This window comes from Saimiri boliviensis, chromosome X, assembly GCF_048565385.1.
Source record: "Saimiri boliviensis isolate mSaiBol1 chromosome X, mSaiBol1.pri, whole genome shotgun sequence".
In the NCBI taxonomy this organism is placed as follows: Eukaryota; Metazoa; Chordata; class Mammalia; order Primates; family Cebidae; genus Saimiri; species Saimiri boliviensis.
In genome coordinates this window covers 52,875,014-52,947,102 of record NC_133470.1, presented here as the reverse complement: position 1 = coordinate 52,947,102, position 72,089 = coordinate 52,875,014, and the positions used below count along the sequence as shown (strand labels likewise).

The following is a 72,089-nucleotide window of genomic DNA, read 5'->3' as shown; positions in this document are numbered from 1 at the left end:
ATTCTACAATGTATGTATTTTAGAATCCTAGAATGTATGTATTCTAGAATGTGAAAATATATGAATTCTAGAATCTTATTATATATAAATTCTAAAATTGTAAATAGGTCTCAATTCTAGAATCTTTGAATGTATGATTTCTAAAATCACAAAGTGTCTGTATTCACGAATCTTAAAATAGTATGAATTCTATAATCCTAGAATGTATGAATTCTAGAATAATAGTGTCTGAATGAGAGAATCGTAGAATGTCGGAATTCTAGAATCCTAAAATTTATGAATTATAGAATCTTAAAAAGGTCTGAATTCTAGAATTTTAGAATGTCTGAATTCTAGAATCATAAAATCCCTGAATGCTAGAATCATAGAATGAGTGAATTCTAAAATCATACATTGTATAAATTCTAGAATTCTAAAGAGATCTGAATTCAAGAATCCTAGAATGTATGCATTCTAGAATCTCAAATTGGTCTAAATTCCAGAACCCTAGACTGTGTGAATTCTAGAATGTTAAAAGGTCTGAATTGTAGAATCCTAAAAAGAATGAATTCTAGAATCCTAAAAATGTCTGAATTCTACAATTCTGGAATGTATGAATTTTAGAATCTTAGAATGTATTAATTCTAGAATGCCAAAACGTATGAATTCTAGAAGCCTAGTATGTACAAATTCTACAATTATAAATACGTCTGAATTCTAGAATCTTTGAATGTATAAATTCTAGAATCATAAAATGTCTGAATTCCAGTATCCTAAAATGTATGAATTGTAGAATCATGAAATGTCTGAATTCTATAAACATAGAATGTGTGAATTTTAGTATCATAAAATCTATGAATTCAAGAATCATAAAATGTCTGAATTCTAGAATCATAGAATGTGTGAATTCTAGAATCCTATAATGTATAAATTGTAGAGTCCTAAAAAGGTCTGAATCCTAGAATCCTAGAATGTATGAATGCTAGAATCTTAAATAGGTCTATATTCTAGAATCCAAGAATGTATGAATTCCAGAATCCTAAAAAGGTCTGAATTATAGAATTTAAGAAAGAATGAATTCTAGAATCCTAAAGAAATGTGAATTCTATAATTCTAAAATGTTTGAATTTAAGAATCCTACAATGTATGAATTCTAGAATGTGAAAAAGTATTAATTCTAGAATCCTAGTATGTATGAATTCTAGAATCCTAAAATGCAAAAATTCTAAAATCTTAAAATGTATGAATTCTAGAATCCAAAAATGTATGAATTCTAGAATCATAAAATGATTGAATTCCAGAATCTCAGGATGTCGAAATTCTAGAATTGTAGAATCATAAAATGTCTGAATTCTAGAATCTTAAATTGTGTGAGTTCTAGAATTGTAGAAAATTAGAATTCTAGAATCGAATGATGTCAGAATTCTAGAATTTTTGAATGTCTGAATTCTAGAATCGTGGAAAGTATGAATTCTAGAATCTTAAACAAGTCTGAATCCTACGTTAGAAATTCTGTATTCTAGAATCATAAAATGTCTGAATTTTAGAATACTATAATGTATAAACTCTAGAATCCTACAAAGCTATGAATTTTAGAATCCTAGAATGTATGAATTCTAGAATCTTAAATAGGTCTAAGTTCTTGAAATTACAATTCTAGAATCCAACGATGTCTGAATTCAAGAATTTTAAAATGTCCGAATTTTAGAATCATGTTATGTATGAATTCTAGAATCTTTAACAGGTCTGAATTCTACAATGTTAAAATGTCAGAATTCTAGAATCATAAAATGTCTCAATTAAAGACTCCTAGAATGTGTGAATTCTAGAATCTTAAATAGCTCTAAACTCTAGAATCCAAGAATGTATGCATACTAGAATTTTAAAAAGTCTGAATTCTAGAATCCTAGAAAGAACTAATTCTATAATTCTAAAAAGGTCTGAGTTCTAGAATTCTAGAAAGTATGAATTTTAGAATCCTAGAATGTATGAATTCTAGAATGCTAAAATGTATGAATTCTAAAATCTTAGTAGGTATGAATTCTAGAATCCTAAATAGGTCTGAATTCTAGAATCTTCGCATGTATGAATTCTAGAATCATAAAATGTCTGAATTCCAGGATCTCAGGATGTCTAAATTCTAGAATTGTAGCATCATAAAATGTCTGAATTTTAGTATTTGAAGATGTCCAAATTCTAGAATTGTAGAATCGTGAAAGTTCTGAATTTTAGAATCCTAAAATATGTGAATTCTGGAATTGTAGAAATTCTGAATTCTAGGATTCAAGAATGTCAGAATTCTAGAATTGTAGTATGTCTGAATTCTAGAACCATAAAATGTCTGAATTTTAGCATCCTAGAATGTGTGAATTCTAGAATGCTAGAGTGTATGAATTCTTGAATCTTAAAAAGGTCTATATTCCAGAATATTAGTATGTATGAATTCCAGAATTTTAAAAAGGTCTGAATTAAAGTATCCTAAAAAGATTGAATTATATAATCCTTAAAAAAAAATCTGAATTCTAGAATTCTACAATGCATGTATTTTAGAATCCTAGAATGTAGGAATACTAGAAGGCAAACATATATGAATCCTAGAATACTAGTATGTATGAATTCCAGAATCTTAAACAGGTCTGAATTCTAGAATGATGGAATGTATGAATTCTAGAATCTTAAACAAGTCTGAATTCTACAATGTTAGAATGTCTGAATACTAGAATCATAAAATGACTGAACTCTAGTATCCTGGAATGTATGAATTCTAGAATCTTAAAATAGTATGAATTGTAGAATCCTAGAAAGTATGAATTCTAGAATAATAAAGTGTCTGAATGTAAGAATCGTAGAATGTCTGAATTCTGGAATCCTAAAATTTATGAAATATAGAATCTTAAAAAGGTCTGAATTCTAGAATTTTAGAATGTCTGAATTCTAGAACCACAAAATGTCTGAATTCTAGAATCATACGATGTGTGAATTCTAAAATCATATCTTGTATAAATTCTAGAATCCAAAAGAGATCTGAATTCTAGAACCCTAGAATGTATAAATTCTAGAATTTTAAATTGGTCTTAATTCTAGAATCCTAGAATGTATGAATTCTAGAATGTTAGAAAGGTCTCAATTCTAGAATCCTAAAAAGAATGAATTCTAGAATTCTAAAAAGATCTGAACTCTACAATTCTAGAATGTGTGAATTTTATAATCCTAGAATGTATGAATTCCAGAATGCTAAAATGTATGAATTCTAGAATCCTAGTATGTATGAATTCTTCTATTATAAATAGGTCTGAATTCTAGAATCATAAAATGTCTCAATTAGAGATCCCTAGAATCTATTAATTCTAGAATCTTAAAGCAGTATGAATTCTAGAATCCTAGAATGCATGATTTCTAGAATCATAAACTGTCTGAATGCAAGAATAACAGAAAGTCTGAATACAATACTCCTAAATTGTGTGAGTTCTAGAATTGCAGAAAGTCTCCATTCTAGAATCCAATGATGTCTGAATTCTGGAATTTTACAATGTCTGAATTCTAGAATCATAAAATGTCAGAATTCTAGAATCATAGAATGTGTGAATTCTAGAATCATATAATGTGTAAATTCTAGAATCCTAAAAGGATCTGAATTCTAGAATCCTAGAATGTATGAAGTCTAGAATCTTATAAAAGTGTGAATTCTAGAATCCTAGAAAGATTAAATTCTATCCTCCTAAAAAGGTCAGCAATTCTATAATTCTAGAATGTATGAATTTTAGAATCCTAGCATGTATGAATTCTAGAATGCTCAAATGTATGAATTCTAGAAGCCAACTATGTATGAATTCTAGAATCCTAAATAGGTCTGAATTCTAGAATCTTCGAATGTATTAATTGCAGAATCATAAAACGTCTGAGTTCTAGAATCTTATCAATGAATTCTAGAATCATAAAATGCTTGAATTCTGGAATCTCAGAATATGTAAATTCTAAAATTGTAGAAACATAAAATATCTGAATTCTAGAATCTAAAAATGTGTGAGTTCTAGAATTTTGGGAATTTAGAATTCTAGAATCCAAGGATGTCTGCATTGTAGAATTTTAGAATGTCTGAATTCTAGAATCATGTTACATATGAATTCTAGAATCTTAAGCAGATCTGAATTCTACAATGTTTAAAGGTCTGAATTCTAGTATCATAAAATGTCTCAATTAAAGATTCCTAGAATGTATGAATTCTAGAATCTTAAAATGGTATGAATTCTAAAATCGCAGAATGTAAGATTTCTAGAATCATAAACTGTCTGAATGCGAGAATAATAGAATGTCTGAATACAATACACCTAAATTTTGTGAGTTCTAGAAATGCAGAAAGGCTCCATTCTAGAATCCAAAGATGTCTGAATTCTAAAATTTTACAATGTCTGAATTCTAGAATCATAAAATATTTGAATTCTAGAATCATAGAAGGTGTGAATTCTAGAATCCTATAATGTATATATTCTAGAATCCTAAAAAGATCTGAATTCTCGAATCTTAGAATGTATGAATTCTATACTGTTAAAAAGTTCTGAATGCCACAATCCTAAAAAGGATGAATTCTAGAATCCTAAAAAGGTCTGAATTCTACAATTCTAGAATGTATGAATTTTAGAATCCTAGAATGTATGAATTCTAGAATGCTAAAATGTATGACTTCTAGAATCCTAGTATGTGTGAATTCTACAATTATAAATAGGTCTGAATTCTAGAATCTTTGAATGTATGAATTCTAGAATCATAAAATTTCTGAATTCTAGAATCATAGAATGTGTGAATTGCAGAATCCTATAATGTATAAATTCTAGAATCCTAAAAAGATCTGAATACTAGAATCCTAGAATGTATGAATTCTAGATTCTTAAATAGGTCTAAATTCCAGAACCCCGGAATGTATGAATTCTAGAATCCTAAAAAGGTCTGAATACTAGAAGTTTAGAGAGAATGAATTTTAGAATAGTAGAATGTATGAATTCTAGAATGCGAAAAAGTATTCATTCTAGAATCCTAGGATGTATGAATTCTAGAATCCTAAAATGTCTGAATTCTAGAATCCAAAAAATGTATGAATTCTAGAATCATAAATTGTCTGAATTCTAGAATTCAAAAAACGTATGAATTCTAGAATCATAAAATGTTTGAATTCTAGAATCTCAGGATGTCGAAATTCTAGAATTGTAGAATCATAAAATGTCTGAATTCTAGAATCTTAAATTGTGTGAGTTCTAGAATTGTAGAAAATTAGAATTTTAGAATCGAATGATGTCAGAATTCTAGAATTTTTGAATGTCTGAATTCTAGAATCGTGGAAAGTATGAATTCTAGAATCTTAAACAAGTCTGAATCCTACAATGTTAGAAATTCTGTATTCTAGAATCATAAAATGTCTGAATTTTAGAATACTATAATGTATAAACTCTAGAATCCTACAAAGCTATGAATTTTAGAATCCTAGAATGTATGAATTCTAGAATCTTAAATAGGTCTAAGTTCTTGAAATTACAATTCTAGAATCCAACGATGTCTGAATTCAAGAATTTTAAAATGTCCGAATTTTAGAATCACGTTATATATGAATTCTAGAATCTTTAACAGGTCTGAATTCTACAATGTTAAAATGTCAGAATTCTAGAATCATAAAATGTCTCAATTAAAGACTCCTAGAATGTGTGAATTCTAGAATCTTAAAATAGCATAAATTCTAGAATCCTAGAATGTATGAATTCTAGAATCATAAAGAGTCTGAATGTGAGAATCATAAAATGTCTGAATCTCAATTCTAGAATCCAATGATGTCTGAATTTTAGAATTTCAGAATGTCTGAATTCTAGAATCATAAAATGTGTGAATTCTAGAAACCTGTAATATATAAATTCTAGAATCCTAAAAAGATCTGAATTCTGGAATTTTAGAATGTATGAATTCTAGAATCTTAAATAGGTCTAAATTATAGAATCCTAGAACGTAAATAGGTCTAAATTCTAGAATCCTAGAACGTATGAATCCTAGAATCTTGAAAAGTGTGAATTCTAGAATCCTAGAAAGTATGAATTCTATAATCCTAAAAAGGTCAGTAATTCTAGAATTCTAGAATGTATGAATTCTAGAATCTTAGCATGTATGAATTCTAGAATGTGAAATTGTGATGCTGCTCCTGCCCAGCCTATCAGGAGGGAGCCTTGAGCCTTCCAGCTCTACTACTGTGTGACTTACAGGCTGTTGCTACCCTCTTGGGGCCCCGGGAGTCCTGTCTTCAGTGGGAGGCACTATGCCACTTTGGAAGGCTCCCATGGGCAGCCAGAAAGCATCACATACAGAGGGGACGGGAAAGGAACTCTGGGGCACCTTTTCTTTTGCCGAGGACATTCTCCCATCCAAACTTTTATTCAAGCCGTGCCCCCTGCCTGGAGCACTTTTCAATCTCTTCTCTGCAGCTCCAATTCACCTGAGATTGCAGCCTTTCTCAGGAAGTCTTCTCAATTTTTTTTTCCCCCAGGTTGAGAGCACTTAGCCTTCTTTGAGGCCTTCTCAAAGCCTATGAGCAGTGAACAGCCCTGGCTGACAGTGCAGCCCGTCCTGCCCAAACTCTCAAATGACTAAGGGTGGCGATATGGTCATCCCAGCGCCTTCTCGGCTCACCAGCTGTGCCCCATCTCCACCTCCAAATACCTTCACAGGAGGCACTTGTGCTCATTCCCTGGGCGATTTTCTCCTTCCGCTTAAATCCTGATGCCTCACTGCTTGCGTGGGATCTTGGGGCCTTGGGAAAAGGAGTCTAAAGGGCTCTGGCAAAGCGGACGCGGATCTGGGAGTGGGTAACTGTGCAGAGGTGTGGGAGGTCATCACAGGGCCTTGCGGGGGATGTGTTGTGGGAATTCCGGGTGGAGACTTTCAGGGCACTACGCAGGGTCTCTAAGCACTAAGATTACAAGTGTGAACCACCACATACCGTCTAAGAACTACTTTTAGTGTTTTCTGTATAATGTATGTCTGCTGGCAACGAATTGCATCAGTTTTTATTTATCTGAAATGTCTTTATTTCACCTTTATTTCTAAAAGATACTGTTTTGGGCATAAGATTCTGGTGAATAGTGTTTTCCTTTGTACATTGGACAAAGAAGTTATAGAGGGAGTGGAAAGTTTCCAAGAGGACAAGCAAATCAAGATCTAAGAATACTGACTGGATTAAGCAACAAGGTCATAGTAATGATGGCTGGTAATAGATTGGAGTAGGTTAGAAATAGCAAAAATTATTACAATTAAAGACAGTAGAAGCAATGAGATACTATCCTACAACAGTCAGAAGGTCTATTATTAAAATGCCGAAATCTAACAAATGTTGGTGAGGTTGTGGAGAAAAAGGAATGCTTACATACTGCTGATGAGAATGTAAATTAGTTCAGTCACTATTGAAAGCAGTTTGAAGATGTCCCAAAGAACTTAAAACAGAACTACTATTTGACCCAGCAATCTTATTACTGGGTATACATTCAAAGAAAATTAAATTATTCTACCAAAAAGGAACGTGCACTGACATGTTCATTGCAATTGCTATTCACAGTAGCAAATTCTCTCAGCACGTTTATTTTGATTTCTGACTCTATAGACTGTGGGTGTTTTGATTTTACTTTTCTAAGTTATCTCTCTTGCTCACTTTTAGATTTCTTTCTCGTGCTGTTAGGAAGTTTGAATTTTATTTCTATTAAGTATTTTTTTATCTTTTTTTTTTAACACTGCGATTTTGAATTCAAGGGCTTATGTTTAGTTTGAACTTAGAAATTTGTAAATTACCATTAATATTGTTACTTATATTTTTTACTGTAGTGAAAAAAATGGGCATTATTAACTCCTCTTTATAGTTTTCATCTAGTTAAAGCTATATTTATATTTTATAAAATTTGTCCCTTTTTATAGTAGTTGGCTGTATTTATTACACTCAATATTCCAGTTCATTCGTTTTCTTATCATTTCAATTTATAGGTTAACTCACACACTGTGTATTAACTTGATATTCTTTTTTGCTGTTGTTCAAATATGCTTTTAACTTGAGACAGTCTCACTCTGTTACCTAGGCTGGAGTGCAGTGACATGATACTGGCTCACTGCAACCCCCACCTCCCAGGCTCAAGGGATCCTCCCACCTCACCCTCTCAAGTTGCTGGAACTACAAGTGCATACCACCATGCCTGGCTAATTTTCACATTTTTTGTAGAGATTTAGCCCAGGCTATTCTCAAACTACTGAGCTAAAGCAATTCACCTTCCTCAGCCTTCCAAAGTGCTGGAATTACAGGCATGAGCCACTACACCTGGCCTTAAATTTTATAGCTTTTTGTTCTTTTCACAAAAGTAATATTAATTTCGTAATGTATTTATGTAAACATTTTAAACATAATTTCAATAAGAAAAGCTATTGAATTTTTTTGCCCACATACTTCCTCATTTCTTTTTGTCCATCAGTTTCTAATTTGGTTCTCACTTTTGGAAAATACTACATTTTGGATTTGTGTGGTTCTGTTATTTTTGTGTTTATTTTATTTTCCCTGGGAGCAAGATGAACAGCCACATAGATTTGATCTACTTGTGAACAGTCACTATTCGAATTAGGCACGTGCTTCTTAGGTCTACTACTCCTCTGGATTGTTCTCTAGATTTACTTCTGTTCTATGAAGTTCTTGAATTTTCCTTTAACTCTGTTTTGCACTTTAAGCGTTTTTATAACTTCTTGAGAATTTTTAATTGTCTACATTAAAATATTTAAGAATATGTAGCATTTTTTCTAAAGTTGCAAATATCCACAGCACTTTATGAGATATCCCAAGCTTCTTCATCCAGAATATGCTTCCCTCTCAAATATGCCATGTAGTAATAGTAACTATAAAGGTTAATTTATTTGATACTTAAAAGTTTATCTTGGCCGGGTGCGGTGGCTCACACCTTTAACCCCAGAACTTTGGAAGGCGGAGGAGGGAGGATCACGAGGTCAAGAGATCGAGACCATCCTGGCCAACATGGTGAAACCCTGTCTCTACTAATAAATACAAAAATTAGCTGGGCGTGGTGGTGTGCACCTGTCGTCCAAGCTACTTGGAAGGCTGAGGCAGGAGAATTGCTTGAACCCAGGAGGCGGAGGTTGTGGTGAGCCGAGATCGCGCCATTGCACTCCAGCCTGGGTAACAGGAGAGAAACTCCGTCTCAAAAAAATAATAATAATAATCTAAAGAGAGATGCTTTTTGTGGCTTACTTCAAGTCTGCATTAAGATAGATGTTCTGGGAATTATTTTTCTTTTTAAAGCAAAAGTGAAATATTCTAAATTTGTAAAATAAATAAATATACCAATCATCTCTCCTTAAGGAAAAAAAGTGGCCAGTCTATTGAAATACCTAAGTATTATAGCAAAAGTTTAAAATCTTCAATATTAATCAATGTGATAGAAATTTTTGAAAATTATAATTACAAGGGAAAAATAAAGATAACACCTCCATGAAAGGTTTTAAACATATTTTAGATAAATGCTTTTTTAAATCATTAGCCTTTTACTTTTAAAATGGAGTAAGGAAGTCTCAAAGAACTATTATCAGAGAAAAAGAAAAAAAATAGTACATCTTCAGTAACTGTAATTGTATTTTGACCAACAAAAATATAGTGGATTTTTTAATGCCGTATTTAGATTATGTTTGAACTTTTTTTTTTTTTTTTTTGAGACGGAGTTTCGCTCTTGTTACCCAGGCTGGAGTGCAATGGCGCGATCTCGGCTCACCGCAACCTCCGCCTCCTGGGTTCAAGCAATTCTCCTGCCTCAGCCTCCCGAGTAGCTGGGACTACAGGCGTGCGCCACCATGCCCAGCTAATTTTTGTATTTTTAGTAGAGATGGGGTTTCACCATGTTGACCAGGATGGTCTCGATCTCTTGACCTTGTGATCCACCCGCCTCGGCCTCCCAAAGTGCTGGGTTTACAGGCGTGAGCCACCGCCCCCGGCCTTGAACTTAGTTTAATTAATAAACTATATGATTTTCAATGTTTTCACACTGATGAGCAGTGAATGAAATGCCATCCTGTCACCAATGCTAAACTATTTCACTTCAATCAAGACGGGGCAACAGATAGTAACAGTATACTATTACTATTGGTTGATACAGTGAAATGACTAGTTAAGTAATCCTTTTGTCCAGAAAACTTAAAGCACATAAGTTGGAGACTATTGTTCTTAAAAGTTACATTTCAAGAGACGGCGCTCAGTCTGGGGCGAGCGCTCTAGTGAGCGCGGACGGATGCTTAGGCAGTAGTCCTGGCAGCAGCGGGGACAGTAGTGGTGGCAGCAGAAGAGAGGAAGGGGGAGGGCCCCGAGGGCTATGCACGCACGCTCACACTTTAAAGTTCCCTTGGAGGGAGAGGAGGTGGGGCTGCAGAAAGAGGAGGCCAGGAGAGGTCCCATCCGTCCTGTCCCGTCTCCCCCTCTTCCTCTTGCTCCTTGCCCCCTGGCTCTGCGAGAGTTGAGGGTTCGGGTGTCCGTACGTGGCAGTGAGGCAAAAGGGCCAGGAGAGTGGAAAGCGGAGGCAGGGGTGCGGGGGAAGATGCCCATCCTGCTGTTCCTCGTAGACACGTCCGCCTCTATGAACCAGCGCACTGACCTGGGCCCCTCCTATTTAGACATTGCCAAAGGCGCTGTGGAGTTATTCTTGAAGCTGCGCGCCCGGGACCCAGCCAGCCGTGGAGACAGGTACATGCTGGTCACCTACGATGAACCCCCGTACTGCATCAAGGTTGGTTGGAAGGAAAATAATGCAACATTCATGAGCGAACTAAAAAATCTTCAGGCTTCTGGACTGACTACTCTTGGTCAGGCTCTAAGATCCTCATTTGGTTTGTTAAATCTCAATAGATTAATATCTGGAATAGACAATTATGGACAGTGAAGAAATTCATTTTTTTTTAGAACCATCTATTTTAATTACTGTCACAGATGGAAACAAGTTAACAAGTACTGCTGGTGTTCAAGAAGAGCTCCATCTTCCTTTGAATTCCCCTCTGCCTGGAAGTGAACTAACCAAAGAACCTTTTCATTGGGATCAAAGGTTATTTGCCCTGGTGTTGTGTTTGCCTGGAGTGGCTTCTACCGAACCAGAGCAATTAGGGAGTGTACCAACTGATGAATCTGCCATCACACAGATGTGTGAAGTCACAGGAGGTCGCTCCTACTTTGTGAGAACACAAAGAATGTTGAATCAATGTTTAGAATCTCTAGTTCAAAAAGTTCAGAGTGACGTAGTTATTAATTTTGAAAAAAACGGGACCAGGTCCACTTCCTATTAGAGAAGATGGACTTATGGATTCACTAGGCCAAGCAATTCATTTGCTGCTCAGCCATGGCATAGTTGTCATAAACTCATTTATGTACGACCTAACTCTAAAACTGGTGTTCCTGTTGGACTTTGGCCAATTCCAGAATCTTTTTGGCCAGATCAGAATTTACCTTCACTACCTCCACGAACATCTCATCCTGTTGTGAGGTTTTCCTGTGTAGATTGTGAGCCAATGGTAATAGACAAACTTCCTTTTGACAAATATGAACTTGAACCTTCACCTTTATCTCAGTATATCTTGGAACAAAAGTCTCCCCATACCTGCTGGCAGGTACTTATCGTTACATATTAGCCAAATATCTGTAACCACTCTAGGATCTGGAAATTATTTTAAGAAGCTTCAAAGGTTAACCTGAAAATAATCGGACTGACTCTGTCAGTAATGTTTCTCATGAATGCTGTCAAATAAACAACAGGGCCAGGCAAATAATTTCAGACTAATATGAATCATTAGTCTACTGTATATTGCCATTTAAAGGAATAGAGTCTGATGAAACCTATATATTTGAGTATTCGGAGTACCCCTTGAAGTTTATCCATGGAACCCAGCTTAACAATCCCTAATATAAAGGATGTAAATCACTTCAGGTATGGCATCTGCAGCTGAAGCAAGTTGTTCAGCCCTTACTTTGAACTTGACAGATTGGAAGTACAGGATAGTTTAGACAAAAAACCATAAGCGCTGAAACTAATTTCTGTATTACTGTGATGTAATAAAACTCCTGTAGTACAAATCACACACACAAAAAAGTTATATTTCATAGTCTCTCTCTCTCTTTTTTTTTTTTTTTTTTTCCTGGAGACAGTTCTTAATCTGTCACCCAGACTGGAGTCGAGTGCAGTGGCACAATCTCAGCCTGCCTCAGCCATCTGCATAAGTGGTACTACAGGTGTGTACCACCATGCCTGGCTATTTTTTTGTTTGTTTGTTTTTGTTTTTTTGTTTTTTTTGTTTTTTCAGTAGAGACAAGGTTTCACCATGTTGTCCAGGATGGTCTTGAACTCCTGACCTCAGTTGATCTGCCTACTTTTTGGTAACCACAGGAAGGTTATAACAGTTATGATAAAGATCATAGGCTGGTCATGGTGGCTCACACCTGTAATCACAGTACTTTGCGAGGCCGAGGAGAGGAGGTCAGGAATCTGAGACCAACCTGACCAACAATGGCTGAAACCCCATGTCTATTAATATTAAAAAAATTAAATGGGCATGATGGTGTGTTCCAGTAATTCCAGCTACTCGGGAGGCTGTAGCAGAATAATTGCTTGAACCTGGGAGGAGGGAAGTTGCAGTGAGCCAAGATCATGCCACTGTACTCCAGCCTGGGTGACAGAGCAACACTTCATCTCAATAATAATAATAATAATAATTAAAATTTAAAAATTAGAAAAAAGATCATATAGGAATGTAACTACAAGCCATACTTTCTGAATTTTAAATTATTATTTATAAAATTTACTGAATATTTTTCTTTGCATGTTTTATATATATGGGTCAATTGAATACATAAAGATTTCTTTGCATTTTTATTTATATTGAATGCAATATACAAACATATTAAGCTACAGATAAACTATAAGAGAAATATAGAGGTAAAGGTGGTGTATGTGTGTGCGTACACTTCTTTAAATGGAAAAGGAAATAGTGGACCAAAACAATTTCAGAAGAGTTGACAATTTGTAGCAAATGAGGAACCTTACAAATGCTTAAAGTAAAATTTGTTTCTTGATTGTACACAAACGCATTTACCAAATTTATGTCTCCTGGTTTCAGAAACTTCCTATATATATATATATATATATATATATATATATATATATATATATAGTTTACTTGTCTATTATCCACATGAGAACTAATACATATTTTTTGTTCCAAAGTTTATGAAACATTTTTATATGACCTGCTCAGAGATTATAAGAATCGTTTCATAAAACTTAATGTTGCTTAGAAGAGAATTTGAATATTCAGTTCTACACTCAGTGACAGTATTACTTCTTATTTCACTATTGCAATCCACTTTCTTCCTTCCCAATTGGAGAAAAAATTATTTGAATCAAATTTCTTTTTCTTTTTTCAGTTATAGTTCCTTCTATTTATTTTATGTTACATTATACAATTTATTAATTTTATCAGGTTAGCTTTTTTCACATGGAAACTGGTCATGTTTTATAAGTTATGGGGTTGATTTAGCATTTATATAAAGTGAACAAATACAGAGGACAGTGCTGAGTGCAGCAGATACTCAACGATCAGGAGAAAAATATTCTTATCAGAGAAAAATGGCATCTTCAGGTCAGAGACTGAAACCTCCAGAGTGGAGAAGTAGCATTGATTGTCCATGTGGAGAAAACACCTGCTCTTCAGCTGAACAACTGATTAAATTTAGAAAAGAAAATGCTGCTTGTTTTATTTTCTAATTTTCTCCAGTTTCTCACTTATTGTTTATTTTTATTCCAAGCTATGTATACATCCAAGCCACTTTTTTTTTGTCTCTGTAATAATTACGGCTTTCTCATGGTGCTCCCTAACCCCATGTAATCTCACATAAGACTTGTTCAGTTCTAATAAAATAGTTTGGAATTTTTGCGATGCAATTATATATATATATATGTGTGTGTGTGTGTGTGTGTGTGTGTGTGTGTGTGTATATTTTCTGGAGAGTTTGAGGTCACTTGTAGGTTTTACATACCACATGCCGACCACTTAACTTTATCTTACAAAAGATAAATTTTATTTTACAAAAGTAAAATTTAATATTGAATAAACAATTGCCTTTTCCCTTTTCTTCAGATCCAGAAGAATACCATTTTCCTTACTGTTTCTATAAACTTGACTAATTTCCATATCTCTTGCTAGTGTAATTATATAATGTCTGTCTCTTTTTTACTATCTTACATTACTCAAGATAATTTAATTAGGCTTTGCTTTTGTAAAATGTTTCAGATACCTTTCTGTTTGAAAGCAAAATAATTTTTTTATTTTTTTTGAGACAGAATCTTGCTCTGTCGCCCAGGCAGGAGTGCAATAGTGCAATTTTGGCTCACCACAACCTCCACCTTCTAAGTTCAAGTGATTCTTGTGCCCCAGCCACCTGAGTAGCTGGCACTACAGGTGCACATCACCACACCCAACTAATTGCTAATTATTTATATTTTTACTAGAGACAGGGTTTCATCATGTGGCCAGGCTGGTCTCAAACTCCTGACCTCAGGTGATCCACCCAACTCAGCCTCCCAAAGTGCTGACATTACAGGTGTGAGCCACTGCACTCAGCACAAAATAATATTTTATAGTATGCACATATCACATTTTAAATCTGACTCATCATGAAAGGAAAATTATTGCTGTTTCTAGAAGTTGTGTTTTGTAAATAATAATAAATGAGCATGTGTATGTGTAAACATCTATTTAAAGTTCTCTGTTAAATATATTCAAGATTTTTTCATGCAATGATGTAGTAGCATGTGTATGTGCATGGTTGTGTTTTCTGAGCCTTTGATGTTATATGCAAAATGTGATTGCCAAGATCAGTTGGCATACGCATGCCATGATGGTTTGCTGCACCTATCCATTTATCATCTTGGTCTTAAGCCCTGCATGCATTAGTTATTTTTCTGGATGCCCTTCTTCCCATCTCCTGCAACAGGTCCTGCTGTATGTTGTCCCCCTCCCTGTCCATCTGTTCTCACTGTTCAACTCCCACTTACCAATGAGAACATGTGGTTTTCAGTTTTCTGTTCCTGTGTTAGTTTGCTGCGAACGATGGCTTCCAGCTTCATCCATGTCTCGGCAAAGTTTACAATCTCATTCCTCTTTATGGCTGCATAGTATTCCATGGTATATATGTACCACATTTTCTTTATCCAGTCTATCACTGATGGGCAGTTGGGTTGGTTCTACGTCCTTGCTATTTTAAACACTGCTGCAATAAACATATGTGTGCATGTATCTTTATACTAGAACACTTCATATTCCTTTGTGTATACACCCAGTAATGGAGTTACCGGGTCAAATAGTATTTCTGGTTCTGAATTCTTGAGGAATTGCCACACTTTCTTCCACAATGGTTGAACGAGTCTACCTTTCCACCAACAGTGTAAAAGCATTCCTATTTCACCACAGCCTCGTCAGCATATGTTGTTTCCTGACTTTTTAATAATCGCCATTCTGACTGGTGTGAGATGGTATCTCATTGTGGTTTTGATTTGCATTTCTCTAATGATCAGTGATGTTGAGCTTTTTAAAATATGTTTGTGGGCTGCATAAATGTCTTCCTTGGTGAAGTGTCTCTTTTATTTTTTAAAATTTACTTTAACTTTTTTTTTTTTTTTAATGAGACGGAGTTTCGCTCTTGTCACCCAACCTGGAGTGCAATGGTGCGATCTCGGCTCACTGCAACCTCGACCTCCTGGGTTCAAGCAATTCTCCTGCCTCAGCCTCCCAAGTAGCTGGGACTACAGGTGCATGCCACCATGCCCAGCTAATTTTTTTGTATTTTTAGTAGAGACAAGGTTTCACCTTGTTGACCAGGATGGTCTCGATCTCTTGACCTTGTGATCCACCCACCTCGGCCTCCCAAAGTGTTGGGATTATAGGCATGAACCACCACACCTGGCCTACTTTAACTTTTAAAATTCATTTTATTTTCTTCTTGAATATACTTTAAGTACATTTTTATTTTTTTGTATTTATTTATTTTAAATACTCTTCATTTTATATTTCTATTTATGTTACTTCAATTTCCTGTATATTTTATATTTTTAATTTAATGAGAATAGCCATTAGGAAAAACAATAGAAATTTCTCAAAAAATTGAAAATTAAACTATTATAAGATACAGCCTTTGCCACTAATGAATATGTATCTCAAAACAAATAAAAATCACAATGTTGAAAAAACACTTCCACTTCTATGCAGTCCTCTTCCCAAGAGCCAAAATACAGAATCAAAATGAGCATCCACAACCTAACAATAAAAACAATGTAGTATTTATAAACAATAAACTTTTATTTTTATTTTGTTTTTATTGAGATGGAGTTTCACTCTTTTTGCCCAGGCTGGAGTGGAATGGTGCAATCTTGACTCACAGCAACCTCTAGCTCCCAGGTTCAAGCGATTCTCCTGCCTCAGCCTCCCAAATAACTGGGATTACAGGCGCCTGCCAACACACCTGGCTAATTTTTGCATTTTTAGTAAAGATGTGGTTTCACTGTATTGACCAGGCTGGTCTTGAACACCTGATCTTGTGATCCACCCACCTCAGTCTCCCAAAGTGCTGGGATTACAGGCATGAGCCACCATGCCCGACCCCACAATGAAAAACTAGTCATCTTTAAATAAAGAACATTCGATTATTTTCAATCACATTGATGAACCTGAAGAACATTAGATTAGTTAAAATATACCAGACACAAAGAAATTAATTTCTCATGATTTTACTCACATGTGGGTTCTAAAAAACTTCATCTCATTAAACTAGAGAGTAGAATGATGGTTACCAGAGAAGCAGGGTATTTAGAAGGAGGATTGGGAGGAAGTCTATTAAAGAACACATAATTAAGTTAAATAAGAGGAATAAGTCCAAAAGATTTATTGTACAACACAGTTTAAAATAATATGTTGTAGGGCCGGGCATGGTGGTTCAAGCCTGTAAGCCCAGCACTTTGGGAGGATGAGGCGGGTGGATGACGAGGTCAAGAGATCGAGACCATCCTGGTCAACATGGTGAAACCCCATCTCTACTAAAAATACAAAAAAATTAGCTGGGCATGGTGGCACGGGCCTGTAATCCCAGCTACTCAGGAGGCCGAGGCAGGAGAATTGACTGAACCCAGGAGGCAGAGGTTGCGGTGAGCCAAGATCGCGCCATTGCACTCCAGCCTGGGTAACGAGCGAAACTCTGTCTCAAAAAAAAAAAAAAAATTAATAATAATAATATGTTGTATTTTTGAAAAATGCTACTACAGTCAATGTTATGTGCTCTCACCACAAAAATAATTACTATGTGTGGATAAAGCATTTATTAATTACCTGGAATTAAGCATTTGACAACATATATATATATGTATATATATATATATATATATATATATGTATATATATATATACTTAAAAACACTGTGTTCTACAGGATAAATATAATTTTATCTTTTAACTTCAAAATATACTTTTAACTTCAAAAATATACTTTTAGGCTGGGTGTGTTGGCTGATGCCTGTAATCCCAGCACTTTGGGAGGCTGAGATAGGTGATTACCTGAGGTTAGGAGTTTGAGACCAACCTGGCCAATATTAAACAAAAAAAACCATCTCTACTAGAAATACAAAAATTAGCTGGGCATGGTGGAACACATCTGTAATTTGAGCTACTTGGAAGGCAAAAGCAGGAGAATTGTTTGAACCTGAGTGGCAGAAGTAACTGTAAGCTGAGATCACACCACTACCTTCCAGCCTGAACAACAGGGTGAGGCTCGATCTCAAAAAAAAGTATATATGAAAATATCTTATATACTTTAAAAATATAGAAAAATTACACGGGTTCAAATAGTCTATATTTTTGTCATAAACTTGGCTGAAAAGCATAATACATATATATATATATATATATATTTTTTTTTTTTTTTTGCTGTTTTTGTTATTAAACTTCTCAATCATAGCCATAGAAACCTGGATATTTGCCAGCATGTTCTAGGTCCAGCACAGGGCATGGGATATCCAATGTACTTCAGGGCTTTTCCATTCATCTTTCAGCACCTGTAGTTTCTGGTGCTAATGGTAATGGTAGGGAAAACACTTAAAAGGGCAGGTATTGGCCGGGCGCGGTGGCTCAAACCTGTAATCCCAGCACTTTGGGAGGCCGAGGTGGGTGGATCACGAGGTCGAGAGATCGAGACCATCCTGGTCAACATGGTGAAACCCAGTCTCTACTAAAAATACAAAAAATTAGCTGGGCATGGTGGCACGTGCCTGTAATCCCAGCTACTCAGGAGGCTGAGGCAGGAGAATTGCCTGAGCCCAGGAGGCGGAGGTTGCGGTGAGCCGAGATCGCGCCATTGCACTCCAGCCTGGGTAACAAGAGTGAAACTCCGTCTCAAAAAAAAAAAAAAAAAAAAAAAAAAAGGGCAGGTATTGCTAACTGTTCCATGATTGGCCACTCACATGAACGCAGTCAACAGTTTGCATGGAAGATAACAGAAAATGTTTTAATTCAAAAGCTGCCATGATTTCCAAAATTTTTCCAGAGAAAACGACCAAAATGTTAGCTACAGTTTGGTGACTAGGAATATAAGATGTAGGAACTACATCCATTAAAAAATACATAAAATAAGAAAAAAATTAAAAGATTGTTGTTTTGGAACATTTAGCACTCGCATTCAAAAATAGAATTTTCTGCATGGAAACATAAGTTGTGCTATAAATATATCATAGAAAATGCAATTTAAAAATTATCCCTTAATATTAACTCTCTTAACAATTTAATTTCAAAGATATATATATATATAGATATAGATATATATATATATATATATATATATATATATTTTTTTTTTTTTTTTTTTTTTTTTTTTTTTTTTTTGAGATGGAGTTTCGCTCTTGTTACCCAGGCTGGAGTGCAATGGCGCGATCTCGGCTCACCGCAACCTCCGCCTCCTGGGTTCAGGCAATTCTCCTGCCTCAGCCTCCTGAGTAGCTGGGATTACAGGCATGCACCACCATGCCCAGCTAATTTTTTTGTATTTTTAGTAGAGACGGGGTTTCACCATGTTGACCAGGATGGTCTCGATCTCTTGACCTTGTGATCCACCCGCCTCAGCCTCCCAAAGTGCTGGGATTACAGGCTTGAGCCACCGCGCCCGGCCCTATATTTTCTAGCTAATTTTATTTGCTACACTTTTTTTGTAGAATCTAAGAAGACTTTCCTTTTACAAATAAAAACATTGTTAACTGACAGATTTACTTCTCTCACCTGTGGACAATGTACATCTCTTCTGTCCATTCAATTATCAGAAAGTTACATTGATAACCCATAAATAAGCTCAAACATCCAGGGTGAACAGTTTTTCATCACATTAAAAAATTCCGGACTTCCTATTAGAACCTGCAAAGTACTGCATGAAATAACATGGAGCAGAGAGAATATTGAGAAAACTGTAGCTATAACACAGACACAGAAGGAAAAGGGCTGTGCTGAATACGTAATTGAGATAAACATAAAAAGACACAAAACTAAAGACAATCAGAAAATAAAAGAAGAAAATTTCCTTTCTAAATTCAGAAACACTAGCCTCAAATGGTGGCTAATCCTTGTAATCCCTGCATTTTGGGAGGCCAAGGCAGATAGATCATCTCAGGATAGGAGTTTGAGATCAGCCTGGACAACATGATGAAACCCCGTCTCTACTAAAGGTACAAAAAATTAGCCTGGCGTGGTGGTGGGTTCCAGTAATCCCAACCATTCAGGAGGCTGAGGCAGGAGAATGGCTTGAACCTGGGAGGCAGAGCTTGCAGTGAGTTGAGATCGTGCCACTGGACTCCAGCCTGAGCCACAAGAGCAAAACTTCATCTCTAAATAAATAAATAAATAAACAATAAATTCAGAAAGTCTGTTTTGCACCATTTTAGGTTTGTTTGCTTCGTTTATATATTTAAAAATAACATGAATTATGAAGCCTCATCAGCACTTACTTGAACAAGTTGGCTCAATAAATAAATTCAATTATGTCAATTACAAAAAGTGAAAGGAGTAATAGCTAAAAACTGCATCGTAAATTATAAAACAAAAAAAGATAGAAAAATATCATGATGAGCCTACCATTAGTACCCAGCAAGTAAAAACAGAGAATATTTATGGGGAGATTCTAAACCATAAGCTATAAGATTTTAAAATAATGAATTCAATACAAAGCACAGAATATAGATGTGTTTTTAGAAGCTTTGAGGTTTATAGTTTTCTAGTACATTACTCATCTTATTAAAATAATCTATTTGGTTTCAATATTGCCCCTATCCCCTTTTTTTTTTTGAAAATGCTTGCAACAGCACATCAAAAAGCTTATCCACCATGATCAAGTAGGCTTCATCCCGGGGATGCAAGCCTGGTTCAACATACGCAAATGTATAAACGTAATTCACCACATAAACAGAACCAAAGACAAAAACCACATGATTATCTCAATTGATGCAGAGAAGGCCTTTGACAAAATTCAACAGCGCTTTATGCTAAAAACCCTCAATAAACTAGGTATTGATGAAATGTATCTCAAAATAATAAAAGCTATTTATGACAAACCAACAGCCAATATCATACTGAATGGGCAAAAACTGGAAGCATTTCCTTTGAAATCTGGCACTAGACAAGGATGCCCTCTCTCACCACTCCTATTCAATATAGTATTGGAAGTTCTAACCAGAGCAATCAGGCAAAAAAAAGCAATAAAAGGTATTCAATTATGAAAGGAGGAAGTCAAATTGTCTCTATTTGCAGATGACATGATTGTGTATTTAGAAGACCCATCATCCAGCCCAAAATCTCCTGAAACTGATAAGCAACTTCAGCAAAGTCTCATGATACAAAATCAATGTGCAAAAATCACAAGCATTTCTATACACCAATAACGGACTTAAGGAGAGCTAAATCAAGAAAAAACTGCCATTTGCAATTGCTGCAAAGAATAAAATACCTAGGAATACAACTAACAAGGAACGTAAAGGACCTCTTTAAGGAGAACTACAAACCACTGCTCAACAAAATAAGAGAGGACAAAAACAGATGGAGAAACATTCCGTGCTCATGGTTAGGAAGAATCAATATTGTGAAAATGGCCATACTACCCAAAGTAATTTACAGATTCAACACCAACCCCATCAAGCTATCAATGACCTACTTCACAGAACTGGAAAAAAAAAAAACACCTTTAAATTTCATATAGAAGCAAAAGAGCCAGCATAGCCAAGTCAATTCTAAGCAAAAAGAACAAAGCAGGAGGCATCACACTGCCGGACTTCAAACTATACTACAAGGCTGCAGTAATCAAAACAGCATGGTACTGGTACCAAAACAGAGATATAGACCAATGGAACAGAACAGAGGTCTCAGAGGCAACACCACACATCTACAACCACCTGATCTCTGACAAACCTGATGAAAACAAGCAATGGGAAAAGGATTCCCTGTTTAATAAATTGTGTTTGGAAAACTGCCTAGCAGTGTGCAGAAAACAGAAACTGGACCCCTTCCTGACACCTTACACTAAAATTAACTCCAGATGGATTAAAGACTTAAACATAAGACCTAACACCATAAAAACTCGAGAAGAAAACCTAGGCAAAACCATTCAGGACATAGGCATAGGCAAGGACTTCATGATCAAAACACCAAAAGCATTGGCAACAAAAGCCAAAACAGACAAATGGGACCTAATCAAACTCCACAGCTTCTGCACAGCAAAAGAAACAGTCAGTAGAGTGAATTGGCAATCAATAGAATGGGAAAAAAATTTTTGCAATGTCCCCATATGACAAAGGGCTAATATCCAGAATCTATAAAGAACTAAAACAGATTTACAAGGAAAAAAAAAAAAGCCCATTCAAAAGTGGGCGAAGGATATGAACAGACCCTTCACAAAAGAAGACATATATGAGGCCAACAAACATATGAAAAAATGCTCATCATCGCTGGTCATTAGAGAAATGCAAATCAAAACTATATTGAGATACCACCTCACGCCAGTTAGAATGGCAATCATGAAAAAATCTGGAGACAACAGATGCTGGAGATGATGTGGAAAAATAGGAACGTTTTTACACTGTTGGTGGGAGTGTAAATTAGTTCGACCATTGTGGAAGACAGTGTGGTGATTCCTCAAGGACCTAGAAATAGAAATTCCATTTGACCCAGCAATTCCATTACTGGGTATATATCCAAAGGATTATAAATCATTCTACTATAAGGACACATGCACACGACTGTTCATTGCAGCACTGTTACAATAGCAAAGACCTTGAGCCAACTCAAATGCCCATTGATGATAGACTGGACAGGGAACATGTGGCACATATGCACCATGGAATACTATGCAGCCATAAAAACCGTTGAGTTCATGTCCTTTGTAGGGACGTGGATGAACCTGGATACCATCATTCTCAACAAATTGATACAAGAACAGAAAATCAAACACCACATGTTCTCACTCATAGGCGAGTGTTGAACAATGAGAACACATGGACACAGGGAGGGGAGCATCACACACTGGGGTCTATTGGGGGGAAATAGGGGAGGGACAGTGGGGGATGGGGAGTTGGGGAGATACAGCATGGGGAGAAATGCCATATATAAGTGATGGGGAGGAAGGCAGCAAATCACACTGCCATGTGTGTTCCTATGCTACAATCTCGCATGTTCTTCACATGTACCCCCAAACCTAAATTGCCGTTAAAAATAAATAAATTAATTGATTAAATAAAATAAAAAAAAATAGACTGGGCGTGATGGCTCATGCCTGTAATCCAAGCACTTTGGAGGCCAAGGCAGGTGAATCACCTGAGGTTGGGAGTTCAAGACCAGCCTGACCAACATGATGAAAGTCTTTATTTTTAAAAAATTAATTAATTTTAAAAAAATAGACATTAGTTCTGGAAATAAGTCTTTATCAAATTAACAATTTCTTCTAATATTATTTAGAATTATTATTAGGAAAGTCTAGACTTTAATGTTCTTTAAGCATCTCCTGATATGTTTATGTGGGGTTTTTCTCCCTTGTTTTGTATCTCTGGCAAATTATTTTTATATTGTTCTTGGCATCAAACTAACCAGGCATTTCTGGATAAAGTCTTTCCCTGGCCACAGTAAAGTTTTCAACAATTAAATCGTCAAATATGTCCATTTTTATGGCTTGCATGCCATACTTAAGAAGCTGTTCCTTCCCCCAAAGGAAAAGCTTTTCTTATATTTCTGTCTAATGCTTTTTCTTACAATTAGGTCTTCACAGAAATGAAATCTTTTTGTATGTCACCTGTAAGAGGAGTTTTCTAAATATCTTTTCTTTCCAATGGGTAAGCAATTATTTCAAGGTCAGTTATTGAACAGTGCATTATTTCTTCACCAACTTAAAATGTCAAATTTTATGTTACTAAATTCTCAAAAAAACATGAATTCATTTCTGGACTCTCTACTCTGTTTCACTGTGTTTATTTTTTCCCCAGTACCTCACTGATGAAATTACTGTGGCTTAGTCATATATCACGTAATTGCTCCTTTTCTTGGCTATTCTCAGAGGTTTTGTTTTGCATATGATTTTAAAATCAGTTTGTGAAGTTGTATGAATAATCCTGGTAAGATTTTAAGTTGGATTATTTTGAATCTATAAATTAATACAGAGAAAATCAGCATCTTTACAAAATCAGTTGTTCCTATCTAGAAACCCATGACTCTTGTCATCTATTCACAGCTTTGTAATCAGTTTTATAGTTTTTCTCACACAGTATCATATGTTTCTTCACAAGTTTATTACTAGGTAGTATATGGTCTTTGCTATTTTGTAAATAGGCTTCTTTCAAATTACATTCACATTTTTTTTGGTCAGAATATATAAAAGCTATTATTTCTGTATACAGATTCTGTATCTGGCGACATTGCTAATCCTCTTATTGGTTCTAAAATATTGTCGAGACTCAAGTCTTTTAATAAAATGATAACTTAGTTTGCGAATAATGATAGTTACTTTCTATTTTTAGCTTTTTCTATATTTGGTTGTTCACTTCCAGTAGCCGTTAGGAATATAGGAATAAGTGTTAAAATTTATCAAGTCCCTTTTGACAATTGCCGAAATGATCACACAGTATTTCTTTTTCAGTCTATTTTTTCTTTTTTCTTTTTCTTTTTTTTTTTTTTTTGAGACGGAGTTTTGCTCTTGTTACCCAGGCTGGAGTGCAATGGCGCGATCTCGGCTCAGCGCAACCAATTCTCCTGCCTCAGCCTCCTGAGCTGGGATTACAGGCAGGCGCCACCACGCCCAGCTAATTTTTGTATTTTTAGTAGAGACGGGGTTTCACCATGTTGACCAGGATGGTCTCGATCTCTCGACCTTGTGATCCACCCGCCTCGGCCTCCCAAAGGGCTGGGATTACAGGCTTGAGCCACCGCGCCCGGCCTTTTTTTTCTTTTTTTTTTTTTTTTTGAGACGGAGTTTGTTACCCACGCTGCAGTTCAATGGCGCCATCTCGGCTCACCACAACCTCTGCCTCCTGGGCTCAGGCAATTCTCCTGCCTCAGCCTCCTAAGTAGCTGGGATTACAGGCACGCGCCACCACGCCCAGCTAGTTTTTTGTATTTTTAGTAGAGACGGGGTTTCACCATGTTGACCAGAATGATCTCGATCTCTCGACCTGGTGATCCACCCGCCTCGGCCTCCCAAAGTGCTGGGATTACAGGTTTGAGCCACGTCGCCCGGCTCTTTTTCAGTCGATTAATGCAAAGGGTGACACAATAGATTTTCTAATGTTAACTAGGTAATAATGCCAAACATATATTTAGTCACTTTGCCAAATTTTTAGAATGTAGGAGTCACAAATGTTTGAAAAGTTTAGCTCAAATCTAGGGATATATTAACAGGTGTAAAAAATAGGGGCTGTTCCTGGGCATTATGCTTAAAAAGCATTTATCTGTTTCCACGGATAGGTCAACAGTACCAAGAGCATTCTGCAAAGAAAAGTGTCATTTCTACCTGATATAAAAGCAAGCTGCCTAGATTTTCTGTGGGAAATAAGACAGAATTGAGCTGATTTGAAACTCCTGTCCCTTAATTTATAAACTTCTCAATTTCTTCCCTATACAAAACAAGGAAAAAAAACCAGCAATAATTATTATACATATAATCTTATTCTTGTCCTGACAATCAGATTATCATAGTAAACATATTAGCTAAGTGCTATGTTAGGAATTGTTCAAAGCATCTTATGCATATCATCTTTTAAAATTTTTATTGCAATGTCACAAGACAGATACTATTATTATACTTATTTTTTAAATAAGAAAATTGAGGCCGGGCACGGTGGCTCAAGCCTGTAATCCCAGCACTTTGGGAGGCCGAGGCGGGTGGATCACAAGGTCGAGAGATCGAGACCATCCTGGTCAACATGGTGAAACCCCGTCTCTACTAAAAATACAAAACATTAGCTGGGCATGGTTGTGCGTGCCTGTAATCCCAGCTACTCAGGAGGCTGAGGCAGGAGAATTGCCTGAACCCAGGAGGCGGAGGTTGCGGTGAGCCGAGATCGTGCCATTGCACTCCAGCCTGGGTAACAAGAGCGAAACTCCGTCTCAAAAAAAAAAAAAAAGAAAAGAAAATTGAGACAGAAAGTATTACGCAATTTTCTCAAGGTCTCAGTGCTAGTGAGTGATTGAGCCCAATTCTAGAAGGACAGTAAGACTATAGAGCCTGCTCTACTGCCTTGTACTAATATATTATGCTATGATAATTTTATTGTTCTAATAGTCTCTTAGGTTCATATAATAATTAAAACAATCTCTTAGATTGATTGATTGATTGATTTTTTGAGACGGAATCTCACTCTGTCACCAGGCTGCAGTACAGTGGCACAGTCTCTGCTCACTGCAACCTCCACCTCCCGGGCTCCCGGGTTCAAGTGATTCTCCTGCCTCAGCCTCCCGGGTAGCTGGGACAACAGGTGCGCACCACCACACCCAGCTAATTTTTCTATTTTTAGTAGAGACAGGGTTTCACCATGTTGGCCAGGATGGTCTTGATCTCTTGACCTTGTGATCCACCCGCCTCAGCCTCCCAGAGTGTTGAGATTACAGGCGTGAGCCACTGCACCCGGCCAATTTATTTATTTTTTATTGAGATGGAGTCTCTCTCTGTCACCCAGGCTGGAGTGCAGTGGCACGATCTCGGCTCACTGCAATCCCCGCCTCCCAGATTCAAGCGGTTCTCTTGCCTCAGCCTGCAAAGTAGCTGGAATTACAGATGCCTGCCACCACACCTGGCTAATTTTTGTATTTTTATTATTGATTTATTTATTTTTGGTAGATACAGAATTTCACCATATTTGTCCAGGCTGGTCTCAAACTTCTGACCTCAGGCAATTCACCCACCTTGGCCTCCCACAGTATCAGGATTACAGGTGTAAACCACCATGCCCAGCCAAAATAATCCCTTGTTATAGAATTAGCATTGTATTTTTTGCAAAACTTTCAGATACATGGACTGTGCCTAATTTTCAACAGAGACAGTTTCCATCTCCTACATTTGCATTCCCACCCCCAGGAAACCTCACTTTGATACCCAGAGAAATGAAGGCAGAGAGTGCATTGGTTCTACATTTCCTGGCAATGCAAGCACTCTGGGGGGAAGACTTTAGATGAGGAGGAGCCACAGAGCAGCCTAACATTCTAATATTTGAAGCAGAAAATTTAAACAGACATTTGCAAAGGAGTGTGAGTAACCTTTACAGTTTTCTCTTCCCTGCCTCCTGAGAGACAATGTGGCTGAGTCTGTTTGCCTAGTGAGATGTCTCCTCCTTTCTGAAACAGTGTTGGGGACACAGGGCAGCAAGTGCAGGTGACACTTGGCATGGCCACTGGTAGGTCCTCATCTCTGTTCTGCATATGGCTAAGGGGGAGGTGTTTAAACAAGCCACACCAGTTTCGCCCTGTAAGAATGGGACAAAACAGCTATTCTTGGCTCCCACCCAACTAGGATGGGGAGATTAATGAGAGAAAACTTTTCAAGTTTGCTTTAATCCTTGATTGAAAAGAGCATATGAGTCCAAAGTATAAGAAAAAATGATTACTTTATAAGATCTTTAGGACTCTCAGGCAGCCAGTCATATCCAGTTTCTAATCCAGGGCAGCCTCCTCTGCCCACCTTTAACAAGCCCAAGCTTTTTTGAAGGTCCTGGGGAAGAATTTTAGAGGACTCGAGGGAATCCACCTACAGATACTGGAAACTGGGGGAGGCAGTGGGGGTAAAAAGAATGAAAGAAACCTAGGTCTTGGATGTTCTACTTTGCTAGGGGATGCTGCAGGCTCCTTCATCATTCCTTCAGAACTGTCATATGCTTGTTTTTTCTTGCTCAAGTGCCAACAGTGCAGAAGCCTCTTCTGACGTAGTCTCTGGACACCAGGCCCAACATACAGCAGATGCTGAATTTGTTCTATGAATAAATTAGGGGAAGAGAAGAGCAGAGTCTGAATGCAAAAGTCTGAAACTAATTGTTACTATAGCTAACAATTACTCAGTGCTCACTATGCATCAGACACTTTGATAAGGGCTATACAAATGGTGTTTAACTTTGGCAGTTGATACACACCTACTCTAAAGAAAACAGGAGGCACAGGAACTTGTCTTTCAGATGTAAAGTAACAAGGCCAGAAATTGACTTCCTCTTGTCACCCAAGGTACCACGTTAACCTTGGGCGATTCTTGTCTGCACTTGGACTTTGGCGGCTCCCATGTCACCCTCAACTTGTTACCCACAGAAGAACAACATCCCAGGATCACTTGATTTTTTTCTTATATGAAATCTTGCAGAGACAAAAGTTCTGTCTCTTTGTTTTTTAAAATCAACAATTATAAAGTGCTAATTGATGATAATTTGATTTCTTCTTAATCTGATCATTTTATTTATTTTTCTTGTCTTACATTTCTGGCTAGGACCTCTAGTACGTTATTGAATAAAAGGAGTGATAGTGAGTATCCTCATATCCTTTCTGATTTTGTAAGGAATGCTCTTATTTCACACTTTGTTTAAGGAAATGTATGTTATTCGTGTCCAATAGTACAAAATACTAAACACATTTAATAAAGAGATCTTCCAAACAGGCTTTGTGTGGGCGACAAGGCCGTTTTATTTTTCACTTGGGTGCAAACGGGCCGAATCCAAGAAAGGACAGGCAAAGTGGGTAAGAGTGGGAATTGGCTTTATAGATTGGGGTAGTTTTTTTGGGGGGGGGCGGGGGTGTTGCAAAGTAAGATCAATTACAGTGGTGGGGGGTAGGGGCAAGGAGTACACATGACCACAAGTTCAGTTACAATGGCAGGTGGGGTGAGGGGAAGAGCAGTTAAGATGGCAGCATTGGGCCGGGTGCGGTGGCTCAAGCCTGTAATCCCAGCACTTTGGGAGGCTGAGGTGGGTGGATCACGAGGTCAAGAGATCGAGACCATCCTGGTCAACATGGTGAAACCCTGTCTCTACTAAAATACAAAAAAAAATTAGCTGGGCATGGTGGCCTGTGCCTGTAATCCCAGCTACTCAGGAGGCTGAGGCAGGAGAATTGCCTGAACCCAGGAGGCGGAGGTTGCGGTGAGCTGAGATCGCACCATTGCACTCCAGCCTGGGTAACAAGAGTGAAACTCCATCTCAAAAAAAAAAAAAAAAAAAAAAAAAAAATAGCAGGATTGGGCAAGGAGCTTTCACATTATCATAAGCATAAAAACAGTTAAGATGGCAGGGTTGGGTGAGAGGTATTCACATTATCATAAGAACAGTTAAGATGGCAGGGTGGGGCAAGGGTCTTGTACGGGGAAGCTCCGCTCCACTGGGCGGTTAGTGACAATGGCAAACTCGGGGGTGGGGTGGGGTTAGTGGGGTTTGGGGGTGTGTCGGGGGGACTATTAGCAGAGGCAGGCTGGACTTCAGACTTTCTGGGTCCTGGCTTGCACATGGAGAACTGACAGCATCACCATTCTAATTTATCAATACATATTTCAAAAAATCATGAATTGGTGTTGAATTTCATTGATTTCGATTTATTTTCCTATATTTGTTTCTAAGGTTATTTTTTATTTGTTTTCTTTCTTGATTCCTTTATCAGTATTGCCAGAGATTTGGCATTTTTATTATTCTTTTAAAAAATATAGCTTTTGGCTAAGTTAATCCTCTCATTTTATTAATTTATTCTTTTAACTTCATTTTATTTTATATCTGCATATGTGTTCTCTCTTGTTCTATTTTATTAAAGTCTGATATTTGCCTCACTAACTTTCAGTTTTTTGTTTTGTTTTTTTTTTTTTTAATGGAGTTTCGCTCTTGTTGCCCAGGCTGAAGGGCAATGGTGTGATCTCAGCCCATTGCAACCTCCACCTCCCAGATTCAAGTGATTCTCCTACCTCAGCCTACCGAATGTCTGGGATTACAGGCATCTGCCACCATGACTGGCTAACTTTTTGTATTTTTAGTAGAGATGGGATTTCGCCATGTTGGCCAAGTTGGTCTTGAACTCTCAACCTCAGGCGATCCATCCACCTTGGCTTCCCAAAGTGCTGGGATTACAGGTGTGAGCCACCACGTCCAGTCACTTCCAGCTTTTTAAACAAAATTTCTAATGCAGACATTTAAAACTACACATTACTCACTAGGTAGTGTTTTAACTGCATACCACAAGTTTTACAAATAGTAATGTATTATTGTTTCATGCTAATTATCTTTTAATTACAGTTATAACTTTCTGTTTGAATAAATGTATTTTTAAAAATCTTAATATGAATTTGTTTTTGCTCTTTTGTTGGCATTTATAACTTAATTGCTTTTGGAAAAAGAATACCATATGTATAATACTCTGATATTATTTTAGATTTGCTTGTGGCAAGGTAGAAGAAAATAGATAAATGACTAAGAATATGCTACGTATATACTTTTAAATATGAAGACGAGCACTTTGAGGTAATTTTCTGAGGTGGGGAAACTCATCAGTGAGACAGGCAGAGAATCAATGAATAAGTTTATATTTATTTAAGCATGGATGCAGGGAGGGCAGAAGGAAAAAACAGGGAGGAGATTGGAGAAAGCAACATAGAACTGAAGTTTTCTCCTCTGAGCTAGGCTTCACTTCTCTGTGCCTCAGTTTTCCAACCTGTGAACTGTAAATAATCAGTATCTGCCCCATACACTTGGGAAGATTAAATAAGTTTATTCAAACCTGATAAGTGCTCAATATATAATAGCTATTAGTGTCAGAATTATATGACACGTGGCATTTTTTCCATGATATCAGAGGCATCAATATCTTCAATAAAATTTTTAAGTTCATGGGTACAGACCAGCCATGTCACTTTAGTACCCTAAAGGGTCAAAGCTAAGAGGAGAAGTATCTTATTAGAAGTAACAGAACTGGTCTTCTATCATACAGACATTTTTCGATTCCCTCCTTCATTCAGTCAAATGTTGACTGCGTGCCACAGTAAATTATAGCCACTGGCACGTGCATCTCTGCATTCAGTTTTGTAAACATGCGTAGAGGCCGGCCTAGCCGACCTCACATTGAGGGAAGCTCACGTCTTGAGGTTTAATGAAGAATGGGGCAGATGAACCCAATTCTTGCTCACACGTGAGGAGAAGGAGCTTTCACAGAGCCCAAGTACAGAGGGTCAGGCCCCGCTACAGATGAGCGGGTCCAGTCGTTCAGCACAGGTGAGCAGAGAGGTCCCCATTTCCGGCAGGGATGTGTTAAGGGAGCACCCAGATCACCTGGAACCTGCCGGGGCGGCGCTCTGCGCAGCACCATCAAGTCCAGCAAAAAAGACGCCTGGCTCGGGCTCCCCACAGAGCCGCTGGGTTGGTGCATCTGAGACCTGAGCGCAGCAGTCCATGAGGCCGGTTCCGCCGCGGGCCAGGATTTACCCTCCATGACTTTTCCACCACTGGCGTCAGTGAACGCTGGTGGGCCCCCGCCACAGACAGGAGCACCTACCACAGCAGAGCGCGCCCCGCAGCCTCCCCTACTGGCGCCATGCTCCACGCGGTGCCACGCATTCAAATTAACCGCGCCGGCTGGTCCACGCTTCCCATTGGTCGCTGTCCAGATCGCTGATTGGCTGTTTCCTGAGTAACAAAGTACCGCGGGCGCTGTTCGCAGTGCGCTGGCGAATTTCTCTCTGTTGGCTGGAGGTTCCAGTCAGTGTCTCTCAAGCTGAACTGACCCCAGTGCAGGCAGAAACCAGTACGTAGTTGGAATATGCGGGGCCACGGCCAGTCTCCGTGGTCCTGGGGACTGGGCTTAGCTCTGATTACAACAACTAGACATCCAACAGCGTTTAAATCTGTTTTTTCTATTGGCTAAGTTTGCAATCATTTATCCAAGAGAGGATTGTCAATGGCAGTCCAGCTTCTCTTCCCAGTCCAGGGCCATCCCAAGAATGTACTTGAAGGACAGCCTTGATGTGGCAGAGCCAAGAATAGTAGTTCAGTCGGATTGGTTTTGACAGTGTCAGGGGAGCATCATGACTGATGACCGTGTATGAGAACTGGCCCCTTGCGCCACCGGTGGTGTGCGCTACTTCCATCCTGCACAGCTGCCCACTGCTTGGATCCTTGCGCAACAACCTCATTCTATCTTCAAACACTAGAGATTGTGAGGGTGGAATAGTTTTCATTTTTGGCTCAATCACTAACTAGTGCTGAGACTGTGGAAATCATCTCAGCTCTCTGTAAGATTTTCATTTATAAAATGAGGTAAATGTCCTGTCCGTTCTTCTCACCCAGGACAGCAAGGATATGAGAGCCCTCCAACTCCCCACCATACGTAAGAGGATAGCGTTCTTTGCATTTGATCAGGATCAAACAGGTGATGGCTGCGAAGAGCCAGGTGCTCACTACTTCCAGTAAAACTAATCTATCACCATCCTGGGGCTGTGAGCAAGTCTGGGGCGTGTAAGAGAAAGGGCAGGCAAGATTCTCACTCTGCACCTGACATCAGGTTGGTAGAGTCACTGTTTAACACCTGGTTGATTTGGCCCAAACTATTCACCTCTCTAGACCTCAACTAACCTTATAAAACAGAACAGTACCCCTGGTTTGTGAAGTTAAAACAAAAAAATCTATGTGAAGATGCTCTTATTGTAAAGTTAAAAGAAAGTTTGGGTACCCTTGCCATCTCCACTTCTCATGAGAAATAACAATAATAAATGGCCCAGACCCAGTTTCTCACACCTGTAATCCCAGTAATTTGGGAGGCTGAGGAGCATGGATCCTTTGAGCTCAGGAGTTTGAGACCAGCTTGGAAAACATGACAAAACCCTGTCTCTACAAAATATAATAATAACAATTAGCTGGAAGTTGTGGCATTTGCCTGTGGGCCCTACTTGGGAGGCTGAAGTTCTAGAGTGGCTTGAGCCCAGGAGGTGGATGTTGCAATGAGCTGAGATCTTGCCACTGCACTCCATCCTGGGTGACAGAGCCAGACCCTGTATCAAAAACAGAATATAAAGGGTGGCTTGTACCATCAGGGTTCTCTCACCTCTTACCATGATATGTATTTCTTTTTTTCTTTTTTTTTTTTTTTTTTTTTTTTTTTGAGACGGAGTTGCTCTTGTTACCCAGGCTGGAGTGTAATGGCACGATCTCGGCTCACCACAACCTCTGCCTCCTGGGCTCAGGCAATTCTCCTGCCTCAGCCTCCTAAGTAGCTGGGATTACAGGCACGCGCCACCACGCCCAGCTAGTTTTTTGTATTTTTAGTAGAGACGGGGTTTCACCATGTTGACCAGGATGGTCTCGATTTCTCGACCTCGTGATCCACCCGCCTCGGCCTCCCGAAGTGCTGGGATTACAGGCTTGAGCCACCGTGCCCGGCCATTTTTTTTTTTTTTTTTTGAGACGGAGTTTTCGCTCTTGTTACCCACGCTGGAGTGCAATGGTGCGATCTCGGCTCACCGCAGCCTCCGCCTCCTGGGTTCAGGCAATTCTCCTGCCTCAGCCTCCTGAGTAGCTGGGATTACAGGCACGTGCCACCATGCCCAGCTAATTTTTTGTATTTTTAGTAGAGACAGGGTTTCACCATGTTGACCAGGATGGTCTCGCGGATCTCTTGACCTCGTGATCCACCCGCCTCGGCCTCCCGAAGTGCTGGGATTACAGGCTTGAGCCACCTTGCCCGGCCATGATATGTATTTCAATAGAGTTTTGGGGTCCCCAGAAGCCATCAGGAGAGCTTCTTGTGCTCTATAAGCCAGGTTTGCCCTGGTCCTACAATTTAGGTTCCAACAATTAGCTGGAGCTGAGGTGAGCCAGGGCAAAGCAAAGCAAGGGGCAGAGGCAGACTCTGCTGTGGGCAGTTGACAGGGGATACTTGCTGGATAATCTTGGGTTAGTCACTAAGTCTCTCAGAGCTTTAGTTTCTGAAGGTATAAAATTGAGAACTAAAGAACAGAAAACACTTAATTTTTTACAGAGATTAGAAATGATGTAGGTAAAGCACGTCACAGACATTCAATTAAGTAGTAATGGGTATTTCCATATTTATTTGTTCAACAACTCTTTAGGAATATGAGACAGGTGGGCTCCACAAATAGGGAGGCCAGTGATAAACGCCCTTTTTCTACCCTTACAGAGTTTGCAGCCTCTGGGAGAAATTGGACAATTAGATATGAACAATGACGTGAGACAGGAACTACAATGAGAGCATGCAGGGGCATGGGGGCAGGGTAGTGGCATGCTAGCTACGGTTTGAAGAAGGATTGGGAACTAGTCTGGCAAAGGAGGCTGTTCCTTGGAGCTCAGATGACAAGGGTACACAATCTCACAGGTGAAGGTCAACCTTACTGAATGGTCCTGAGAGGTCTTTGTAAGGCCTGACCAAGCCCACTTTAGTGGAACAAATGGAAAACTCCTAGGGCCTCTATCACAAATGCTGATAAGAGATTTGATTTGGAATTGGCCAAAGAAGAATTTCAAGGCCTGGAACCCTGTCCTGAAGGCTGGGTGAAGAATTTTTTTCTGGTGTTAAGGCAGAAGGTGATTCTAGGCTGATGTGATTGGGGATGTGAAAGGCAGTAGATTCTGTGATGTTATGAGGTGTGTGGGCATCTGACACTATCTGTGATTTCCATGACTGCTGAACCTAGATGCTCAAGAGAAGCAGAAAAGAGACATATCCTCAAACCTGCACCCTTACACAGCACATCCTTTGCACTGAGGTGTGGCACTGACCTCTTCATATACAGACATATTATTATTTTTCTTTTTTCTTTTTCTTTTTGATCTGTTAGTTTTATAATACAGACATATTCTAAAAGGTCTTTGATTCACATCCAAGATCCCATTGTTGACATCTTAAATCGAGGCCAAAGGTTCAGGTCTAGCCTAGCACAGAGGCCAAACACAGAAAGGACTGAACATTTTCTGCTTGGTTTATTAACACAGAGGTCATGGGTGGCCTTGACAGGAGCAGCTTCAGAGGAGTGGCAGCAGCCAGATGATGGACTTGATAAAGTAGTAACAATTTTTGTGTGTGTATGATGGAGTCTCACTCTCGCTCAAACTGGTGTGCAGTGACATAATCTCGGCTCACAGCAATCTCTCTCTTCTGGGCTCAGGCGATTCTTGTGCCTCAGCTTCCCGAGTAGCTGAGATTGCAAGGTTACACAACCACACCTAGCTAACGTTTGCATTTTTAGTAGACAGGATTGCAACATGTTGTCCAGGCTGATCTCAAACTCCTGACCTCAAGTGTTCTGCCTTCCTCGGCCTCCCAAAGTGCTAGGACTACAAATATGAGCCACTGCACCCTACCAACAACTTTTAAGGCATTTGGCTTACAAAGAAAGCAAAGAAATTAGGTATTAGCTGGAGAGGGGTAAGGGATCAAGGGAGAATTTTTAAGAATAAAAGAAATTTAAATAATGACGGCAAAAACTGATATAGAGTAAGCAGCTGTGCTGGGTGTATTGGTTTATAGCTGTAATCCCAACATTTTGGGAGGCCAAGTCCCCATTTGCTTAAGGCCAGGAGGTGGAGACCAGCCTGGGCAACATTTATCTCCACACACAAAAAAAAATAAAATAAAAATTAGCAAGGTGTGGTGGCAGACATGTGCAGTCTCAGATATTTGCAAGGGTGAGGTAGGAAGGTCATTTGAGCCCAGGAAATGGAGGCTCCAACAGAGCAAGACCCTGTCTCATAAATATAAATAGAGAGAATGAGCAGCTGAAGGTTAATCAAGAGATGTGGTTATCAGTTAAGCAAAGTCTCCAAGAAGTTGGGAGGCAAAGTGATCCACCACCACAAGTTGCCTGGCTGGGAACGAAGGCTTTTACAGATACAGGACTTTCAGTTCTAAAAGTGGGACAGTCCTGGGCAAGAAAGGACAGGTTGGCCATCCTGGTGGGAGGGCACAGGATGCAGTCAGGGCATCATCTATGAAGCCAAGAAAGAAGGAGAAGAGGAAAGGCACAGATGCAAGGAAGATTGTGGATTTTATGGTGGAAAGTTGATCGAGTTTCCCTCTTGTAGCTTCTGGCTTCTCTGTGAGGTAGAAGATGCGATTACCCACTGGATAGTCAGCTTTGTGCTCTGCCTCCTGCACTTGCTACTGGGCCTCAATAAATAACTGGCTGAAAAAATTAGTAAATATATAAGACTGGGCATAGGTATCACAGGTTGAGCACTGTGCTGAGAGGCTGTAAGGACCGAGATCAACGTGCAGAAGTTTACTGGAGAGTGCTTTGGGAATTAATACCTGTGTAAGAGAAGGGAAATAAGCAGGATTGCAGAGGGAGAAGTTGAGCTGGAATCGTTGAAGCTGGGAAGATGCTTCAGAACTGTCCTGAGTAGAGGGTGGGGTACCATTTGGTTCGTGCACCCGGGTTTCCCCTGAGGGCCCTGCACCAGCGTGTAGGGCGAGGGCACACGGCTCTGCTCGCTCAGCAAATCTGGCCACGTGCAGTCCTGTTCCCTCCGCAGGTTAGGAGTGGCACACCACGCGGCAGGTGGCCCGCATCTCACAAGTGGCTGCGTGGCCTCCCGTGCTCCATAGCACGGGGATGAGCACCACCGCCATCAGCAGCAGCATCACGCCAGCGGCGGCAGCTAGCAGCGTCTTCCGGCTAGCTGAGAGCCCTGGGAGCCCCAGGCCGCCTTGCTGCACAATGGGTACAATGTCGCCGGTGGGCAGAATGAACTGCCGAACTCAGATACCTGGCTCCAGCTTCCAGCCTCCACCCCAGCGCCTCCCTCCTAGTGGCACTTGGGCCGGCCTCACTGGCTCCCGGTGGCTCGGAGGGTGCGAGGGGTGGGGCTGCTGGTGTCCCGCGGTGGAGAGGCAGAAAGGGGCAGAGACTCGAGGTGGGAGGAGCAGAGACCGCGCGGCGCTGAATGCGCCCCGAGGTGGGAGGGACAGAGGGGGGCGGTGCCCGAGGTGGGAGGGGCAACGGGGGGCGGGGCCGCGGAACCCTGCGCAGAGGCCGGAGAGGAAGAGGGAAACTGAGGAAGCCTGAGACAGGGAAATGGGGAGGCCGCTAGAATCAGAGAAAGAGGATAGGTTCTTTCAGGGAACGGGAGAGTAGGGACCAAAGAGCGAACTTAAACGAGGACCACGGGGAGAGCTAGAGAGGGCCCAGGGGCTTGCTTGGGGAAGGGGAGGCGTGGAGGGTCGGTCACTCACGAGAAACACAGAGAGGCAAAGGGAGGAGCCAGCAGCGCGATTCCCAGCGGGTGGAAGCAAGGGATGGCGCCTAGATCTGCAGGGGGCAAAGAGAGCCATTCGGATGACACCAACAGGGTGAACATCGAAAGGGTAGGATGAGGAAGAGGGTTGTTAGGGGAAAAGAGGATAAGAATAAGGTTCGTGGGCGCCGCAGACCCTCGTCCGGGAGATCCTAGGGTGGAATGAACGCCTGCCGTGTACTGAGAGCAGCTGCCTCCATGTTTCTGGCTCTCGCTCTTCCAGAGACCTCATTCCCCCAGGAAGGGCAGGACCTTCAACCCCTTCACACCTCTGCCCCCTTCCTCACGGAGCTCCAGCCAGGCTACTTTCCTCTGGGGCCCTTTTCCTCCATCTTCCTCTGATCCATCCCCTTATCTCTGCCTCTAGACCAGGTAGAAACAGGGATGTTAAGAAGGTGGGCAACCCCGTGCTATTTCCCCATCCTGACAGGTACAAATATGTTCCTAGGTCATGGTCTCCTTCTCCAGCCTCCAGCAGGAGGGGTGGATCTCATCCGGCCCCTCAGCTCCTTCCTCATCCCTCGGACTCCTTAGCGGCCCTCTAACTCTTCTTTCCATCAGGTTGTGAGAGGATTTCCCCTTTCTCAGGTTCAGTAGGTGTTTAGGCTGCATAAACCGAAGTGTGTGTGCTTCTATTCACGTATTTGTCCTAATCTGAAGTCCAGCTCGTGCTGCTCCACTACTCCTCCTTTACTTTCCTTTATCCAGCCCACCAGGGAGCACGCTGCCATGGGAGGCCTCTGGGTGGCTGCTAAAGGATGACATCCCAGCGGGGCACGGTGGCGCTCACCTGTAATCCCAGCACTTTGGGAGGCCAAGGTGGGAGGACCGCTTAATCCCAAGAGTTTGAGATCAGTTTGGGCAGCATAGTGAGACCCCCATCTCTACAAAATATAAAACGTTGGTCAGATGTGTTGATATGTGCCTACAGTCCCAACTACTCTGCAGGTGGGGTGGGAAGAGTGCTTGAGCTCGGGAGGTCAAGGCTGCAGTGAGTCATGGTTGCTCCACTGCACTTCAGTCTGAGTGACAAACCAAGACCACATCTCAAAAAAAAAAAAAAAAAAAGGAATTACACCCCAGTTTCTCCTCTCTGCGCCTCAGTCACACTCTGTCCCTGCTGACCACTTAGGAAGGTACAAATGAATCTCTGGCCTTGCTCAGGCAAGACTGTGTACTTTGGGAGGCTGAGACGGAAGGATCCCTTAGACCCAGAATTTCAAGTTCTGCCTGGGCAATATCAGGAGACTCTGGCCCTATTAAAAAAAAAAAAAAAAAAAAAAAAAAGCTTATCATGGCAGCACAGGCCTGTAGTCTCAGCTATTTGGGAGACTGATGTGGGAGGATCACTTGAACTATGATTGTGTAGACTGCAGTGACCTATGATCGTGCCACTGCACTCCAGCCTGGGGAACAGAGTAAGACCCTGCTTCTAAATAAAAATAAATAAATAAATAAGTAAATAAATAAACAAACAAACAGACCCACTTGCCAATTCTACTTGGTGGTTTTATGTAAATAGCCTACCCTCAGAGCCTCAAGTGTCCTTCTTTGAGAGAAGAATAGCTGTCAGGATTGAATGAGATAAAATACATACAAAGCTGTCGATTCTGTATCTGACCATTATTGTGCACCTTGTAAATGGTAGCTATTATACCTACTGGGACAGTCTGCAGGGGGGCTTGAGGTTCCCATGCATGAATCCAATCCACCTTTGAGATTATGACTTGCATAGTTGGACTCAGCCCACAGAAGGGGTTTACTCTCATACCTCGTGTTGGAGCATGTGCAGGATTGTGAATCTCACTCCATATCTTTTTGCAGATGTGATTGTTACATATACTTTGCCCAATACCTGGACGATTTTGTTTTCCTGCATGGTACAGAACACAGATGGGACTGTGAAATACATCTGGACCATGCACCTTGGTGATGTGACCCTTTCTTAGCCTTGCCCTCAGAGTGGACTATGACCTATCTTTAGCCCATTACCTGGTTGATGTGACCATCCTCTACTGCCTGGACCCTACTTAAAGGGGGAATATGTGTGCTATATCTATGAGACCACAGGTGAGATTGTACCATATGCCTAAGCCCAGCTTGCAGGCATAACAATGACTCTCATACACACACTCAGCCAGTAGAAGAAACTGTGAATCTCACAGCTAGGATTAGGGCAACAAATAAGGTCCTGGGTCTCCTACTTATAGAAAGGTCACAGATGATTCTGACAATTGTGCACACAGTATAAAACCCTTGAGTGATATAGAGAGTGTCATAACAGAACTCAGCACACATATGAGATTGTGAATCTCATAAACATATGCAGCTAACAATTAGAATTGTTACCCACAGGCCGGGTGCTGTGGCTCATGCCTTTAATCCCAGTACTTTGGGAGGTTGAGACGGGCAGATCACTTGAGGTCAGGAGTTCAAGACTAGCCTGGCCAACCTGGTGAGATCCTGTCTCTACAAAAAGAGAAAAATTAGCTGGGTATGATGGAAGGCACTGGTAATCCTAGCTACTTGCAGAGGCTGAGATGGTAGCATTATTTGAACACGGGAGGCAGAGGTTGCAGTAAGGCAAGATCATGCTCATGCACTTCAGTCTAGGTAACAGAGACAGACTCCGTCTCTTACCAAAAAAAAAATAATAAAAAGAATTTTCACCCACACATATATCTGTACCTGGCTCACTGTTGAGGTTCTGAATCTCATACCTGGAGGCATTCAAAAGTTTGAATTGTGACTCTCATATGTAAATCTGAACCCAAGGTAGGAAGTGAATCTCGGACCAAAATTGAGCACACCTGTGAGGCTGTGACTACACTATTGCCACACTGTTCACAAAAGCAATGGTACTCTCATATACGGGTCTAGTCCACTGCTGAGATTGTAATCTGTGAACTTGGAGGCAACTCACTGGAGGTTTGACTCTTGTACCTGGAGCCAGGAAATGTGCAGGACTGTGAATCTCATTGCTAGACCTACTTGTAAATTTGGTAGTTACATACAATTCTTCCTAGCGCCTGATTGATTTTACTCTCTTGCCTGGGTCTAGCAAATTTTTGGAATTGTGACATATAACTGAGCCAAGAAACGAGGTCATGTGACATCTCTGCCTGGGCCCCACCCACAGGGTGCATTGTAACATATCTCTTAACTCATCACCTAGGTGATGTGACCCTACTTCCCTGCCTTGGCCCTGCCTCCTGTGGAAATTGTGATATGTCACTGAGTTCATCACGTTAGTTATATGACTCTCCTCTCCTGCCTGGGACTTGCTGTTATAGAGTATTGTGACATCTCACTGAGCCCAGCACCGAGATATGTGACTCTCCCTTGCTGCCTGGGCATTGCCTACAGTGGGCATTGTGACATATCACTGGGCCTAGCAACCAGAAGATGTGACCCTTCTTTAAGGGCCCTGCTTAAAAAGAAAATTGTGACATATTCTAGACCTGGCACCCAGGTCATGTGACTCTACCTCCGGGTGCATGGCTACAGGTGGAATTGCCACATATAACTAGTCGCAGTTTACAGGGATACTATGTGACTCTCATACATGAGCCCAGCCAATAAAAGAGATTTTGACCCTCCTAGATAGACTTAGAGAAACAGAAAATGTCCTCAGTAATGTGACTATTCTCTTTTCTCTCACCCATTGCCAGCCAACAGGGGGCATTGTGACATTTCTTTGGGCCAATACTTCAGGTGATGTGACTCTCCGCTCCTGCCTACATTGTTCCCCCAGTGGGAATTTTGAAATATCACTGAGTCCTGAAACCAGATGCTGTGCCTCTCGTTCCTGGGCACTGCTTACAGAGGGCATCGTGACATGTTTCTGAGACCATCAACTATGTGACTTGATACTCCTCTTTTGCATCAGCCTTGTCCACAGAGAGAATTGTGACATATTGCTGAGGCCTTCACACAGGTGATTTGATTTTGCTGTCAGGCCCTGTCCACAGGGAAATTATTGACATACTCCTGGCCCAGCATTAAAGTGATTTGATTGTCTTGCCTGGTTCCTGCCTACAGGTGAAATCGTGACATATACCTAGGCACAGCTCAAAACACGATAATGACCATCATACATATACCAAGCTAAGAGAAAATGTGTTGACTCTGAGCTAGGCTAGGGCAGTGGGTAAAGTCTTAAGTCTCCTATTGGTAAAGAGATCAAAGAAGATTAAGATACTTATGCATATCCTGTGAAGCCCTTGGGTGATACAGAGAGAATAATAATAAAGACAGGCTCACAGTGAGATTGTGACTCTTATAGGAACACACAGCTGAAAATTAAGATTGTCAACCTCACTGTTATAGTCAGAGCCCACTGTTGAGGTTCTTAATCTCAAATGCATATTCAGTCCACAGTTGGAATTGTGACTTTCATATGTGTATCTGGCCACAGGTCAGATGCTGTATCATTTTTCTTAGCCAGGGTTAAAGGCCTGATAATGACTCTTATTCCTAGACTTAGCCAATAGAACAGATGTTGACTCTCATAGCTAGACTTAGGGCAAATGGGTAAAGTCCTTGGATTTCTACTTATGCTGAGTTCACAGAGAATTATGGCACCCTAAAATATGTATGGTATGATGTCCTCAGGTGGTACAGAGTGTATCATAGCAGGACCCTCCCCAAAGTTGAGATTGTAACTCTTGTATGCACATCCAGTCAAAAGTTAAAATTGTCACGCTCAAACATAGAGCCAGCTGGTGATGTCATGACTTTAACTCACACATGCAGCCCACAGTTGGCACCTTGACTACCATATATAGATCTGGTCACAAATGAAGCAGTGACTCATGTCTAAACCCAGCTCAGAGGTGTAGTGTTGACTCTCATACCTGGAACCAGCCGATAGCCAAGATGTTCATTCTCATGCCTGGGCTTCCATACCAGCAGGAAGGTCTCAGAGCACATTTATATTTCCAGGCATACCCTGTGAAGCCCTTGGGCTGTGCAGAGAGTAACACAACAGGACCCAGCACACAGATAAAACTGTGGCTCTCCTAGGCACAGTCAGCCTGTTGATGTAAATTTTACATGCAGAGGCAGTTGAAAGTTGGTATTGTGAACCTCTTACTTGGATTTGGTCTACAGAAAGGATGGTGACTCTCAGACAAATATTCAGCATACCTGTAATTCTATTACACCCCTGCCAAGACACAGTCTGTAGGTGGGGCGTAGAACTCTCATGCAGGAATCCAGTCCACCATTGAGACTGCGACTTGCATACTGAAAACCAACTTCTGGGAGGTGTTTACTATCATACCTGGGGTTGGGACATGCGTGGGATGGTAAATTTTATCCCTGAACTTTCCTGCAGCTATAATTGTAACATATATCTTTGCCCAACAACTGAGTGATTTGACTATATTTCCTGGGTAAAGACAACAAATAGAACTGTGGAATATATTTGGGCCAAGCACCTTAATGATGTGACTCACCTGTCCTGGCTCTTTTCTTAAGAATAATTTTGACATATTCCTGGGCCCATCAACAACATGATGGCCTGTGTTTATTCTGCCCTAGCCTCACCTCCAGTGAGAATTGTGACATATTGCTGGGGCTTGCACCCAAGTGATGTGACTCTCCTGTCATGACCTTGCCTAGGGTGAACATTGTTAATATCTTTGAGTGCATCGTTTAGATTGTCTGACAATCCACTCCTGCCTAGGCACTGCCCACATAAGACATTGTGACATATCACTTGGCATAGTATCCAGGTGGTGTGACTTTTCTTTTGTGCCAGGGTCCTGCCCACAGGGAGATACTGACCTATCTCTGGCTCACCACTCAGATGATGTGACTTTCCTCTCTGGTCCAGTCCCACAGAGGGGATTGTGACATATACCTAGGCCCAGCTCACTGGCATGATGATGACTCTCAGACATAAACCCAGCCAAAAGGAAAGATTTTCATTCTCTTTGCTAGACTTAGGTACATGGATCAGGTCTAGGTTCGCATTCTTGGTCAAAAGATCACAGAAGATTGTGACACTAACACGTATTTTATAAAGCCCCTTGGTGGTACAGGATGTCATAACAAGGTGCACCATGTAGGTGAGATTGTGAGTCTCATAAGCATACCCAGACAACAATTAGGACTTTCACCCTCACACATGGACAGAGCCTACTGATGAGGTCTTGGACTTTCACCCTCACACATGGACAGAGCCTACTGATGAGGTCTTGAACCTCAGGCAGTCACAGTCCAGAGTGGGAAATTTGACTGCCATATATGGATCTGGCCACAGATGGGTTGGTGAGTCATTTCTGAACTCAGCTCACAGGCATGGTGATAACTCTCATACCTACATTTAGCCAATAGAAGAGATGGTGACCCTCAAACCTTAGATTACAGCAACAGGTATGGTCCTCAGTTTCTTACTTGTGCAAAGGTTACAGAAAATTATGACACTCACTAATACAGTATAATGCCCTTGGTTTCTACAGAGAGTGTTATAATCGTACCTACCCCATGGTTGAGATTGTGATTCTTGTATGCACAGACTACAGAGAGTTAAAATTATCGTCCACGCACATAAATAGAGCTGACTAGTAAGATCCCTGAATCTCATTTACTGATGTAGTCCACAATTTAAATTGTGACGTTGTATGTACATTTGGCAACAGATGGGATAGTGACTCATTTCTAGACTGTAATTCCAGGCATGGTGATGACTCTCATACCTCAAACCAGCTGATCCAATGACAGAGGTGTTGACTCTAGTGTCTGGGCTTAGGGTAATGGGTAAGATCAAATACTCGGAGAGAATTGTGACTTTCTGGCATACCATATACAGCGCTTGGTGATATAGAGTGAAGCCCAACACGGAAGTGAAATTGTGACTCTTGTATGCACACCCAGATGATGGTAAGAATTGTTACCCTCCCACATGGACAGAGCCCACTGTTGAGGTTCTGAGTTTCACACTAGAAGCCAGCTGAAAGTTGAAATTGTGACTCTTATTTGTGGATCCGAACTACAGGTAGGATAGTGACTTATGAACCAAGATTCAGCATCTCTGTGAGACTGTGATTGCACTTGTGAGACACTGTCTGTAGATGGGGATTGAGCTCTCATGCACAGATTTGGGTCACTGTTAAGATTGTGACTCACACCCTTGGGCCCAACTCACAGGAGGTATTGACTTCAATATGTGGAGCCAGGAAATGTGTTATTGTGAATCTTATCCCTAGACCTTCTGCAGTTGTGCTTGTGAAATATACACTCACTCAGCATCTGATTAATTTTTCTCTCCTGCCTGGGCCCAGCCTATAGTTTGGATTGTATAATATATCAGGGGAAATAACCTTGTTGATGTGACTCTTCTGCCTGAGTTATGCCCTCAGGGGAATTGTGACATATGTCTGGGCCAATCACCTAGGTGATATGACTCTGCTTTTCCACCCGATCCCTGCTTTTAGGGGGATTGTGACATATCCCTGGGTTTTATCCCCACAGGGGCCATTGTGATGTATCTCTAGGATCATCACTAGGTGGTGTGGTTCCACTCTCTGCCTGGGCCCTGCCCCAGTTGAGAATTTGAAGTATCACTGGGCCCATCACCTAAGTGATGCCTCTCTTCCCCAGTCTGAGCCATATTTTAAAAGAAGATTGTGACATATTTCTGGGCCCAGAACCTAGAAGATGTGACTCATTTTTCCCACCTAGGCCCTGCCTACACAAGAAATTGTGACATATCACTGGGCTAAGCACTTAGGTTTTGTGACTCTCCTGCCTGAGCCCAGTCTTAAGTAGATATTGTGACACGTTACTGGTCTTAGGACTCAGGTGATGTGAACCGTCCCACTAGGCCCTGCCCATAGCAGGAATATTGACATATTTCTGAACTAACATTCAGGGTGACTTTCTTGCCTGGTCCTTGTGACATATACTTAAGCTCAGTTCACAGGCATGATGATAACTCTTATACATAGACCCAGCCTATATATAGATATATATTGAAATGGAGCTTTGCTCTTGTTGCCCAGGCTGGAGTGCAATGGCGTGATTGTGGCTCACCACAGCCTCCACCTCCCTGGTTCAAGTGATTCTCCTGCCTCAGACTCTGAGTAGCTGGGATTACAGGCATGTGCCACCATGCCTGCCTAATTTTGTATTTGCATAGTAGAGACAGGGTTTCTCCATGTTGGTCAGGCTGGTCTTGAACTCCCGACTGCAGGTGATTTACTCACCTCGGCCTCCCAAAGTACTGGGATTACAGGCGTGAGCCATCATACATGACCCATTGGGAGAAATTTTGACCGTCCTAGTTAGGCTTAGTAAAATGGGTAATGCCCAGCATATATTCTCGGCCTTTCGCTTGCACATTTCATAAACTTCTTGGGTGGTACAGAAAGTGTCACGACAGGGCCCAGCACACAGGTGAGATTGTGACTGTCATAGGCACACACAGCCAACATTAAGAATTGTCACTTTGTCACATAGACAAAGCCCACTGTGACATATTCCTGGGTTCTGCACCCAAATAATGTGACTCTTCTGTCTGAATCCTCCCTCAGAGGGCATTCTGACATATCTGGGTTCCCATTATCTAGTTAATGTTACTTTCCTTTGATGCTTTGTTTCTGTCCACAAGGTGGATTGTCACATATCACTGGGTCCAGCATCAAGGTAATGTGACTCTTCTTCATGGGGCCTTTCCACGGGGTGGATTGTTATATATACCTTGCCCAGCTCACAGGTATGATGATGAATTTTATATATAAGCCCAGTCAATAAGAGAGATTTTTATTATTATAGATAGCCTTATGGGCGTGGGTAAGGTTTGGGGAATCCAATTTGTACAATGGTAACAGAGGATTGTTACATTTATGCATATCGTATAGAGCCCTTGGGTAGTACAGTGACTGTCATAACAGGGTCCACAGCACAGGTGAGATTGTGCCTCTTATAGGAACACTGTGCTGACAGTTAACATTGTCACCCTCAGCTGGGCATGGTGGCTCAAGCCTGAAATCCCAGCACTTTGGGAGGCCAAGGAGAGTGGATCGCTTGAGGTCAGGAGTTCAAGACCAACCTGAACAACATGGTGAAACCCTGCCTCACTAAAAATACGAAACTGAGTTGGGAGCAGTGGTGGGCTCCTATAATCCTAGCTACTCAGGAAGCTGAGGCAGGAGAATTGTTTAAACCTGGGAAGCAGAGGTTGCAGTGAGCCGAGATTGTGCCACTGCACTCCTGCCTGGGTGACAGAGCGAGTCTCCATCTCAAAAACAAAAACAGATTGTCACCATCACACATGGAAAAAGCCCACTAATGGGGTTCTGAATCTCACATGAAGACACAATCCAGTTTAAGTTGTCTGTCATATGTAGATCTGGCCACAGGTTGGATCCAGCTTACAGGCATGGTGTTTACTCTTATACCTGGTCTCAGACAACGGGAGACATGTTGTCTCTTGCAGCTATGATAAGAACAAGTAAGGCTGTGAGTCTTACTGGTACTAAAGTCACAGAGGATTACAGCACTCACACATATTATATAATGTCCATGGGTGGTAAAGAGAATGTCATAACAGGACCCAACACAAAGTTTAGATTATGTCTCTTATGTGTACATCCAGCCAAGAGTTAGAGCATTTACTCTAACACATGGACATATCCCACTGGTGAGATTCTAAATCTGACTCCCAGATGAGGTCCACAGTTGAAATTGAGACCATCATATGTAGATCCAGTCACAGATGGGACAGTAATTTATTTCTGGACTTAGTTCACAGGCATAGTGATGACTGTCATTCCTAAACCCAGCCAATAAAAAAATGTTGATGCTCATGCCTGGGCTTAGGGCAGTGGGTCAGATCGTGGGTCCATAATAGCCTCAAGGTCTCAGAGAAGATTTACATGCTCAAGCATAACATGTGAATCCCTCAGGTAAAACAGAAGGTGTCATAACAAAGCCCAGCACAAAGGTGAGATTGTCACCCTCATATGTAGACTCAGCAAATAAATGGTAAGGAGTGTCATCCCACCCCCCAAATGTACACAGCTTACTGTTGAGGTTCTGAATCTCACACCCAAAGGTAGTTGAAAGTGAAAATTTTGACTCATACGTACATATAATCCACAGGTAATATAGTGACTCTTAGACCAAGATTCAGCACCCCAGTGGTGCTATGACTACCTTACCAGGCCAATATTTGCAGATGATGTTGGGGCACTCACAGCAAGCATTGACTCTCATATCTGGATTTTGGACATTTGCAAGATTGTAAGTCTCATCTCTGGACCTTCTCTCAGGGGTAATTGTGATTTATACTTTTGCCTAGCACCTGATTTATTTTGCTCTGTCTAAGCCCAGCACATAGCTGAAATGTGTACATATATGTGGATCACACACTTATGTGATATGACTCTTCTGCCTGGGACCTGCTCTCAGGGGGAACTTTGATGTATGTATCAGACAGTCACCTAGGTAATGTGATTCTTCTATCCCACCTGAGCCAAGCACACAAAATGCATTGTGGCATATTTCACAACCTAGAATGTAACCAAAGTGCTGTCACTTTTCTCTCTTGCCTGGACCCTGGCCTTAGTTGGTATTGTGACATATTACTGAAACCAATACCTATGTTATATGACTTTCCTCTGTTGCCTGTGACCTACTTACACCAGGATTGTGACATACCACTGGGCTGAGGGCCTAGAAAATGTGACTCCTTTTCCTGCATGGTTTCTGTCTACAGAAGGATTTGTAATATACTGCTGGGCGGAACTGTTACTGTCATATGTGGATCCAGGCACAGATGAGATACTGACTCATTTCAGGACCTAACTTACAGGCACCCTAATGACTCTGATACATGTACCTAGCCAATAGAAGATATATTGACTCTCATACCTAGGCTAAGGGCAACTGATAACTGATTAGATGTTGGGTCCATGTCAGCATGAAAGTCTTGGAACAGATTGTGACTCTCACACATACTGTATAAAGCTTTCAGGTGGTACAGAGAGTGTCATCATGGGGCCCAAGATTCTAGATGATCAGGCTGTCCTACAAGTGCCCTGCCCATAGTAGGCATTGTGATGTATCACTGGGTTTAGTACCCATCTGACGTGACTCTCCTGCTCTGGTGAATTGATAAATTTGTGTCTCTTGTATACACACTCAGCAGACATTAAAAATTGTTACCTTCCAACATGGACAGAGATTGATGCTCTGAATCTCACACTAGAAGGCATTAGAAAACTGGAATTGTAATGTTCATACATGGATCCAGTATGCAGGTACATTGGTGAATCTCAGAACATGTTTCTCTCTCTTTTTTTTTTCTTTTTCTTTTTGAGATGGAGTTTTGCTCTTCTTGCCCAGACTAGAGTGCAATGGCATGATTTCAGTTCATGGCAACCTCTGCCTCCCAGGTTCAAGTGATTCTCCTGCCTCTGTATCCTGAGTAGTTGGGATTACAGGCATGCACCACCATGCCCAGCTCATTTTTGTATTTTTACTAGAGATGGAGTTTTACCATCTTGGCTAGGCTGGTCTTGAACTCCTGACTGTGTGATCCACCTGCCTCAGCCTTCCAAAGTGCTGGGATTACAGGATTGAGCCACCGCGCCCGGCCTACCAGGTTTCAGCACAATTATAGGATATGACTTCAGGACACAGTCACAGGACAGAGTCACAGTCACAGATTTTGGCCCTCATGTGCAGATTCAGACCACTGTTGAGACTGTTAATGGCATAGTTGGCCCCAACTCACGGGAGGTGTTGACTCTCATACTTTGAGCAGGAACATGTGTGGGATTATGAATCTCATCCTTGGACTTCCCGCAGGTGTGCTTGTTACATATACCTTTGTCTAGCACCTAGCTGATTTGACTATCCTGCCTGGGTACAGCTCACACATTGGAGAGTAAAATGTAACCGAGCCAAGGACCTGGGTAATGTGATTCTCTTGCCTAGGCCTTGTCCTCATGGAGGATTTTGACATATCTCTGGGCCCATCACCTTGGTGATGTGACTATCTTCTGCCCACAGGGGAGTTGTCACATATCACAGGGCCCATCACCTAGGTGAAGAGACTCTCCTCTTTTTCCTGGGCCCTGAACCAAGTGAGGATTGTGGCATATTGCTGGGGCCTGCACCCAAATGACACAACTCTTCAGCCTGAGCAATGCCAAGAAGAGGCATTGTGACATATCTGTGGTCCATCACCTAGGTGATGTGACTCCCTCTCCTGCCCAGATCCTGTACAAAATGTGGATTGGGGCATATTGCTTGGTCCAGTACCCAGGTGATGTCTAAGACCAGGTTTCAGCACACCTGTAGGATGTGACTCCTGTACCAGAACACAGTCACAGGTAGAAATGTGGCTCTTATACATGGAGTAAGATTACTGTTGAGATTGTTACTGGTGTACTTGGGTCCAACTCACACTCATATGCACAGTCAGCCAACAGTAACACTCAGATGAGTCACAGTCAGTGACTCTGCCAGGGCCCTGCTCAAAGCAGGCATTGTGACGTATTGCTGAGCCGGCACCCAGCTGATGTGACAAACCTTCCAGGCTCTGCACACAGGAGGCATATTGACATATTCCTGGTCCAGCATTTAGTTATGTGACTCTCCTGCCTAGTTCATGCCCACAGGTTAAATTCTGAAATATGCTTTCGTTCAGCTGATAAGCATGGTAATAATTCTTATACATGGATCTAGCCAATAAGAGAGATTTTAATGCTTGTAGCTAGACTTAGAGCAACACATACGGTCTCAGGTCTCCTACTTGTAGAAAGGTCATGGAGAATTATGACACTCATGCATATCTTATAAAGTTCTTGTGTGGTACAGAGTGTCATAATAGGGCACAAAACACAGGTGAGATTGTGAATTTTTAAGGCAAATACAGCCAACTGTAAGAATAGTTTCCCACTCAAATCGATACCCATTTTTGAAGTTCAGAATCTCAAATTTGGAAATTGTCCAATGATAGAATTGTGGCTTGTGGATTCTGTCTACAGGCAGAATGGTGACTCTCTGCCCAAGATTCAGCACAGTTATGAGGCTGTGCCTCCCCTACCAGACACTGCTCACAGGTGGAGGTGAAGTTCTTATACACAAATACAGTCCAGCATTTAAAATGTGAATCACATGCTTGGACCCAACTCACAGAAACAGTGGAGCTGGAATGCATATGACATTGTGATTATCATCCCTGGACCTCCTCCAAGATGTTTGTAACATATAAAAGTTTTAATACCTGGGAAATGACTCTTTTGTCTGAGCTCAACCTAGAGTTGGAATTGTGATGTATACCTGGGTCAAGCACCAAGGTGACGAAACTCTCTTTCTTGGGACCTGTCTTTAAAAGAGATTGTGACATGTCTCTGAGCTAATCACTTAGAAATGTGACTTACTTCTTCTGTCTGAGACCTGTCCACAGGCAGCATTGTAACATATTTTTGGGCCTCTAATGTGGATAATGTGACTCTCGTCTTCCACTTTTGTCCTGCCTTAAATGTAAACTTTGTCATATTTCTTGGCCCGTTATCTAGGCGATATGACTCTTCTCACCTGTGTGGGCCTTGCTTACCAAGGAGATTGTGACAAATCACTGGGCCCAGCACCGAGGTAATGTGACTCTCTCTTTCTGACCAGGCCTTGCCTACAGAAAAGATTGAGACATATCACTGGGCCAGTCACCTACATAATGTTTCTCACCTGCCTGGGTTCTGCCTACAGTGGGCATTGTGACATATCCCTGGCCCAGAACCAAAGTAATGTGACTCACCCTTCTGGTTTCTGCTCACTGATGAGATTGTGACATACATACCTAGCCCTAGCTCACAGGTGTGATGATGACTCTCATATGTAAACCCAGCCAATAAGAGAGGGTTTTACCCTCTTAGTTAGGCTGATAACAATAGGTATGCTCTTGGGTATCTTACTGGTAGAGAGGTCACAGAAAATTTGGAAATTCACACATATCCTATAAAGCCCTTGAATGATGTAGAGATGTTGTAACAGGCCAACTAGGATTGTCACTCTCAAACATGGACACAGTCCACTTCTGAGGTTCTGAATCTCACACCTGGTGGCAGACAAAAGTTGAAACTGTGACTCTAATATGTGAGTTTGGTTGACCAGTAAAATAATAACTCTTGGACAAAACTTCAGCACTCCTGTTAGGCTGTGTCTGTTCTACTAAGACACTGTGTGCAAGTGGAGTTGAGGCTCTCATGTGCAGATCCTTTCTGCTGTTGAAATTGTAAATTGCATGCATAGACATAACTCACAGGAGAAATCGACTCTCATCCCTGTAGCTGGGACACGTGCAGGATTAGAAATTTTATTCCTGGATTTTCCTGCAGTCCAATTTTGATATATACCTTTGCCTAGCACCTGATAGAGTTTACCTTCCTGCCTGGGCCAAGACTACAGTTGGGATGGCCTCGCTTACAGAAAGCATTGTGACATATCTCTGGACCCATCATCTCGGATATGTGACTTTACACTCTTGGCTGGGCTTTGCCCCATTGAGGATTGTGATATATTACTGAACCTGTGAACTAAATGATATGACTCTTCTCTCTGGGTTATGCTGTAATTAAAGGGGGCATTGTGACATTTTGCTGTGCCCAGCATCTAGGTGATATGACCCCTCTTTTCTGCCTGAGCCCTGCCTACAGAAGGCATTGTAACATACCACTGGGTCAAGCATCCAGGCGATGTAACTCTCCCTCAAGCCCTGCTCACAATGAAAATTTAACAGCTTGTTTCCTCACATTCAGGTGATGTAAACTTCTGCATGGCCTCTGTCCATATGTGAGACTGTGACATATACCAAGGCCCAACTCATATACGGACCAAGGTAATAGAAAACATTTGGGCTATTCTAGCTAGGCTTAAGGAAATGGGCAATTTACTAGGTCTTTTGCTTGTAGAAAGATCACAGATTACAACACTCATGCATATTTTATAAAGTTTCTGAGTGGCACAGAGAGTGTTATAACAGGGCCCAGCACACAGGTGGGATTGTGACTTTCATAGGCATACACAGCTAATGATAAGAATTGTCACTTTCCCACGTGGACACAGCCCACTCACTGTTGAGGTTCTGAATCTCACACTCAGAGGCAGTCAAAAGTTGGAACTGTGACTCTTATATGTGAATCTGTTCAACAAAAAAAGATGGTATCAGACAAATATTCAGCACACATGTGAGGCTGTTACTCTCCTACCAAGATAGAGTCTGCAGGTGGTCTTGGGGCTCTCAAGCAAGAGTCCAATTCACCATTAAGATTCTGACTTGCATACTTGTACTCAACTCACAGGTGTTCACTCTCTTATCTGGTGTTGGGACCAGTGTGGGATTGTAAATCTAATCTCTGGACATTCCTGCAGGTGTGATTGTGACAGACCTTTTCCCGGCTCCTGATATTTGACTATTTTTTCTAAAGCTCAAAATGGGTTAGTAACTTACATTTGGTCCATATAAGTTGGCAATGTGACTCTTCTATCTTGATCCTGTTCTTAGAGAAAATTTTGACGTATCTCTGGGCCTATCGCTTGGGTGACATTACCATCTTTTTCTACCTGGGCCCTGCCCACAGAAAAAATTGTGATATATCTTTAAGCCCATCACCTAGATCAGGCGTCCCCAAACTACGGCCCGCCGGCCGCATGCGGCCCCCTGAGGCCATTTATCCACCCCCCCACCCCCCGCTGCACTTCAGGAAGGGGCACCTCTTTCATTGGTGGTCAGTGAGAGGAGCACAGTATATGGTGGCCCTCCAATGGTCTGAGGGACAGTGAACTGGCCCCCTGTGTAAAAAGTTTGGGGATGCCTGACCTAGATTATGTGACTCTTCCCTTCTGCCTGAGCATTGTTTCCAGTAGGAAGTATGATATATCGCTGGACCCTGGACCCAAATAATGTGACTCTCCTGCCTGGGCCCTGCCTACAGTGGGCAATGTGACTCTCACAGGTAAATCCAGCCAACAGGTGGGATTGTCACCTTTACCTTCAAACATAGACACAGCCCACAGATGAGGTTATACATCTCATGTGTGAATGCACACCACGGTTGGAACTGTGACTGTCAGATGTGGGTTTGGCCACTGGTTGAATAGTAAGTCAGGTTTTGACTCAACTCACAAGCTCAGTGTTATCTCTTATACCTGAATCCAGCTAATAGAAAAGATGTTGGCTCTCACCGTTAGGCTTAGGGCAATAGGTGTGGTTCTGGGTTTTCCACTTGCACAGAGGCCACAGAAAACTGCAACACTTATGCATACTATATAATGCCCTAGGGGGGAACAGGGAGTGTCATGACACAGCCCAATTTCATAAGAAACTGAGGTTGTTATTTGCATATGCACAACCAGCTGACAGAATTGTCACCCTCACGCATGGACAGATCCCACTGGTGAGGTTCTAAATTTGGGGAGGAGGGGGCAGCTGCCTTCCAGGTATACCGCGATCAAATATGACATACCTCGATCAAATACCTATGTGATGTAACTCTCCAGCCTGGACCTTCCCCACAGAATGCATTTGAAATATCTTTGGGCTTATCACCTAAATGATGTGACTCTACTTTCCTGCCTAGTCCTGGCCTCCATTGAGAATTGTGACATATTGCTGGGCCCAGTACCTAAGTTATGTGACTCTTCTTTGCTGCTTGTACCTGCATTTAGAAGGGATTGTGACATATTTCTAGGCCAAGAACCTCAGTGATGGGACTCTCCTGCCTTGGCCCTGCCTTCAGGAAAAAATTGTGACATGACTCTGGGTCTATTACCTAGGTGATGTGACTCTCATGTCTTGCCTGGGCCAGCCCAAAGGGGTCACTGTGATGTATTTCTAAGAACATCACAGAGGTGCTGTGACTTTTCTGTTTTTCCAGGCCCTGGTTCCAGTAGGAATTTTGACATAACACCGGGTCCATACCATAGGTTACTCATGTAACTCTTCTAACCTGTCTGGGTTCTTATTACAAGAGAGATTGTGAGATACAGCTGGGCCTATCATCTAGTCAGTGTGACCCTCCTTTTCTTCCTATGCCCTGTTGTCAGTGAAGACTGTGACAAATCTCTGTGCTAATCAGCTGTGTGATATGACTCTCCTGCCTGTACCCTGCCTACAGTGGGCATTGTGACATATCACTGGGCCTAGCACCAAGGTGATGTGACTCTCCTGTCTTGTCCCTGCCCACAGGTGAAATTAGGACATACACCTTGGCCCAGATCACAGGCACAATGATGACTCTTATACCTGGACACAGCCAGTAGGAGATATTTTGACTCTCACAGCCAGGCTTAGGGCCAAAGGCAAAGTCATGCGTCTCCTACTTGTATAAAGTTCATAGAGAATTACAAAACTCAGGCCTATTGTATAAAGCGCAAGACTGATACAGAGAATTTTATAACTGGGCTCAGCTAACAGGTAAGATTGTGACTTTCATAAGTAGACCCAGCTGACATAATCATAATACTCACACACTAATAGAGCCTAGTGATGAGGCACTTAATCTCAAACACAAAAAGTTGCAAGTTGGAAGTTTTACTCCTATATGTGGATCTGGTCTACAGGTGGCTTGGTGACTCCTGAACCATGACTCAGCAGACCTGTAAGGCTGTGGCTCCCCCAGTGGAACACAATCTGCAGGTGGGATTGGGGCTCCTATGCACAGTTCTTGTCCATTGTTGAGATTGTGACTCCTTTACTTGAACCCAACTCACAGGCGAGGTTGCCTCTCTTACCTGAAGCTGGGACTTCTGTGGGATTGTGAAACTCATTTGTGTACATTCCTAAGTGTGATTCAAACATATGCCTTTTCCCAAAACTCAGGTTTGACTTTCTTTCTGAGACCAAGTCCATAGATAATGTTGTAACATACATGAATCCATCATCTAAGTAATGTTAAATTTTCCCTGGCCCTGACCCAGGTTATGTGACTCCCCTGCCTGGAACCTTCCTACATTGGGCATTGTGACTTATCTCTGGGTCCATTACAAAGGTGATGTGACTTCCTTCTACTGCCTTGGCCCTGCACTTAGAGTGCATTGTGACATATAGTTAGGTACTAAACCCAGGTAATGGGACACTCCTGCCTGGGTTCTTTCTACTGGAAGCATTGTAACATATCACTTAGCACAACACATAGGTGATGTGATTCTGCTCTCTCACCTGGTCTCTGCCCACTGAAGTGATTGTGATCTATCACTGAGCCAGGAACCAAGGTGATGTCACTCTCCTGCCTTGGCCAGTGAGAAGGTCACTGTGACATATATTTAGGCTAAACTTCTAGGTGAATTGAGTGTCCTCTCTTACCTAAACTCTGCCTACAGGAAAGATTTTGATAACAAGAGTCATGACCCCAATGATCTCAAGGATAGGCCTGCCTGTGGGCCCATAGGCTGCTCTCTGAACCCAGGGTCATTACATATCCCTGGACCAGCACACAGTTGATGTGCCTTTTTTGCTGTCTCTCTGCCCAGAGTTGGTATCATGCCATGGGACCTGGAACCAATTCACAGGCACAATGATGAATTTATTATTGTTGTTATTATTTTGAGACAGGGTCTCACTTTGTTGCCCAGACTGGAGCACAGTGGCATGATCTCGGGTCAATGCAACCTCCACCTCTGAGGGTTCAAGCGATTTTCAGCCCTCAGCCTACTGAGTAGATGGTATTACAGGCACAGGACAGCACACTTGGCTTATTTATTTATTTATTTAAATAGAGATGGGGTTTTGCAATGTTGGCCAGGCTGGTCCTGAACTCCTGACCTCATGTGACTCACCCACCTGGGCCTCCCAAAGTGCTGGAATTACAAGTGCAGGCCACTGTGGCTGGCCAATGGTGACACTTATACCTGGAGCCAAGACATGTATGGGATGGGGAATCATCAATGTCAAAATCCCATCAATTTCACAGTCTTTCATGTGGCTGATAATGTGGTGATACAAATTTTGTTGACCGGTTAAGAGAATGTGTCAGACATTGAATAACTGTACCTGCTGAGATGAGGGTGCTCCACCCCTGCTCTGGGCAGTTAGGCAGAGCTGAATCTCTGGGCTCCCATCCAGGACCCTTTCCCTGGCCACCAGACCATGTTAAAGCCACATAGACGAGCCTGGTGAGGAGGGCGGCTGGGTGCTTGATCACCCCACCTGGTCTGTGCCGCATGATCCCCTGTGTTGGAGGCCTTGGCCCATGCCCTGCTGAGCTCTGCAGCCATTCTCAGAGCCTGAACACATTATTAAAAACAGCATTCCAGCCAAGAGCAGTAGCTCATGCCTGTGATCTCAACACTTTGGGCGACTGAGGCAGGAGGACTGCTTGAGGCCAGGAGTTTGAGTCCAGCCCAGATAACATGGTGAGACCACATCTCTACAAAAATTTTACAAATCAGCTGGGCGTGGTGGTACACACCTATAGTTCCAGCTACTTGGGAGGCTGAGTCAGGAGGATTGCTTGAGCCCAGGAGTTCAAGGTTCTAATGAGCTGTGATCATACCACTGCACTCCAGCCTCGGCAACAGAGTGAGACCCTGTCACTAAAGAGTAATACAAAAACATCTTGCTTCTGTCACACAGAATTGACTTTCTCAATTGTTTATATGAAATTTTTAAAAAGTTCAGCGCCCTTTTGATTCTTTTACACTTGTCCCAGTGTCACTCTGCCCCAAGGCACCATAATCATGAATTTACATAGTCCTGTCACCCATTCAAACAGTACTTTTTACATAAATGCCGAAGAATATGTAAGGTTTTTACATGCTTCAGATGTACAGATGTGGCATCGCACGGTCTGTCACTGTGCCTGACTTGTCTTTCCACTCAACATTGCTTTTCCGTTTATCCTTGTTAGTAAGTGTAATTTGAGTTTCCGAGTAGTAACTGCTATAGTGTATTCCATTGTGAATATGCCTCATTTTCCTATGGATGGAATTTTAGATTTTTTTTTTTTTTTTGCTATCGTAAACCCTACTGCAGTGGACACCTGTTCATGTGTCCTCTTGTGCAGCTTTGTAGGAGTCTTCCTGTGGTGAAGTCCTAGTGGCATAGTGATTCTGTCTTAGGGTACATGCGTTTCAAGTTTTAGTCAGTTTTACTTGATTGCTCTCCACAACAGCTGTACCTGTTCATTGCATGACCAATACTGTCCACAGGCTTTCCATTTCCTCAGCTCTCACCAGAATGTCAGGCCTGGCCATTTTTCCCAGGACTTGGTGGAAAACAGTGCCCTTAAAAATTTCATTTCTGTGATTACTAGTCAGGTTGAGCTTTTTCCCTATATTAATTGGCAGAATTTGTTTAAACCCCCTTAAAGCGCCCTCCCTGCTCTGTCACCACTGCCTCTTCCACATGGAAGACTGAAGAGTGCGCAGTTGGCTGCAGGGTCCCCTTCCTACCTGGGGAGGGGAAGGCCATGCCCTGGGTGCATGTGTGCAGCCCTGCCAGGCAACATAGCGGCTGGGGCGGTGCGGGCTTTCTGACATCCCCTCTTGCTCCTCTGCCTGGTCAGGCAGGAACATGGATTTTTCACCAGTACTCTGCTTTCGGGGTTTACTGTGAGGAAATGCGTGAAGAGCGGCAAGACCAGCTGAAATTTATCGACAAACAGCTGGAGCTCTTGGCTCAAGACTATAAACTACGAATTAAGCAGATTACAGAGGAGGTGGAGAGACAGGTGAGCAATAAGGAGGAAGCATTCTAGGGGGATTTGGACTCTGAGTAGAGTCCAGAAGAAAACAGACATCCTCCTCTTAGGAGCTTCTCAGCCTTCCAAAAGGAAGTTATGGCCCTGCTTCAAGAATAGAGCTGCTTTTTGGGTTCCACTGTGGGGTTGTGGGATGCTGGGCATGTTCCCCCTCCTCTGGACCTCCACGGATCATGTGGGCGTTTGATCAGGCTTTAATTCCATAGAGGAGCGGAAGAGGCTGCTGGTGTGAGGAAGGATGTGCCCTCTGGTAAGGATCTCCTGGTGCTGCAAGACTGAACCTTGGTCTTCCTTGATACTTAACAGTGTGCTTCCTTTTGCTGTAGGTGTCGATGGCAATGGCCGAGGAGATCAGGCGCCTCTCTGCGTTGGTGGATGATTACCAGATGGATTTCCACCCTTCTCCAGTAGTCCTCAAAGTTTATAAGAATGTGAATCATGGAGCAGCAGGTCCTCTTGGCAGGGGCCCCAAAAGTGATTCAGCCCCTGCAGGTGCATGTGGCCTGAAGGGAATTTTGATGGGGTGCTTCTCTTAACCTCCCTCTTCTGGTGGCAGGAACTGCACTGCCACATAGAGGAAGGACTGGGCCGAAACATGTCTGACCGCTGCTCCACGGCCATCACCAGCTCCCTGCAGGCCATGCAGCAAGACATGATAGGTTAGTGTCTAGGGGAACTTGGGACTTGTGGCCCTGGGCTGCCCAGAGATCGGATTTGGAGGCCAATCTAAAGAAATCAGGACTTTCCTTATCTGTCACCTATCATGATGATTCAACTCAATACCTTCAGGTTCTGAGTACATGTTGTCAACTCATTCTTGTTTGTTTTTTGAGACACAGTCTCACTCTGTAACCCAGGCTGGAGTGCGGTGGCGTGATCTTGGCTCACTGGGACCTCTGCCACCTAGGTTCAAGCGATTCTTCCACCTCAGCCTCCCAAGTAGCTGGGACTACAGGCGTGCACCACTACACCTGGCTAATTTTTTTGTATTTTTAGTAGAGATGGGGTTTCACCTTGTTGGCCAGGCTGGTCTCGAACTCCTGACTTCAAGTGATCCACCTGCCTCAGCCTCCCAGAGTGCTGGGATTACAGGCATGAGCCACCGAGCCTGGCCTTGTGAACTCATTCTGTATACAGGGTTGGGGAGCCCATCTTGTGCTACCACATGGGTCTATCCTAGGCTGGGAATTGGGCCTGCTCCTTTAAGTTCATGTGAGGCATAAGCATTAGCAGGTATGGCATCTTGAGTCCACACTTGAGCTAGGGAGAGCTGGCCTCAAGTGAGGCATGCTCAGTCTCACAGGACGACTTGCCTGGGGTGTGGTTCCCAGGCAAAGCTGTTCGGCATCCCTGGCAGTAGCTAGTGGAGTCCTGGCCCCAAGGCTTGGCGCTGCTGTGGTGCAGGGCTGAGCTGATAAGCTTTTCCCCCATTTCTCTACCTGACAGATGGCTTGAAACCCCTCCTTCCCACGTCTGTGCGGAGTCAGATAGACATGCTAGTTCCGCACCAGTGCTTCTCCCTCAACTACGACCTGAACTGTGACAAGCTGTGTGCTGACTTTCAGGAAGACATTGAGTTCCATTTCTCTCTCGAATGGACCATGCTGGTGAATAGGTTCCTGGGCCCCAAGAACAGCCGTCGGGCCTTGATGGGCTACAATGACCAGGCAAGCAAAGTTCCTCACCTCAGGGACATTGTGGGAGGTCAGTGTGTACCCCGCCTCCAGACACAGGAGCCATTCTAAAACGGGGGTTCCCTAAGGTCAGCGGCTGTGTGGAGTGCCCCCCCCAATAGTACACCACAGTCAGAATGTTTGCTACTGATTGAACTGGATTTGTTCTAAGCAGTAATATTTGTGAAGTGACAGCTGCTAGTATTTTTTTCTAATACACATTAAAGTATGTAGCTATTAAAAATAGATGACTTAAAAAATAACCACCTACATATAACTATTTTAAAATTCCAATTTTAAAAACATTCATCTCTAAACCACTTGAGTTGTCACACGTACTGCCCTCTGTACACAACCCATGCTCAGGGAAGCTGCCAGGTGGGCCAGGATGGCTTCTGCTCACACTGTGCACGTCCTGTGGTGTCACCTGAGGGTTGGCAGGTCCACTGGGAAGCTCCACACCTTTGCTACATGTGACGCTACTTTTACCCTTCTTGCCTTTTAGAAATTGAAGAGCTGCTCTGTATGTCCCTGTTCCCCAGACTAGGGCATTCTCAGTGATGCCCTAGTCTGGGGAACAGGGACACACAGAATGTGTGAATGAGGGACTCACCACATCCCCCTCACGCCTCTCGTCTTTCTCTCCTCAGGTTCAGCGTCCCATCCCTCTGACGCCAGCCAACCCCAGCATGCCCCCACTGCCACAGGGCTCACTCACCCAAGAGGAGCTCATGGTTTCCATGGTTACCAGCCTTGCCTCCCTGACATCCAGGACCTCCATGGGCATTCTCATTGTTGGAGGAGTGGTCAGTGAGCAGTTCTGCTTGGGAAGGTGGGGAGGAGGGCAGGTGGGCAGGGCCTGAGGGCTAGTTCCGGTGATGACCCCTGAGTTGGCCACACACACCACAGTCCGATACATACTTTCTCTTTCAGTGACTTTTCACTGTGATCTCATAGGGAGCGCTTACTCCCTCACTGTTTCCCTCACTTCCCTCTGGAGATGGTCCCAGCCTTTCCGGCCTCAGTGGGATCAAAGGAGACACTGAGAGAGGAACTCAGAGTAGAAACATGAAGACTCCTTGGCTGGAGCCCTTTAGATGGCACTGGTAGTGATGGGCCCCAAAGGAGGGTGGGTCACAGAGAGGCTGCACTCCAGGGTGACCGTGTGTTCTGCAGGTGTAGAAGGCGCTGGGCTGGCGGCTCATCGCCCTCTCTTTGGGGCTCTATGGCCTCCTCTGTGTCTATGAGCATCTGACCTGGACCACCAAGGCCAAAGAGAGGGCTTTCAAGCACCAGTTTGTGGAGCATGCCAGTGAGAAGCTGCAGCTGGTCATCAGCTACACTGGCTCCAACTGTAAGCCACCAAGTCCAGCAGCGAGTGGCACCCTCGGACCCCAGCAGGGGACTTCCTTTAGGCAGGGTCAGCCCCATCCCCCTTCCCCCATCTCTCTTCAAACTGACCTGGAAGCCACTGGGTCCTGAGCATTGTAGACCCTGGGCCTTCAGGGGTGCAGGGCCAGCTTTGAGGCCAGTGATGGGGAGAAGGGTCTCCCAGGGACACCTTGTTTCTTGGGCCGGGACTAGGTAGGCCTCTGGGCTCCTTGAGGAGGAAGAAATGGGAAGGCAAGAGATATTTATAAAACATAAGTTTCAGAGGTTGCTCTGAAGAGCTTGGGCTGTGGAAGTAGCTTTGAAGTTTTCTTTTCTTTTTCTTTTTAAAGACAGGGTTTCACCATTTTGGTCAGGCTGGTCTTGATCTCCCAACCTCAGGTGATCCGCCCGCCTTGGCCTCCAAAGTGCTTGGATTACAGGCAGGAGCCACCGTGCCCAGCCAACTTTGAAGTTTTCAAACCCAGATTGATTTTCATGCACATCTTGGGTCAGGTGGGAATCTATTGCTCAATCTGGGGTGACTGGCATCTGTCATGCTAGTATTACTCAGTGTATATCACGAATATGCTCACTTCATTTTTTTATTGTGAGTGGCGGACCCTTTGCTCTAGACATTTTGCACCTAATTTACCCATTTCTCTGACTCTTTGAGATAGATGTTGTCTTACAGGCATCTCTTTTTTCAAAATGAGGAAACTGAGATTTGAAAAATAGTCACATGTCCCATGCCACTTGGCTGATAAGCAGCAGAGTCAGGATCTCTTGTGCCCAAACCATGGTGCACTGCTCTGTGCTGTTGATTCTCAGGCCATGGTGATGTTGAATGTGTTTGATTGCTATGATTATTCACAGTCTCAGCAGAGGGTAGGAGATTCTACCAAACCAGGGCTGGCTCAGAGCAGAGCTGCTGTCAGGGATATAGATGAGCCCAGCTACTCCTCACTCTGGGTTCGTTAAGCTACCAGTGGCATCTTGCTCCACACACCCCAATTGATCCCTTCTCTCTCCTCCCCAGGGAACTGTCTGGGACTTTTGCTCATCTGTGTCAGCAAGTTGACGTCACCCGGGAGAACCTGGAGCAGGAAATTGCTGCCATGAACAAGAAAATTGAGGTTCTTGACTCACTTCAGAGCAAAGCAAAGCTGCTCAGGTGAGGCTGGGCTGGGTGGCCAGAGGTGAGGGTTCCGGGGGTGCAGCCCACGCACACTGGGTCTCAGCTGCTGATCTTGTGTCTTGGGCATGGACACAAACCTCTTTGGTGGAAGCTTAGCTCATTGGTATTAGATGTGTACCACGTATCTGATGGGTGCCAGATGGTGTTGGTGCTGGAGGCTCAACACGACAGTGTCACTGCCCACAAGGCATTTGCAGTTGATGGCAAGTACATACAATGGCATCACAGTACTGCAAGCTTGCAGTTCACAGCACCCTGTGCCGAACCACAAGGCCTGCAGCACTTTACGTGTGCTATTTCACTCAGTCTTGCATATCCCTCCATTTTATACATAGAAAAATTGGGGAACGCCAGGCGTGGTGGCTCACACCTGTAATCCCAGCACTTTGGGAGGTCAAGGCAGGTGGATCAACTGAGGTTGGGAGTTCGAGACCAGCCTGACCAACATGGAGAAACCCCATCTCTACGAAAAATACGAAATTAGCCAGGTGTAGTGGTACATGCCTGTAATCCCAGCTACACAGGAGGCTGAGGCAGGAGAATTACTTGAACTCGGGAGGTGGAGGTTGCAGTGAGCTGAGATGGTGCCGTTGCACTCCAGCCTGGGCAACAAGAGCAAAACTCTGTCTCAAAAAAAAAAAAAAATTGGGGAACTTGTCTGACATCTCAGAAAATGGCCAGGCTAGGAGGGGAGCCCAGGTGTGCTTGGCTGCAGCAGCCCCTGCATGCTGATTCTCCTTATACCTGCCGCTCTTTGGACCCATGAAAAGGGCATAGACCTCCCATTTACCCACAGAGAAGCTGTTTACCTGGCTGGGGACTGGCAGAGCTGGGATTGGAACTCAGATCTCCATGGGGTCTCTGTGGAGCTTTCATTAACAGTTTGCTGGAAAGAGCATCAGTCTGGGGAGTCTGGAGTCACAGGTTCTCTCCAGCCACTCCTGTTTGGCCCAAGCTCTTAACTCTCCTATGTTTCATTATTTTCATCTGTAAAATGGGAGTAACATTTTGTGACACAACTGCATGACTGAATATAAAAGTGTCCTGTAGAAACCCGCGGCCTGCCCAGTGCATGATAACATCAGCACATGGGGACCCTGCAGAAACCCTCAGCCTGCCTAGCCCATGATAACATCAGCACATGGAGACTTGCACCCCCCCACCCCCCATTGCTGGGACTGATTCATTCATCCAGTACGTGCCATAGGCATGAGGCGCTCTTTGTCCGCCTACTTGCAGGCCTGTCGGGGTCCTGGGCGGATCAGGTGAGGCCTTGGGGGTGGTGGGCCGGCTGGCCAGGTGGGATCTCCCTTGGCCCTGCAATGTTGGTCGTTCCCACTGTGTGCGCGGTCCCCTTTTTGTCCCCTCCTTAAGCCGGCCACTGACTGGAGAGTCGAGGGAGGGAGGGAGGGAGAGTTGGCTACGGGTGAGTGGGGTGAGGGTGCGGGACCACCCAGATTAGCTCCCCCAACCCAAGTCCGGCAAATCAACACTGTGGATTGAATTCACTGGAACACGTGGTGGGCATTTGCCACTGGAAGAAGGTCAGTGGTGGGTTGAAGTCTATGTTGGGTTACCTCAGAATTGAGTTTGGGGGCTGCTTTAGGAAAACTCAGGACTTACCAACTGCCAGTGCCAAATTAATCACTGTGGGGAGAACTCAAATTAAACAGGTGTGTTTCATTGAGCCCAGGGGCTGCTGGAGAGAGAGAGGGCCTCAGCTGACCCAGGACCCTGGTGGACCCCTGCGTAGAACCACAGCAGGTGTGGGTGGATGCCTGCTGAATGATACAGCGGGAAAGGAAGGAGCAAGCTGTTGGTCCAGTGGTTGGTTGCAGTGGGGGAGAGGGAGGACCCAGTTGCCCTTTAATCCTACAGGAAGAGAGGAATCCAGGCTACGGAGTTCAATTCTAGTCATCGACCTTAGGCAGTGGGAGGAGAGTCGTGGAGTGGGCTTTAGGCAGGAGGGAGGATCTACACAGCAAAGGGGACAGCCAGATGCCCCTTCCATCTCCAATGGGCAATGTGAGGTGGTCCCCACTTCCTCCCCAGAGGGCAGAGGGGCAAAGCCCTGGCTAGAGACATCCTGTCCCAGCTCTGCAAGCCCTCACCTGGGGGAAGGTAAGAGTTTGGAGTGCCAAGGTCTTGGAGAGATAAAGGGAAGGAAGAGATGTGAAACGAGCTTGGGGGGCTTTGCTGGTTTTGGGACCAAAGCTCATGTGCTTCTGTTCTGTAGAGTGAAGCCCCCTCCACTTTTTTTTATGTTAGAGACAGGGTCTCACTCTGTTGTCCAGGCTGGAGTGCGATCATAACTCACTGCAGCCTAAACTCCCATACCCTCCACCTTTTTTTTTTTTTTTTTTTTTTTTTTTTTGAGATGGAGTCTCGCTCTTGTTGCACAGGCTGAAGTGAAGTGTCAAGATCTTGGCTCACTGCAACTTCCGCCTCCTGGATTCAAGTGATTCTCCTGTCTCAGCCTCCCAAGTAGCTGGGATTACAGGTGTGTACCAAAACGCCTGGCCAATTTTTGTGTACTTAGTAGAGATGAGGTTTCACCGTGTTAGTCAGGCTGGTCTCGAACTCCCAACCTCAAGTGATCCTCTGGTCTCGGCCTCCCAAAGTGCTGGGATTACAAGTGTGAGTCACTGCACTCAGCCTCCCATACCCCTTTTTAAATAAAAATAGTACATATTTAATTGCACAAGGAATATGTAAATATATCCTCAAAGCAAAACTATAAACACTACAGATAAAGCCAAGTCTCTTGACACCTCCTCGTCCTGATCCCTTCAAAGATGTAACCACCATAATGGATTTGGCGTGTTTCCTTTGCAGACTTTCGTAAACGAATGTCCATATTTATACTGTTTTTATAGAAATATATAGACTTGGGCCGGGCATGGTGGCTCACGCCTGTAATCCCAGCACTTTGGGAGGCCGAGGCGGGTGGATCATGAGGTCAAGAGATCGAGACCATCCTGGTCAACATGGTGAAACCCCGTCTCTACTAAAAATACAAAAGATCAGCTGGGCATGGTGGTGCGTGCCTGTAATCCCAGTTACTCAGGAGGCTGAGGCAGGAGAATTGCCTGAATCCAGGAGACGGAGGTTGCAGTGAGCCGAGATCGCGCCATTGCACTCCAGCCTGGGTTACAAGAGCGAAACCCTATCTCAAAAAAAAAAAAAAAAAAAAAAAAGAAAAGAAAGAAATATATAGAGTTTTTCATATACTATACCTTATGGTATATATGGCTCTTCATTTGGCTTTATGATGTCTATGAGACATCTTGGTGAGCTTTCCATGCTGAAACTTACAGATTCTCTGCCAAAGTTTTAAAATGCCACATGGTCTTTTACCAAGTGGGATGTTTCATAGTTTATTTATGTCCTGGATGGTTGGGTGATAAGGTTTTCACCATTATTCTTTATTTGTTGGTGTGCTATTAAAATGCACAGCCCTATATGGGTGCTTTTGGAAATGGATGTGTGTGATTCTTTCCTAGACAAGAGGCTGGGAAGAGAATACTGAGGTTGCAGGGTGAAAGTGCATTGAATTTGAAAGACACCACTGAGCTGCTTTCCAGGGTGGCTGGACAATTTACCCTCCCACTAGCAGTGCAAGAGAGTAGTAACTTTTCCATATCCTAACCGACATTTGATCTTATCAGCATTTTAATTTTTCTCAATGTGATTAGTGAAAAGGGTTTTATCCTTGTTGCCTTAATTTGCTTTTCTCACCTGCTAGGGAAGCTGAACATCTCTCTGGGCTCTGGCAATAGGCCATTTCTTGGCACGAGTCAGGATGTCCTTGGGGAAGGGGCTGCCTGCTCAACACAGTACTCCCTTTGGCCTCTCAAGCCTTCTTCCACTTCTGTTTTTCCCAGTAAAGGTTTAGGAAGCTCATTATTTAAAAAAAAAAAAAAAAATCCCAAATTAGGGCTTGAATTTCCTTGAGTTTAAAATTCTTTCTTTATGTTTTTGAGACAGAGTCTCACTCAGCTGCCCAGGCTAGAGTACAGCAGCACTGCAACCATCCTCTTCTGGGTTCAAATGATTTTACTGTCCCAGCCTCCCAAGTAGCTGGGACTACAGGCACCCACCATCAGGCCTGGCTAAGTTTTGTATTTTAGTAGAAGGGTTTCATCATGTTGGCCAGGCTGGTCTCGAACCCTTGACCTCAGATGATCCACCCGCCTTGGTGACCCAAAGTGCTAGGATTACACATCGACCTAAAATCCCCACCCACTTTTTTTTTTTTTTTTTTTTTTTTTTGAGACAGTCTTACTTTGTCTCACAGGCTGGAGTTCAGTGACACAATCTCAGCTCACTGTAATCTCTGCCTCGCAGCTTCAAGGGATTCTCCTGTATCAGCTTCCTGAGTAGCTGGGATTACTGGCACCTGCCACCACGCTTAGCTGATTTTTATAATTTTGATAGAGATGGGGTTTCGTCACGTTGGCCAGGCTAATCTTGAACTCCTGGCCTCAAGTGATCCACCCGCCTGGGCCTCCCAAAATGCTGGGATTATAGGTGTGAGCCACTGTACCCATCCTGACTTTTTTCATCTCTATTTGATTTTTCCCAAGACTCCATCATTTTTCGCCTGGTACTCTGAGGCAGGAATGCTTTCTTGCTAGCTGTCACCATCTGAGAAAAAGCCTCTGACAATTCATATCACTGTCTTGCCCGATTGCGTTTTTGTAATCCGACTCAGGATTAACTGGTGCATATCTGCAGAGAAAAATTTATTCCCCTCTAGCTCCATCCTTTTCATCCAGGCACCACGGGGTAGGGTTGGGGGCGGGGGAAGCCCAAGCCTTCCTGCGAACTCTATAGACTTAGAATTTCCCCAACATCATGTTCCTTGCCAGTCAGTACTCAGGTCAAACAAGCCTTCCTCCTACATTCACATACCCCCAGTTCCAACCAGATGTAAGCAGGTTTGCTCTGGGTTAGTGTGTAGGCTGGGACCGGGAAGGGTCTCATAAATGAATCTTAGCTGGGCCTGGATGCGGTGGCTCATGCTTGTAATCCCAGCACTTTGGGAGGCCAAGGTGGGCAGATCACTTGAGGCCAGGAGTTCGACACCAGTCTGGCCAACATGGTGAGACCCGCCCCCCCCCCCCACGCCATCCCCGTCTCTACTAAAAGTACAAAAATTAGCCAGGCAAGGTGGTAGGCGCCTATAATCCCAGCTACTTGGGAGGCTAAGGTAGGAGAATCGCTTGAACCCAGAAGGCAGAGGTTGCACTGAACCAAGATCGAGACACTGCACTCCCATCTGGGTGACAAAGTGAGACTGTGTCTCAAAGAATTTTAGCTGGGGTGATAGAAAAGCTCTGTGTGTCACTCCTCCGCCTAGCGTTTTAACTTTAAAAGCTTAGCTAGTTACCCTATAGAGTGGAATGCTAATGGTGGAATTTCAGGGAATGGCAAAAGGGCGGGAGAGACTTTGTTTTTGTTTTGCAAAGAGGACATTTCTAGGGCTGCTCAAATCCTGCAGGGTGGCAGGACGAGGGGACCTGGAGAGGAGGGGACTCTGAAGGAGTGGAAGGAGGGGATGGCTTGTCTTAATCAAGGCCATTCCTTCCTGGGGCGGCACTAGCACTCTGGGGTCAGGGAGCCGCGTGAGTGCCGGAAGGAGGGGCATTTACTGTAAATTTCTGCTTCTGCTCCCACTCATATCTGACTTAGACTCATTTCTTGAGTAAATTGTGATTCATTCTAAGGTTTGCATACTCCCTCATCACGCTTCTTCACATCAGGACAATCATCAGAAGGAAAATGGGGCTGAAGGATGTCTGTGTCTGGGTGGGGGGATCCTAGGAGGCTCTAGGGTCCTTGGCACAGACGGCTGGTTCAGCCCAGCCTGGGCCAGCTTGTCCAGCCGGTGCACTGACTTTGTGGGTGGGCCATCTGGGATGACAGGTCTCACGTCCCAGCAAAAATTCAGTGCGGAGGCTCAGAGGTGGGGGAGGGTCTTGCCCACAGTTCCAGGACTGGTTGGAGCCACAGACTAGAGTCACAGACTAGACATGCAGAATGTCAAAAAAGGCAGCTCTGGGCCACGCCACTTCTCGTCTCTCTCTTCCCTCCCAGGTCCACTCAGGGGATACTGGGGTGGGGGTGGCAGGGGGACCTCCTTCCGGTATCTACAGTTAAAACCACTGGGCATTCTTGTGGCCTCGCTGGTGGGGAGGGACTTTTTATACATGGCTTCGTCTAGTTACTCCTTGCGTGCCTAAGTCCTTTGGTGACACTGATGCAAGTATTCACACACACATGCATTCCGCAGATCTGAAATAAGCAGCTGTTTCGAGCCAGGCATGGCTCCAGGGACTTTCCTTCAGCCTCTGCTCCTATGCCCCCAATGACAGGATGCTCACTCCTTCCTGAGGAAGCTCACGCCATCCTGGGTTAGCTCTGGCATTTAGACGATCTTCATGAGATGCTGAAATCTAGGTTTGTTTTTTTTTTTTTTTTTTTTTTGAGACAGAGTCTTGCTTTGTTGCCCAGGCTGGAGGGCAGTGGCGTGATCGCGGCTCACTGCAACCTCTGCCTGCCAGGTTCAAGCAGTTCTCCTGCCTCAGCCTCCTGAGCAGCTAGGACTAACAGGCACGCACCACGATGCCTGGATAATTTTTTGTATTTTTAGTAGAGACGGGTTCACCATGCTGGCCAGGCTTGTCTTGAACTCCTGACTTTGTAATCTGCCCACCTCAGCCTCCCAAAGTGCCGGGATTATACCGTGCCCAGCTTTTTTATTTTTTGTTTTTTTGAGATGGAGTTTTGCTCTTGTTGTCCAGGCTGGAGTGCAACGGCGCTGTCTTGGCTTACTGCAACTTCCGCCTCCCAGGTTCAAGTAATTCTCCTGCCTCAGCCTCCTGAGTAGCTGGAATTACAGGTGTGTGCCAACACACTCGGCTAATTTTTGTATTTTTAGTAGAGACGGGGTTTCACCATGCTGGCCAGGCTGGTCTCAAACTCCTGACTTCATGATCCACCTGCCTCAGCCTCCCAAAGTACTGGGATTACAGATATAAGCCACTGCGTCCAGCATTTTTTTTTTTTTTTTATTGAGATGGAGTTTTGCTCTTGCTGTCCAGGCTGGAGGGCAGTGGTATGATCTCGGCTCACTGCAACCTCTGACTCCCAGGTTTTCCCAGGTTTAAGTTATTCTCCTGCCTCAGGTTCCTAAGTAGCTGGGATTACAGGTGTGCCATCATGCCGGGCTAATTTTTGTATTTTTAGTAGATAGGTTTCACCATGCTGGCTTCGAACCCCTGACCTCAGGTGATCTGCCTGCCTCAGCCTCCCAAAGTGCTGGGATTATAGGTGTGAGCCACCGCACCCAGCCTGAAATCTAGTTTTGAAAATGAGTCACCTCTCTGTTCCTCAGAAGTGTCTGTGATGATGTGAAGACTGTGACCTTGGGTCCCCAGAGTCTCTGTCAGTCCCACACCTGTCCTCCAACATTTATTCTTCCTGTAGCATGAGCTCAAGGCTCCTCATCTGACTGTTCTCTTCATTCATTCCACACACATTTATTGAGCACCTTCTGTGTACCAGGGAGCACTCTGGGTACTGCATCCATGCACTGTATAGCCAGGTCTCTGCCCCATGGAACTGACATTTGGCAGGGGTGACAGTAAACAGGCTGCTGCTAGTTGCAATGAGAAGATTAGACTCCTGTAGTGTGAGAGAGATGGGTGGCTGCCTTAGATGGGGAAGACAGGACATCCTTTTGCAGATGGTGACATACACCCAGAATGAAAAGACAGAGACAGCCAGTGAGAGATTAGCAGATGAGCATCTGGGCTCAGGGGGCAAAAGCCCAAGAAGCAGGGGGTGGGGAGGAAGCCAGTGCGGCTGGAGTGAAGTGGGTGAAGAGGGGTGTTAAGAGAAGGTGTCCTGATAGACTGGATAGGGAAAATGTGGTACATATACACCATGGAATATTACGCAGCCATCAAAACCGATGAGTTCACGTCCTTTGTAGGGACATGGATGAACCTGGAAACCATCATTCTCAGCAAACTGACACAAGAGCAGAAAATCAAACACCGAATGTTCTCACTCATAGGCGGGTGTTGAACAATGAGAACACATGGACACAGGGAGGGGAGCACTACACACTGGGGTCCGTTGGGGGGAAATGGGGGAGGGATGGGGGGTGGGGAGGTGGGAAGAGATAGCATGGGGAGAAAGGACAGATACAGGCGAGGGGACGGAAGGCAGAAAACCACACTGCCATGTGTGTACCTATGCAACAATCTTGCATGTTCTTCACATGTACCCCAAAACCTAAAATGCAATAAAAAAAAAAAAGAGAAGGTGTCAGGAAAGTTGGTAGATCGTGCAGACCTTTACGGACTGTGGTGAGGTTTTTGGCAGGGGAGCAATACTGCATCATATATTTAAAGTTCCCTCTGTCTGCTGTGGAGGGTGGGGGGTGGGGGGAGCAAGCAGGAATGGAGCAGAAAGCCAGGTCATTGCAGTGATCCAGGGGAGGAGTGAGCAGAGATGGGGATGTGCTTCTTTTCTTCTTTATTCTTCTTCTCCTCCTCTTCCTTCACCCCGTCCTCCTCCTCCTTTTTTCTTTATGTAGAGACAGGGTCTCACTATGTTGCTCAGGTTGGTCTCAAACTTCCGAGGCTCAGGTGATCCTCCTGCCTCAGCCTCCTATGTGCTGGGATTACAGGTGTGAGCCACTGTGCCCAGCTGGAAGGTGCTTTCAAGATAGAATCAACAGGACCCGTGGATGGGTCAGGTGGGAACGCAGAGGGCAGGAGGGAAATCAGGGATCCTGTCCATATTTGGGAGCTCAGCATCTGGCTGCATGGAGGTGTCATTTTGGGAGGCAGGTGTTTTGGAGAAAAGTTCTATTTTGCCCATGTTCAAGTGCAGGTGGGGGTTGGGTGTTGAAGTCTGGAGCCCTCTACAGTGTTCAAGACCCTAATATGGATCTCTGGGTACCAGGGTCGACTGCAGAATTTCTGGTGCCACCTGGGCCAGAGACCACTCCCCAATAGACTCACCTTACCTTTTTTTTTTTTTTTTTTTTTTTTTTTGAGACGGAGTTTCGCTCTTGTTACCCAGGCTGGAGTGCAATGGCGCGATCTTGGCTCACCGCAACCTCCGCCTCCTGGGTTCAGGCAATTCTCCTGCCTCAGCCTTCTGAGTAACTGGGATTACAGGCACGCGCCACCATGCCCAGATAATGACTCACCTTACTTCTATCAATCTAGCCCAAGACCCCATTTTTTTGCCCCCTACATTATCCTGTTGATTCTTTCCACCGCAAGCATAGACTTTTTTATTCAACCTGGTTACAGTGTGTGCTAGTTTTCTTTCGCTGCTATAACAAATTAGTGCACATTTGGTGGCTTAGAACAGCATGAAGGTATTGTCTTATAGCCCTGGTGGTCAAAAGTCTATGACAAGTCTGTAATCCCAGCACTTTGGGAGGCTGAGGTGGGCAGATTCCTTGGGGCCGAGTTTGAGACCAGCCTGGCCAACATGGCAAAACCCCATCTCTGCTAAAAATACAAAAATTAGCTGGTGTGATGGTTTGTGCCTGTAATCCCAGTTACTTGGGAGGTTGAGGCACAAGAATTGCTCAAACTTGGGAGGCAGAGGTTGCAGTGAGCTGAGATTATGCCATTGTACTCCAGCCTGGGCGACAGAGCAAGACTGTCTCAAAAAAAGAAAAAAGTATATAATAAGGCAGTGGAGCTATCTTTTCCTTCTGGATATGCTGTGGCAAAATGTTTCCTTGCCTTTTCTTTTTGAGATGGAGTCTTGCTTTGTCACCAGGCTGGAGTGCAGTGGTGCAATCTCGGCTCACTGCAACCTCCGCCTCCTGAGTTCAAGTGATTCTTCCGCCTAGCCTCCCGAATAGCTGGGACCACAGGAGCGTGCCACCACACCTGACTAATTTTTGTATTTTTAGTAGGGACGGGGTTTCACCATGTTGGCCAGGATTGTCTTGATTTCTTGACTGTAATCTGCCCACCTCGGCCTCCCAAAGTGCTGGGATTACAGGCGTGAGCTGCCGCGCCCGGCCTGTTTCCTTGCTTTTTTCCAGCCTCTAGGAGCTGCCTGTGGTCCTTGGCTCACGGCCCTGCGTCACTCTGAACTCCGCTTCCAACATCACAGCTCCTCTCTCTCTCTCTCTTTTTTTTTTTTTTTTTTTTTTTTTTTTTTTTTTTTGAGACAGAGTCTCACTCTGTCTCCAGGATGGAGTGCAGTGGCACAATCTTCGCTCACTACAACCTCCACCTCCCAGGTTCAAGCAATTCTCCTG

General features: G+C 43.1%; 1 protein-coding gene and 1 pseudogene across 1 annotated transcript; both read left to right on the top strand.

The window, feature by feature from the left end:
• Positions 1–10,563: 10,563 nt before the first annotated feature.
• LOC101045546 (integrator complex subunit 6-like pseudogene) lies at positions 10,564–11,640 on the top strand (annotated as a pseudogene).
• Positions 11,641–57,394: 45,754 nt separating this feature from the next.
• LOC101041459 (mitofusin-2) lies at positions 57,395–61,763 on the top strand. The gene is given in 8 exon segments (XM_039475679.2): positions 57,395–57,514; positions 57,871–57,975; positions 58,101–58,203; positions 58,991–59,211; positions 59,868–60,023; positions 60,394–60,573; positions 60,575–60,591; positions 61,625–61,763. Coding segments are annotated over 8 exon segments (1,032 nt in total). The 5' UTR covers positions 57,395–57,403.
• Positions 61,764–72,089: the final 10,326 nt, after the last annotated feature.